General features: G+C 40.0%; 1 protein-coding gene and 2 long non-coding RNA genes across 3 annotated transcripts; 1 reads left to right on the top strand and 2 right to left on the bottom strand.

The window, feature by feature from the left end:
* Positions 1-39,049: 39,049 nt before the first annotated feature.
* LOC131234711 (NDR1/HIN1-like protein 10) lies at positions 39,050-39,984 on the bottom strand. Its single transcript, XM_058231647.1, has one exon. It carries the CDS (start codon positions 39,900-39,902, stop codon positions 39,222-39,224), a length of 681 nt encoding a protein of 226 aa, XP_058087630.1. The 5' UTR covers positions 39,903-39,984; the 3' UTR covers positions 39,050-39,221.
* A 12,678-nt stretch (positions 39,985-52,662) lies between these two features.
* Positions 52,663-53,640, top strand: LOC131235383 (uncharacterized). Its single transcript, XR_009166092.1, has 3 exons — positions 52,663-52,797; positions 52,898-52,970; positions 53,400-53,640. It is a non-coding gene; the product is annotated as an uncharacterized LOC131235383 (long non-coding RNA).
* A 1,043-nt stretch (positions 53,641-54,683) lies between these two features.
* On the bottom strand, positions 54,684-57,418 carry LOC131235384 (uncharacterized). Its single transcript, XR_009166093.1, has 2 exons — positions 57,164-57,418; positions 54,684-54,983 (listed from the first exon to the last, which is right to left on the bottom strand). It is a non-coding gene; the product is annotated as an uncharacterized LOC131235384 (long non-coding RNA).
* Between the last annotated feature and the right edge of the window lie 14,671 nt (positions 57,419-72,089).

The raw sequence follows: 72,089 nt of genomic DNA, 5'->3' as shown, positions 1-72,089 counted from the left end.
AACCCAACGATGAGGAGAAAATCCCCATTAGTTTTGTGGCCCACGTGAATTCTGGATCTGACTATTTTTTACGCTACAATCTAAGCATGGAGGAGTGAACCTGGTAGATGGAGTGGATTTCATTATTGGGCTCCCCATTTTACGGACCCAAATCGTTTAAAGAAATGTGAAAAACCCAAGCTATGGGATCCACATCTTATATGTAAATCCATTATTTTAACTGTACATACTAACGAACAACCCAGTAAAAGCTTTGATGGGTCACACTATTGCTGTTCAATTCACGTCTTACAAATGGTCCAATTGGGTTAAACATGTGTAATCATAAATATTGTTGGGGTAAAAGCTTTGATGGGTCACACTCTGCATGTTATAAATGGCTTCAATTGGGTTAAACACCTGAGATTAGGGATAATATTGGTAATAGAATCGTACCCCACTCAAATTGATTAAATTCTTGTGACTCTAGACACCGAACTATATAAGCTTACACCTGTACAGGTTGATATAATTGTTTAGCCACTAATTATTATGGGCGATCAAGAAGAGGGGGGATAATCCTTAATAATGGGACCTGATTACTTTAACTTAAGGACTTTTTTTTTCCAATGATAATAGTGTATCAAATTTCTCAGTGATTTAATAATGGATAGACAAAATTAAAAATAAGACTAACTTTAGATTTTATTGATTTGCATGTAAAAACAGTGCAGTCAATAAAAAGAAGAACAATAAGCTAGTATAGAAGAAGCTAGTATAGAAGAAGATAAGTACCTACAGGTGCTTGTGCTAATAAAATAGCTATGAAAAAAATACCATCCAATTGTAATACGATCATGGTGAGGGAGTAGAGCTCTTCTTTAAGTGCTACTTTTATAGACTTTTGAAAGGCATTGGTCGTGCTTTAATTTTCATGTCAATCTTTGATTGCATGTTGGTCGTGTCCTAATAGGATTTGGATTTCTTACTGCATGATGCCATCGTGAATTTATTTAGTTCTAATTTCTGATGGACTCTTTGTTAATTCCTCTAATCCTTTACTACCTTTTATAAAATAATGATAGTCTTAGAATTTTTTTTTCTATTCAATGATCTATTTCTAATTAGGGATGGTCATGTCGTGTGTGAGATGGATTGCAATGAATCTACTATCGGTGGGTCTTTAGAAACTTCTTGTGTACGATAAGGTTACAATGTCGAGCATGTGTTGGTCATGTGCCCTTTGAATGATATTCGTCATTTCTATTGCAAACATGTGCATGACTCTTTGCTAGCTTACTTTTAGTGCTTATGGCTTTTCTCTAGTGTGAGTTCAATTTCTTTTTCATTCGTATATGAGTTCTGACACATGGCAGCTTCTCATTGGGCAATATGGACTGTGATAGGCCATGCGTAAACAATGCCCCTCATGTTACTTTACATTCAAAGAATGTGAAGGGATGTTATTATATTTCAGTTTTGGCAGTCGTTCGACTAACAACATGTGGCAACACAGGGTCTCTCAGTCATCCTGCTCAACCTCTGGCATAAAAAATTGTCTATCATTAATGACATGGCGAGCGCTTCGATGGGCATGACTCTCTATAAATGGAGACCCCCCAATGTTGCAAGTTTTACACTCTATCTTCGCAACTCTCTTCTTTTATTCTCAACTTCATTTAGCCACCACTCTTGGCCTCAGTGCTTTTGTTGTCGCTTGGATGGTGGCAGAAGTTTGGAAAGATCATGCTCTCTACGAGTGGTGACCGAAGCTCAAGGCTCAGCCCTTATTTTTCAAAAATAAAAATAAAAATGAAGGACTCCTCTCCCAAAGGATGATTGGCTAGGGATTAAAATAATCTCTCTTTTCTTATTTTTCTCTTTTGTTATAAATATCTTTTAAATGCTCTCTATGTAAAAGAGAGTTTTGTCATGGTTTAATTTCATGTAAGACTAATTTAAGGGAATGAAAATACTCCTTTTTACACATTATCTTTTTCTTCCCTTTTTATTATTCTTCATCATCAACTTACTACATAGTCGATCCTTCCTATCTCTACATGGATTCCCAGAGTATAGGAAAGCATTTCTTTAAGTAATGATCGTTAATAATATTTTTTACTTTCTTAGCCATCAAAATCTTACAACAAATAAGCCCCTTCAACACCCTTTTACGATAAGTGGGCCCACCCAAGTTGGAGACCACTATATGAATTTATGACATTTTGGTGTCATGGGCAGTATGGTTTTCCTAACTAGCATTTTTTCAATGAAAGATTTACCCTTTATTTCTTACCGTAGGCCTTGACAATCTTTGACTTTTGTACTTTTAATGAATCAAGGGCATGCAATTGAACATTGTTGAGCTTCTCTAACTCCATTAACATTGCATTAATAGTGCATTAACAGTGCTCTAGAACTCCCAAGGAGTTAATTGATTTTAAAATGTTACCCTAAGTGAAGTTATGTTCACCTCCATGGCTAATACAACTTCATGTCCTTACGTTAAAGTAGACAACATGATTTATGTGCTTGTTCTTTGGGATGTTTGATATACTCAAAGTGCTTCAAATAATGTCATATGCAACAACCATTGATTGTCTTCTATCATACAATTGATCATATTTTTCAAGATCTTGCCGGTTGACTCGACCTACCTATTGGCCTGAGCATAGTATGACATATAATAAACCACCTTAATCTTGTAGACATTGGCAAGAGCATGGATTTAAGCACCTCTAATGCTGCTCCTCATTCAACCATGATAGTTTTAGGGATACCAAATTGGTAAATGATATGTTCTTTGATGAAATCAATAACTTCTACATGACTGGTTCCTCTCATCAGTGGTGCTTTAACCTATTTAGTAAAATAATCGGTCACAACAATGATAAAACTATGTTGCTCTAAGAATGGGGGATATATTTTTCTAATGAGATCAATGGCCCATCAAAAAAAAAATAACCATGGTTTAATGAATGGATGAAGTTTAGATGTCGACACATATTGTAATGGCCCATGCTTTTGACAAGCCTGACATCCTTTCACATATTTCGTAGTCTTTCAGTATGGTTGGCCAATAATAACTGTGCCTTTGAATAAGCCATCTCATCTTGTGCCCCACACTTGATGGGATCCACATGCCTTTATGTACTTCACCCATAACAATCATTACCTGATCTATTCCTAAACACTTTAATAGCATCCCATCGACCCCTTTTCAATAGAGATCTTCATCTAGAAGAAGATAATGAAGTGAGATTCTTTTAATGGATCGGTCGGTCCTCTTGCTTGGTTTCATTGGGTAACAAATAATCGGTGTCCTCCAGTTGTCTTTTGAAGTTTCTTGAGAGGCAATCTCAATTGTCATTACTCTCTGTTGTGCTCTGGGAGTGATCATCCTTAAACGGTCAAGAGTCACTTAGTCAAACCATTCAGTAATTTGAGCCCTGCCATAATTTATACAATTTCATTTGTGTTGGCGTTCTTCTCCTTAGGAATGTATTTCAAGACGACATCATTGAAGTTGATCATTAACTACACTATGTGTTATCCCATAATACGATATTAATGCCCAACTTGAACACTTGCATAAACTGACTAGCTTGTTGATTACCAGTTATGAATCTCTGATACTATACATTCCTTGCCCCTATTCATGCCCATTCTGGTTGAGCCATGTTTCGACCAATCAGGGTCATTTAGGTGTGATCTGTACAGATACTGATGCAGGGATGAACGTGATGAGGTCGATCACTGTCTTCCTTAAGGATAACTATTCCGAATCCACGAAGCTTCTCTGGACTTGTAACGCCCTAGAAATTGGGGGTCGTGCATGCGCTCGACTCCCAAGTTCCCGGGTATCACTTATATCCAATTTCACTGTTTTATGTTAAATCATGTTTAAATGCGCGACATGGAATTACTTGAATCATGAATCACCATTCACAACTAGTCTACTGGTATGGGAATGACAAAAATATACAAGTCCAAAAAAATATAATCATAGGTCGCACGAGGCGTTGCCCAATAAAATCACAAAAATATGTCTAAAAGAATGATGAGCTGGGCCCAACACTTAGCGATCCAAGATCCGTCTACTAGGTCGATGGAGAACCGCTCATCAGCTGGTAGTAGGACAACTCGTCCTCCTCATCAAGACTCACGCCGCTAGGCTTCTCGTACTCTACGACACCTGCAACTATAGGAGAGTCTGGTTGGTGTTTTAAAATACCATCCTAGAGTGGGAGTGAGTGATCAACTTAGTGGGTGCTATTAATCTTAAGTTACATCAGACATCAATCATATTATGAATTTAATGAAAGGCAGACATTCATAAATCCTTAAGTAATCTTGTTAATGCATATGCATGATAAATGATATGATGCATGACTTCGCTACAACACTCTCTCGAGCGACTCTGTCTAACGATCGCACATGACCAGCACTCCCTCATTGCGACCTCAACTACCGAGTCACCAAATCCTAGCTAATGCAATGCATGAATAATGTTAACCGAATATTTAGTTAATTCTATTCATTTAACAGATTGGGGAATCTGGTACACCCCATGATATCAATGCCCTTAACTAGTTTCGAGGCCAAGGCCCCTCAATGCGCTAGGCCAAGACCCCGCGATCCTTGATCTCATCGGGTTCCTCATCCTCAATTTCAAGCACATGGGGAGTGCTGGGAAAGGGATCACTCGCGGTCACTACGGGGAGGCTCGTCACCCCAGCGTAGGCCGACAGCTTGGACACAGTGTCCCATTCCACCATGCCTAGCTCTCAAGACAGTGGATCAGTTTTCAACGGTTATCAATGGGCTTTAGTGGGCGAAGGGTGTCCCGGGTTCCATTAAGGCGTGAGCAGACATGGTTAACAAACATGATTGGTCAGTAAGTAGACTAGACCGCATGAGTTTAGGTGAGTACGTGACAGATGACATCCGATACAAGCGACCTATGTAGCCTAATTACGTCGCCCATACGCACCCGCCTCAAATCCATGGGTTTAGCCTTAGGATAGTCATACCAACGGGACCACTGGCTCTCTCCTCGAATTCCTGACCAACTCAAGGGTTGATGGTATTCAATAACATTTCAACAATCAGGGTTATCAATTAACATAATTAGTAGCATGCATTCATATTTCCCAAACCAAAAATCCAGATTTCCTATAAAGCAAATGCTAACAATATTATGAAATAAAAGTGCATGTATTGTGTGGGTTAGTAAGGAAAGCAAGCATTTCATATATCTCCTAATACCAAAATATACACAAGGGTTAATGCATCAAACATGTTATAGGGAAACATCATACAAGAATCAAACAAAGCTTGTACAAACAATCATCAATTGCATACCCAATCATGTTGAGAAACATCAAACACTCCATCATCATTCCATATTGATTTGGGGGAGGATCTAAAGTGTAATGGCTTATCTAGGTTTTTCTAGATTACCCAAATACATCATCCAGCAAGTAAAATCATTAGATTCATATTAAAAATTGGTGCTAGGCCACCTAAGAACAATAGTCCGCACCTATGGATCGTTGAAGAGTTGGGGAAACGACCTAGAAGTGTCGAACTCAGGGTTGATTGGCCGGAATCTTGTGTCAATGCATTTGCATGTTAGGATTTCATATAAATCCTAGCTCAATACAAAGGATTACAAAAAGAATGGGTGTTTACCTCCCCAATCGGATGGAAATCGCTTGTATTTGTGGATATGGGGTTTCTTGAGGAAAGGGAAGAGGTGTTTCTAGATCTCACCTCCCTTGGGCCCACCTTTCTCTCCCTTCTTCCTTCTCTCCTTCTCTCTTTCTCCTCTTTTCTCCTCCTTCTCTCTTTCTTTTCTCTAGGGCAAATTCGTATGGGGAGAGGGGGTGGCCAAATGAGGCCCTTTTATAGTGCCAAATTTGGTATAAATGAACCCAATGACTAGGTTTTTACTATACTAGCCCTATGGGAGGGTCTTTCTAATGTCTAGGGCCCACTATGGGGTGTACATGTCGATATACACCAATTGATAGTTAGCTTTAATGATGATCTACGTATGGACATGATCGGCCCACCATTTGGATGCACCGATCGACGGATATGATTAGAAGTCTGTTCAACGGTCATCGATGGTCGATCGGGGCCGCGGCTATATGGATGTGAGTAGGAAAATATCCTTATTCTACATGTAAAGTTTGGTTGTAAACCGACAGTCCAAAATCCTCAATTTTGTGTAAGAGTGGACGACCCAATTCACTTAAGTTTCAACTTCTTCCTTTAGGGTATTTGCACTTCTTATGTACTCTTCCCTCGGCTCAAGTTGAGTAGTTCTGGATATTACCCAAGTCCGACTCCCGCGATGGACGTCAAGCCTAGTAAGATGGACATTATTCTATAGTTTTAGAACTAGTGGCCCACTAACGAGTGGTCTAGAGCTTGTTCAAAAAATCGGGGTATTTCTGAAATGAATCTGGTAGTGAGATTTTTCGTGGGCCATGATTAGTGTTTGGATTAACTATGTTCATAGTGTGGCATATTTATAACTAGTGAAAGTAGAGATTTGGTCATAATTACTCTAAACCGTTGGTTTTAGGCTAAAAGAGTAATAGGGTTGATTTAGTCTATTATTTAAGATCCGGGCCTTATCTGACTCAGTCTTGGTTAGATATTTAATTTAGTCATGATTGTCTTGATTAGTTAGTGATGAGTCGGTTAAATTTAGGTCCTAAGTGAGTAAATCATGGGGCTACACCTGATGTTCAAGTTATCGGGCGGATTCATTGGCTTCCTACGGTTGATTAATCGGACTTGTGCGGTTCTTTACTGGTTCCACCCATGTATAAACTATCATTAAGTGCCAATGGTCAGTAAGTGATAATATAAGTTAATTACATTAAAAAAATTTAAGGATTTTTGGAAATCCGAAACAATGAAAATCTTGGATGTTACAGGACTCCTCACATAGACTTCTTGAATCCATGAGGAAAAAGCAAGAAAAATAGAAATAAATTATTTAAAATTCATAATTTGATTGATGAATGAAATAAACGAGTTCACAGCCCTTTAAATAGGGATATTAAGTAATGTGAGAAATTTCAAAATCAAACTACAACTAAAACTCCTAGAATTTACAACTTACTATAAATAGTAAACTTACTATTTATAGACGGTCGTAATGTCTACTAGTGCACAATGTTTTCGGCCAAAAATAGTAAGTGTCCTATTTGGCTTCACCACGCTGTTCTCTTAATTATTCTAAACACTTTTCACATTAGGCGCAACTCCTAAAGCCCAACGTATGAAGAGTTATAATCAAACTAAAACTTATTATTTATAGTAAAAACAGAATTAAAATAGGGAAACGATCGTCGATCTAGTGGCATTTCACAAATCCGACTTGCGCAACTCAGCATAACAGGGTTGGGTGGCTAAAGTAGCTCGTGTTACCCCAAAATTATATATTTTACGCTTGATTACCCATTCTAGATTGCGAGATACGTCTGATTTATGGTCTTACAGCCTAGATCACTTTTGTCATCGACTGGGCCTTTTCTGATCTATCTTAGCCATGAAACTATCCATGACTCACTTTACATCAATCCCCTCTAGTTTAAAAGAACTAGACCTTGAGTTATCGTCCTGCTTTAGTTCAAGATACTCGATCAGGTCCACGACGTTGAAAGTCCGTGAGATTGCCATGTCATTTGGAAGATCAGCAACGTAAGCGTTGTCATTGATCTTTCGAATGATTGGTACCGGTGCAATCTTCTTATTCTTTAATTTGTTGTACATTTTGGTTGAAATTCTTTCTTTGTACAAATGGACCATAACGTGGTCGCTATTCATAACCCCAAGTGTAAGGTTGCGATGCAATAATGATCTCAGTGAGACCATGGTCAAATCCACGGGGACTAATCTCGTGAGTATTCTAAAAACAACTAGAAGTAGAACTAGAAGAAGATGAAAATCTAAATCTGAAAGTGTAGAGATAGTAATTGTGAATTATTTCACTAAAACTTAAGAAATTCAAAGTTGGGAAACTAGGGTTTTCAAGGATCCACTTATAGCAATCAGGGAGATCTATGCTTGATTTAAGGACTCAACTAGAATTAGAGTCCTATCCAGTTGGAAGATATATCAGTAAAATTAAATCTGAACTTCCTTTGACCTAATTCTCAATAGGTGAGAGTTGTGAGAACTGGAAGTGATTCCATCACAAAATTATGCCCAGGAGATAATGGCTCATAATAGGATTTACCAATTTCATAAATAAACATAGAGAATCATGAAGATTAGAAGGGATACCGTCATCCAACCATGCCCATGGGACGATGGTGAACAACAAGATTTCCTAATTTCACAATCTCAATATATGAAAAGAACATACTCAAAGTTATTGCAGATCTACTGTAATTTGAGTCACAACAAGCCATTAAAAACTGAAGTATTTCTTAAATATCAATTGGAATAAAAGAGAGTTCAACATAAACATGAGTCAAGTAATAATAATATCCCATCACAATACAAGCTTCACCTCTTAGCCCTATCTATGAGGTTTAGCCAACCATAGTCATGATTGGAACTAAAACCCTAAAAGAAATCATGAAAAACTAAGGAAAAAAGAAAGGAAACGCTTGGTGACGGCTCTCCACACTTGCGCTCTGTTTCTCCAAACCCTAGATTATTTTTTTTGCTCCCCAGGGATGCCTTAGGGACTTCTATTTATAGTTGTGTAACACCTGCTTTCATAACTCTTTGGAAAAATTCAGAAACCGCCTCAAATTTTTGCACTCCGTGTAACTCTGCATAACTTCTCGTGATCCGTTTGATGACATCGAACAGGCTTCGATGTGATCAAAGGTGTCTTTTCTACGTGCTTTTTTTTCACACTTTTATAACTTCATCTAGACTCTGTAACCTTTGATGTCATCAAAGAGGCCTTCGATATCATCGAGCATTGTTTGAGGAATCGATAATGTGTTCAAAATAGTTTAGAGAGTTAATCCAATTTTTTCAATAAGTTCGATGTCATTGAAGAGACTTTTGATGTCATCAAAGAGGCCTTCGATATCATCACGAAGATCTTCAACGTCATCGGGGAGTGCTTCGAGTAAGAAAAAATGGTGCCTAATGTGTCCAATGAGTTTGGTCGAAATTCTAGAGAAAATTCGATGTCATCGAGCAAAGCTTCGAGCCATTGAAAAATGTCTTCAATTTGTCCAGCGACTAATTTGATTTTCATTCATAAATTCGATGTCATTGACCTGTGCTCTATGTCATCGAATGTGTCATCGATGTCATCGAACGGTACTCAATGACACAGTCAATGTGTATTCCACACTTGTTCTTTCATCTTCGTTCCTTCTCCACTTAGTTTTCTTGAATCTTGGGATCTTGAAATCTTCAATCTTTGTCTCTTAAGATCTATTCTTTCCCTTGGTGATCTTTGAGCATCAAATCCATGCTTTTAGCACCTTTTCTAATCTAAGCTCTTAAATTCACCTTGCCACACAAACATGAGTAAAATAGGACATTAGGCAGTATCATGTTTATAAAACCAAGATATAAATGAGGTCCAATATGCAATATTTGACCCTCAACACAATTCCCAACTAGCATTTTGCTAATCATGAGCAAAGTATGCGTAAAATAAATCTCAATGTTTAATGTTAGAAATCCTTTTTAGAAAATATTCTTTTGTGCACTCAAGGATGAATGGGTAGAATTAAGATACGAAAGTGAGGTTTCAAAAACCTAGAACCCAATTACATAAGCAACTAATCAACTATGTTCTTTGTCCATTAAATCAAAGCATAATTTGTATATCAAGTTTTTCGATGTACTCAGTGAAAGTCAATTTACTTCCCATACGAATAATATCAATTCATTATATTAGCTATGCTCATTACTTCAAAATCAGTTTGAAACTCAAGTACTGATTCCGAACTTATCCCATATTCTTTCTTTTTCTAGTTTTTGATTTTATATCGACGATTAATTTTTATTCATTCTTTTTATTTTTGCATTTTTTCTAGATTTTTCATTCTTTTTATTCTTTTTCATAATATATGACCTTTTTGTCAATCTCCTATTTTTTAACTGGTTCTTTTCTTCTTTTAAGGTGGATAAAATTCTCCAGATTTGATTTTCACCATCTATTAATGATTTACATACTAACAATCAGAATTCTAGTACATCTTATAGAAGGCAATATTGAATGTAGCTTATGATTTAACTTGATATTCAAACAACCTCTTAATCAATTGAGCGTAAGAACTTTGGTGATAAGTTACTTAGATGATTAAACTCCAACAATTCAAGATTCAATCTCTATCTTATCATACTCAGGGCATTGTTAAGTACACAATTCATCGCTTCCCAAACAGATTTTAACTTGAAACATTGGAATTTTTTTAAAATTTTGCTTAAAACTAAGAAAACACTGATTAGGTTACCTCATCCCCCATCTCCAACTGAAAAATCTATATTGTCCTTAATGTAAAAGAATAAGTATGTAATACAAAAGAGGCAATGAAAAGAAAAGGGAAGTGATGGAAAGGTAATACTTAAAGAAGGAATTCTGAGGCGTTTCCAATAATCTTAGTGTGAAGATAGGTTATCATAAAATAAAACTCTAAAAGTATAAGCAAACTATCCTAAACAGCTAAAGCAAACTACCCTAGTCCTATGAAAGCAATAAACTAATCCTAAACTAGGAAAGAAAGGGAAACGCTACTTAGTCATGCCGCAAGATTCCTCCTCCGGCCAATATCTTGATAAATTTCTCAGTAGGTTTCTCAACAAGTTCATCTAAACGCCCTTTTTGCAATAGGCTCAAATGCCCTAGAGCATGAATTTCTATAAAAATTTATGGACCTTAGCATAAGGTTTCTTTTTAATCTCCTGAGGTGTCTAAGTATATATGATTCACTTATGATAGAAAAAGTTTCAATGTAGCATAACATGGTGAATCAGAGACTACATGTAAATAAGATTCAGAAAAATTCTCAGAAAGTGATGTAGTCTCGCCACATTCCGAAGTTTCAGATTCTAATTCAATTTCCAGCTCCTCCTTCTTTAATGATAAACATTTAGGATCTAAGGAAGGAGGGACTTCAAAATAAGGGTTTTCTTAATCCATGACAACTACCGAGGTATTGTCTTGCGAGGCATCCACTATTTCTTTTATTATCGGATTATTTGAATATGTAAAGTGTGCCAAGCAATCGTCCAAAGAGTTGAAAAATTCAGTTGAGAGTGACTCATTTTCTACATTGAAGTTTGTGATGATCTGCCCAAGGAGTTCATCATCTCTGGAAGTGGATGGAAGTATAATTTCTTGCTCTTCATCATGGTGAAAATAAATCATCACTAAATATATCTTGTCTTGTCTTTCATAGGTAGATTTAAGATCAATAGGCGAAGAATTGATGTGAAGGCTCTGTTCATCAGTACTACTTAGTAAACACATTGTATTGTTAAGGGTTTATAACTGGGATGGTGGCCTCAATTGGGTGGTTTCAAATTCCAGAGTCATATGGAGCAACTTGCCCATCTTCCGAATCATATCATCATTTAATTTAGGGGAGTGGTCTAAACATATCTCAGAAAGGTTGGAAGGGTTAGCTGGAAGTGTTCCTCTTCGACATTTAAATCGGTCATGTCAGATGGGTGGAGTCGATTACTATAGTCGGCAACTTCCTAAACCTCTTGATCATTGATATGGGCTAAACTTGAGATTGAGTCCAGGGGGATTTGAGCTGTAAATTCATGATTGTCACCTTAATACTCATTGTCACGCCCCAAACTCGGAAACTGGGCTCACAAAATTCCCGATCGCGGAATCCGGCGTCGACAGCCTATGTAGTACCCCATTCTCGGCTCTCAGCGCCCATTCGCCAGGTTCCCATCCTGGGATGCTACGAGGAGGATTTTCAATGTCAATTTGATTTATAATAAGCATAACCAAAGGCATAACTCACAAACAACAACCAAAAACTCCATCACATTTCCACTGTAATAAAAAAAACTTTACAAGTACAATGAGTATAAAGGGAAATACAATGATAATGGACAAAAGCTCCAAGATGATCTACTATACGTTCCTCCTTCAGCGCTACTACGGTCTAACGTCACCTGCACGCAACGGTCGTGCATAAGCTTATAAAAAGCTTAGAGGGTGGTGAAAGTGTGTGCGTAAGGTAGTAATATAATTATGTAGTATCAGAGTAATGCGGAATATGCTGATGAGTCCACAAATACCATAAGCCATACCAAGGCTATACGATGTAAGATGTGAATGATGTCAGCTATACCAAGGCCATACGATGCGAGATGCAACTCAAGCATACAAATCCTCATCTAAATCTATATATCAATACAGCTCAACTTTGGAATATAACCAGGGTCTAGTACACTCCAAGTCAGATTGCCGCCCCATCGCGCGCAATAAGGTGAGAGGAAAAGATCTCACTATCTGCCTGCCAATATCGGACCGGACTTGTCGATAGCGAACCCATTCCTTGAGCTGGTCAAACTCAGCCTAGCTTTGCCCCCTCCTCTCGGGAGAGTAAGGCTGCACCCCCTTCCAACCGACCACGACACAGTAAAAAACGCAGCCTTCTGGTAATCGGCACTCGGCGCTCTTGCATCCACTTGGTCTAGACATTGGAGCAACCTCTTGGTACCATAAGGGTTTAGGGACTTTCACTTAGGGATATCTATAGCACCCCATGTAGAATAAGATTTTCGGTATCCAATCCTGCCAACCACGATATGCCTGTGGCGGCTATGGCCTTGATGTCGCTAGGGCATACAATATACATATCATACAATGCGAAATGCATGAACCACACTATCTAGTCATATAGCAATCCTGCGTGTACCACGCTCTCATGTGGGCAACACTGCCTATCCGGGAGCCCATAAACAATCTACCCAAGGACATGTGCCATGATCAATCACTCATCTCATCACAAGCATGCAGATGATGCGTATGGGCATGTATCATGATCCTATATTGTTATATACTCATAATCGGAATAAAAAATTGGAATCGGTAATCGAAATTGATTAATCACATATGACGAAGGGGGCCTACTTATTTGGGTTAACCCACGAAGACAAATGGGCCTAACAAGGCCTAAGGGAAGGTCACAATGAGGACATCTAATCATCATTGTCCATCAATGTGGACATCTAACCAACATTGCCCCCAAGGAGTGGCCTATATAAGGAATCTATATACAATGTAACGGCCACACATACATCACATTGAGCCTCGCTCGTAGGCCTTACATACATCGTATCGGGCCGATTGAATGGACTGATCAAATGGGCCGATTCGAATGGGCCGATCCAAATGGGCCGATTCAAATGGGCTGAATCAATGGGCCGATCAAATCAAATGGGCCCATTTAGAGCACAAATGGGCCACATGTATATCAAATATGCTGCATCGATGGGCCTCTTCATCTACACCATTCATCTATATGCTAAGGATTATCTTAAAGCACACAAAATAATAAATCATATCAAAGATTATCTAGACCGTACTCCAAATATTGTAGTAATAATGATTTTTTTTCCACCATTGAAATTCTCAAGGCCCACCATAACATTTATTTCCCATACAATCTGTTCATAAGGTCACACAGACCTGAATCAAGATGAAAAACAAATTTCAAATTGACCCAGAACTGTTGTGACCCCATCTAAGAAGGGTTTCAATGGTGCGTTCACTCAACACTGTTTCTGCAGGGTGGTCCTCTTGATATTAGATCTGTCTCATTTGGTCTCAAGCCTTAGAGCTGGCTTACTAAATGGATGGACGGTTGGGTAGACCGTACACAGTAGGTGGGGTCCACGGTCACCAAATGGGTGAACGGTATTGATAACACATGCATTGTGGCTGGGACCCACAGAACTTGCTGACGTGAATGGACAGTGGGTCCCACCAGCTAGAGGGCTTAGATGACACGTGGGACCCACAGAATTTACTGACGTTGAACTGGCAGTGGGTCCCACCATCTGAACGGCTGGGATATCACTTGGGCCCTACAGAACTGGCTGACATCAGGGATGCGGCGTCCTGCTGCTAGCCGTCCAACACATGGACGGCCCAGCTGAATTGGATGGACGGTATGCGCAAGTGCGCTGGTGGGTGTGGCTGCTGATCAGCGCACGCCACCCTAAAATCCCAAGAAGAGGTGGGTCCGACATGGGGCCCCACATGTGCAGATCCATGCTAATATACGTATATATAATAGTATATTGTATCATATAACATATCATAATATAATATGTTAATATATATACATATCTATACATATATGAATATATATATTATATTAAACATGAGACCCAACCAGCGTCCAGTCAGATGGATGCTGGATTAAATGCATTCATTCATGTGGCCCACCGTCCAAGCCATGGACGGTGAGATCCACCTGTACAAATACTCATCTAGATGCGTGTGTGCGTGTGTGTGTGTCTCTATATATATATATTACAAATCCAACGTCCAGCCCTGCTGGATCTTGCACATACCTCATGGTGGTCCCACGTAGTGGGCCACCAGATTTGGATCAAGCTGATGTTTATTTATCCCTTTCATCCATGCCTATGTGACCGTCTGGTCATGTAAGCCCCAACCGGGATCAAAGTGGCCCACTTATTGGGATGTCATGTGTAAAATACACACATCATAGGTGGGCCATTCATCACAGAGAAAAAGGGAAAGAGAGAAAGAGAGGAGAGAGATCGGCGATGACGGAGGGGCCCTGCCACTATGGGCCCCTCTTGGATGCAAGCATACATCAAAGTGGGTCCCACATTTATGGACCCTTAAATCAAAAGAAATGAATAAAAGACAGAAATTCAAGATCACCCACCATCTTCTTCTTGTTCCCTTGGCTTCCTTTGCTCCTTAGTTTCAATTCCAACGGAGGAGATGGAGTTTGGATGGTTGAGATGAGAGATAAGAGGGTGGAAAGTGGGCCACACACAAAGCTCTCTTGGAGGTTTGGAAAAATGCTTGGACGTGGGATTTTTTTCTTTGGGTTGCTTGGAGTGTGGTTTGAGAATGAGAGAGAGAGTGTTGTAAAGAGAGAGAGATGTCATAAAGTGATGGATGGGAGAGAGAGGGATGGGTGTGTAAGAGCCTTTTTGACTTTGTGGTAGATTGTGTAAGAAGGGGTATGGGCTTGTAAGAAACTTTTGACTTTAGAAGTTGCTGAAGGGCTCGTCACCTAGCATAGGCTGGCAGCTCGGGCATAGTGTCTCATTTCACCATCTCCGGCTCATGAGACTCCATCATTAGGATTATTAATGGCATCCTCCTCAACCAGTGACCAATCACAATCTATCATGTGGGACTTGCCATCGTATGGTCACACAAAATAATCCATCAAGTCACCTAAGGCAAATATGCAATAATCAGGGCTGCAAGGGGCAAATATCAAGTAGGAAAAAGCTACATAGGCACAACAATCCATGGATGGTAAGCCCACATCTATGTTTCATTTAATCCATCGATCAAAGTAGCCACTAGGTGAGGGTCCATTATAATCACAATCAGTCAAGTTACATCTCAAGTCTGGGTGTACATATATAAGTGGGGTTTTTCATTGATAGATGTAACAGTTCAAGTTCTTCAAGCAATTTATAAACAATCCATAAACATGAAAGATAAACAAGCACAACATATTGATATTCATATGAGCTAAGTGTTTAGCATACGATTGATAATCATATTCAATATCTAACACAAGTTATCATGAATTAGATATATCGATTATCAGTTGAAATAGAATGAATTATTACTTAGACTAATAAGGAAGAGGAAAGCTCAAGGGGAAAGATTCATCACCTTATATTTTGATTCGCCTATAAATGTTGCAAGGAACTGTGTGCACCCTTGTAATCAAAGCCTATGAAGACTTAAACCTGACTCGGATCCGATTTGGATGTGATCAACTCAACCCACGTCCAAATGGACAACGAAACCAATAGAACTCAGTTGAACTCGCCAAGAGCTAGCGAGTCATTGACTTAACTTTGTTCTAGACCGAGTTGACTCAACAACTTGACTCTCTATTTGCCTTTTTTCCTTTTCCCCTGTTATGTCCAGCTCCAAACCTAACCTAACCCAGCTAACTTGACCTGAACTAGAACTAGACTCAACCTACTCTCTCTCTCTCTCTCTCTCTCTCTCTCTCTCTCTCTCTCTCTCTCTCTTTGTTTTACTTGTCTAGCTACTTAGCTAGCGACCCAAACCCAACTTAGACTCAACGTTTCGAGTCTACTTAACCTGACAACAGCCCATGACCCAAGCTCCCTCTCTCTTTCTCTCTATTTTCTCTCTTTTTCATCTTCCTTGCTTCTTTTTACTTCATTTCTTTTCTTTCTGTACTGAACCAACATTGAACTTGGCATGACTGAGTTCCAACTGATTCAACGACTCGACTAAGTTAGCAGGTCGACTCAACAGGAATCTTGTGAAGAGGACAACGTCCTTCTCCTTTTCTTCTTCCAATTTTCCTTCAGTACCTGGGATATTGGTTGTCCCAACCCATCCCGAGTCGAGTTTACTCAACCGCCTGGTGTGGTGCGGCACCATAGCCATGCCGTTATTCTCCCTCTCTCCCTTCCTCTCTCCCTTCCTCTCTCTCTCTCTCTCTCTCTCTCTCTCTCTCTCTCCCTCTTTTTCTCTCATTTCCCGAGCTTCAGGGCTACTGGTTGCGCCCTAACTCGACTCAAATCGGAACGCCTAGCGAGACTCGATGTGGGGTAGTCACACACTCGTGTCGAGTTTCACTCCCATCTATTCTCTCCCGTTTTCTCTCCTTCCTTCTCTTTATATTCCTTGAAACCTTGGCTATAATCCCGAGAAAATGTGGCTTATTTATAAGTTTAGGGTTGGCTCCTGATAGCCTTATCTGTTACCGCGAATGGAGAGGATGAGTGGCCACATTTTTCACTTTTCTTTTTGCTTTCTATTTTGCATGGGGACAATCCATCAGTTGGATGGATTCTCACCAATATGGCCCACCAAATGAGTGCTTTTGATCGAAAACGGAGCCCACTTCCTCGTGATGGGTCTGTTAGTTAGACAGAGAAGATAGAGTGGCCGTTAATGACAAGCTTGCATCTACAGTCCAAGATGGCCATCTAAGCCATCTGGATGGACTAGATGGGACCACTGATCCTTATGGGCCCCACCAATATTGACACATCTCGCCCGAGGGCAATGACTCACGAGGTAATCCACCGCGGCTCTTTTCACGCGGAGGGGAGGTCTTTTCGGGAGAAAAGCTAGGGCCGTTATTGCCCTAGCTCGAGCGGTCAAGATTGCCTGGTGAAGCTTGGATGTGTGGCTTGAATTGAGCCAATGTGGGTCCTCCCAAAAAGTAAATCTCCCGACCACCTTTTGCCATCAACAGGGTGTCTCCACTTCCTTGGCGGTGGACGAAGGGCAAGGATTTGTTCCTAGAACAATGGTTGGGATTATGAGATGCCATTGCACACAGATTGCCAAGCTGGCAATGAATGGAGTGTTACCATTTTTGGAAAGAGGACCGTACGCAACTCTCCTTTCGCCTAAGTTTGTGCACAAGCACATGGGTAGCTACGAGCAGAAGTCGCAGGGGATTGGCTGAAACTTCATGACCTACATAATGGATGGTCTGGATTGATCGAACCGATCACGAAGGTGGGCCACAGATCAATGCTAGAAATTGGCCATTCGTCCGAACGTCTAATGGGCGGGAAAAAGGGAGAATCCTCTCCTTTATTGGGTAAGCTTGAGTCAAATGTTGTTTGATCAAGCTTAAAGTACAGTACACTGAGGCTGTACATGGGCCATGCACACACACTCCGAGTGTGGGGCCCAAAAAGATTTTTTTAATGAATCTGCTCTATCCATTTGATTTGTGGGGGTGCATTACCACCCTAGATCAAAGATGGGTCCAATCTACAACTTAGTTGGGCTGTATAACTCGGTTTTAGTGAGTTTCAATGACGATTACCGACAATTAACATTCAGATCATTTCCCTGAGGCTTTTAAATGCCCCTAAGCTAATATGGGTAGATCCTAGTGACTGCTTTTGAAATCTGGTGGCTAAATCCTGTACTTAAGTGTTAAGTCATCCCACATTCAGTTGTGGACCCGATGAACGGTGGATTTGCTGAGTTGGGTCCCAAAATTGACGTTATATGATTTAATTATTCTGTTAGTGTATTAACTGAAATTTTGTCACAATCGGATTCCCATAATTAGGTCCTTTGAGGTTTGGCATCGATTCCACTTAGGTGTGATGGTCCATCTTTAAAATTAACAAATGGATCACTTGATTTAAGGATGGGGATTTTCTTAATGGTCATAAACTAGTCTAGGTGCACCCAAATGGTCAGCATTACCATCTAACAGTCAGATTCACACGATTTAGCATTAGATCGTTGAACAAGATGCCATAGATTTGATGAACGATGGATCCTTAGATTTAGGTCTCGCAATTGGTAATGAGTGGTTTAATTGGTTTATTAAAGCGATTGAGATACTAAAATAGATGTTTCAGAGTTTGTGATGGGTTACTTTGAAAATCAATCAATTAGATAGTTTGATATGTGGGTGGGGATTACTTTTGATGATCAGATTTCGACAATAATGAGGGTGATCGTTCAAGTAAGCTAGGTTAGTGTTCATACTAAGTTGGGCGACATGATAACACTTGAGTACTGAAAAGTATGGGGTGTTACAATCTACCCCCCTTAAAGAAAATCTCGTCCTCTAGATTTGATAATGCTAATCACAATCTTTAACCGTCCAAGTAGCATGATTATCCCAATGGTGTTCCCTATATCACATCTGTCTAAGCATGCTATCACACTTTGATTTCAATAGGCTATTTCTAAATTCTGCTGAACTCTCATATCTCTATTCTAACAAGTCGCTTCGTGCATGTATACAAGTTTCCCTAAAGATTGGAAATCTCTCTCTCTCTCTCTCTCTCTCTCTCTCTCTCTCTTTTGTATCTATCAAAACTAGAAATTTATTTCAATGCCTAACGATATCACAATTTCGTACAACATTTACTAGGATGGTTAGCTGTTTTAGGTGACAGCTAATAATAATATTTTATCTTTCATTTTATTTTCCTTTGTCTTTAATGATAGTTCCCTGTTGTCTAAAGTATATTACAAATTTCTATTTTTCAGTGTTCAGGCTAACACAAAATGGTTGTAGTAGGTTTGAGCTCGATTCATCAATCCTTTGCCTACGCAGAACAAAAGACTTACTGTATCATTTTCTAATCCTGGTAAATCTCTATCTTCTGCCTGATCAGGGCATTGAGATCATTAAAATTTGCTAGGATATGGAATTTAGATCAAACAACGCAACTTCGCTTAACTATGATTCCATTAACCCATGAACCCGATTATTCTAGACTCCTAGGGAAATCATGTAATCTTTTAATTTCACAATACGAGTGCTCGAAATCCATGTGAAGTAGCTCGAATGAGCATCATGCTTCCAATGCGCACTTATGTTACTTTAATGCACTATTTAAAATTTTAGGGCTAAGATTTTTATTTTTTATTTAAATGAAATCTAAGTTCAAATTTGCTAAATTTTATCCAGATTCTCAAATCTAGTCCTCATAGGCTCAACCTAGGGTTGAAAATTTACCTAAAATTCTATAACTTTACCTCTTATCAATTTTAAGTGTTAAAATTTGTGAGAGTATTGCCTCTAACTAAAGGGATGCATTAGGGTATTCAAATTATAATTCCTAGTATGATTTCTTAAACTTGGTAGTGCTAAATTTTGATCCAATGTACAATCCGGTGGGTAAAGGATTTCCTACGATGCTTGAGTTTGTCTTGTTTGCTAGATATTGTGACAATGTTGTTTTTAACTAAGAAAATTTTGGAAAAGTTCAAATTTTAGATTTTTAAGGATTGTTCATCGAGAGTCAAGTTCTCGGAATGCTCTTGATGATCTTAATTACATCATAGTGAGCATTTGTGCATCCATAGTATCTAAATTTAGTTTCTACATTCAAATTACTAAACTTGAAATTTTCAAAGGAACATAGGCACATTTCTAAGTCTTACAGTTATCCAAACAATTTTCTAGGGAGCCTAACATATACATTCATACTTCCTCCCAATTCTAAGGGATTTCTACATAAGTTTAAAGTTCAAAGGTCTAACCTAAAAATTTCAAGGGAACCTAAAGCTTGAAATCTCTATGTTTTCAATCTTCCCTTATTCTAAGGGATTTTCACACAAATTCGAATGGATTCTAATAATTTCTTAGGGGACCTAAGTTTGGGTTTCTACATTCTCAATTATTCTTCAAATTCTAAGGAAATTCACCTAAGTTCAAATCTCTAATTTTAAACATTCTAACTTGAGACATTTAAAGTTTGTGTAAGATCATTTCCCTAAGGCCTGGTTTGTCCAAACACTGCTCTAATACCAATTGTAACTCCCCGGGTTTTCAAAACCAGAGTATATGACTCATTCTCCAAAAACCCAAGTGTTAACATTTAAAGATAGTTAAATTCATGTATTCTTTTTTTCTTATTCTTTCAGAGTTAGTAGTTTAGCAGAAGGGAAATAAATTAAGCATAAAGGAAATTTTGCATTTATATTCAGAGTATACGAGTGGCTGCCCAAACGACTTATACAAACTAATGGCTCTATGTTAACAATTATAAGAAATACACAATTTAATAACAAAATACATATAAACTTGAGCTGCAAGATCACGCAACTTCTCTTTACAGATACAACCATGTATCCCTGATAATCTTTCCCTCCTCTTCATCAATTTGGACATGTATATTATTTAAACCCTTGCGCTACCTGTACGATTGTATATTCGATGAATGAGTGGCCAACTCAGTGTGAATTCCCTTCAAGCTTATACATCGTTGCATTAGTTAAGCATAGTTTTTAAACAATAAAACATACAAAATATTTCATGATGCGATCTTTTTTAAGTACATGGATGTGTGAATGCACATTAACTGAAAATGCATATCCAGTTGGCCAAGTGAATGGACCTTTCAAACAGTCAGTCCATTCATATAAGAGAATGAGCCTCTCAGACAACCAGATCACTTAAGTAAAGAATGGGCCTTTCAAACAGTTAGCCCCCTTTTTAATAAGAGAATGGACCTTTCAAACAGTATGTCCATTCAGCAAGAGAATAAGCCTTTCAACTTGCAAGGAAATGGACCCTTAAAACAGTTGGCTCACTTAGACATGAATGGACCTTTCAAACAGTCAGCTCATTCATGCCTGGGGATGGGCCTTTCAAATAGTTAGCCCCCTTTTTAATAAGAGAATGGACCTTTTAAATAGTCGGTCCATTAAGCAAGAGAATGGGCCTTTCAAATAGTTGACTCATTTAACTTGCAAGGAAATGGGTCTTTCAAACAATCAATTGACTCAAGTATGATACTAGTCCTTTCAAACAATCGGCTCACTTAAGTAAGAATGGGTCTTTCAACTAGTCAGCTCACTTAAGAGAGAATGAGCCTTTCAAATAGTCGGCTCATCCAAGCATGGGGATGGGCCTTTCAAACAGTCGGCTCATCTAAGCATGGGGATGGGCCTTTCATACAGTCGGCTCATCCAAGCATGGGGATGGACCTTTCAAATAGTCAGCTCATCCCTAGTAAGAGAATTGACCTTTCGAACAGTCAGTCCATTCAGAATGCAAGTACCATGAATGCATGATTAATTCCAACCTTTATTATTCAAATTTGTAAGCAGCTAATTTAGAAAAGCTCAAAGGTCACTATGGGAGACTCGTCACCCAATATAGGCCAACAACTCAGGCATAGTGTCCCATTCCACCATCTCCTGCTCATGAGACTCCATCATTAGGATGATTAATGGCATCCTCCTCAACTAGTGGCCAAACACAGCCTATTAAGTGGGATTTGCCATCACAAGGTCACACAAAATAATCTATCAAGCTGCCTAAGGCAAATATGCAATAATCAGGGCCACAAGGGGCAAATATCAAGCAGGAATAAGCCACATAAGCACAACAATCCATGGATGGTAAGCCCACATCAATGTTTCATTTAATCCATTACTCAAAAGTAGCCACTAGGTGAGGGTCCATTATAATCACAATCAGTCAAGTTACATCCCAAGTTTAGGTGTACATATATAAGTGGGGTTTTCTACTGATAGATATAATAGTTCAAATTCTTCAAACAATCTATAAACATTCCATAAACATGAAAGATATATAAGTACAACATACAGATATTCATATGAGCTAAGTGTTGAGCATACGATTTATAATCAGATTCAATATCTAATACAAGTTATCATGAATTATGTATCAATTATCGGTTAAAATAAAATGAACTATTACGTAGACTAACAAGGAAGAGGAAAGATCAAGGGAAAGATTCATCGCCTTATATTTTGATTTGCCTATAGATGTTACAAGGAACTATGTGCCCCCTTATAAACAAAGCCCATGAAGACTGGAACCCGGCTTGGATCCGATTTGGATGCGATCAACTGAACCCACATCCAGATGGACAATGAAACCCATAGAACTTAGTTGAACTCGCCAAGAGCTAGCGAGTCATTAACTGAACTCGGTTCTGGACCGAGTTGACTCAACAACTCGACTCTCTATTTTCCCTTTTTCCTTTTCCCCTGTAATGTCCAACTCCAGACCTAACCCGACCTGGCTAACTTAACCCGAACTCGAACTAGACTTAACCTAACCCCCCCCCCCCCCTCTCTCTCTCTCTCATTTTGCTTTACTTGTCTAACTACCTAACTAGTGACCCAAACCCAACTTAGACTCAACGTGTCGAGTCTACTTGACACGACAATGGCCTATGACCCAAGCTCCCTCTCTTTTTCTTCTATTTTCTCTCTTTTTCTTCTTCCTTGCTCCTTTTTACTTCCTTTCTTTTCTTTATGGACTGAACCAACATTGAACCTAGCCTGACCGAGTTCCAACCGATTCAACGACTTGACTGAGTTAGCGGGTCAACTCAACAGGAATCATGTGAAGAGGACAATGTCCCTCTCCTATCTTCTCCTTCTTTTCCTTTTCTTCTTCCTATTTTCCTTCAGGACCTGGGATACTGGTTGTCCCAACCCATTTCGAGTCAAGTTTACTTGGCTGCTTGGTGTGGTGCGGCACCACAGCCATGCCATTATTCTCCCTCTCTCCCTTCCTCTCTTTCTCTCTCTCTCTTTCTCCCTCTTTTTCTCTCATTTCCCGAGCTTCGGCACTACTAGTTATGCCCCAACTTGGCTCGAATCGAAACTTCTAGCGAGCCTCAGTGTGGGGCAGTCTCGCACTTGCGCCGAGTTTCACTCCCATCTATTCTCTCCCATTTTCTCTCCTTCCTTCTCTTTCTATTCCCTGAAACCTTAACTGTAATCTTGAGAAAAATGTGGCTTATTTATATGTCTAGGGTTGGCTCCCGATAACCTTATTTGTTACTACAAATGGCCAAGATTAGTGGCTACATTTCTCACTTTTCTTTTTGCTTTCTGCTTTGCATGGGGACAATCCATTAGTGGGATGGATTCTCACCAATATGACCCACTAGATGAGTGCTTTTGATTGAAAATGGGCCCCACTTCCTCATGGTGGGTCTGTCAGTTAGACGGAGAAGATAGAGTGGCCGTTAATGGCAAGCTTGCATCTATGGTCCAAGATGGCCATCCAGGCCATCTAGATGGACTAGATGGGACCATTGATTCTTGTGGGCCCCACCAATCTTTACGCATCTCTCTTGAGTGTAATGACTCATGAGATAATCCACTGCAGCTCTCTTTTCGCACAGAGGGTGGTCTTGTCGGGAGAAAGGCTAGGTCCGTTATTGCCTTAGCTAGAGTGGCCAAGATTGCTTGGAGAAGTTCGAATGTGTGGCTTAGATCAAGCTAGCGTGGATCATCCCAAAAAGGAAAGCTCCTGACCACCTTTTGTCGTCAACAGGGTGTCTCCACTTCCTTGGCACTGGACGAAGGGCGAGGATTTATTCTTGGAAGATGGCTGGGATTGCGAGATGCCATCGCATGTGGATTACCAAGCTGGTAGCGAATAGAGCGTTACCATTTTCAGAAAGAGGGCCGCACGCAACTCTCCTTTCACCCAAGTTAATGCAAAAGCACATGGGTAGTTGAGCAGAAGTTGTAAAGATTGGCCAAAACTTCATGACCTACACGATGGATGGTCTAGATTGGTCGAACCGATCACAGAGGTGGGCCATAGATCAACGCCAAAAATTGGCCATTCGTTCGAACGTCTAATGGGCGGGAAGAAGGGAGAATCCTCTCCTTTATCGGGTAAGCTTGGGTCAAACGTTGTTTGACGAGCTTAAAGTACAGTGCACTATGGCTGTGCATAGGCCATGCACAAGCACTTTGAGTGTGGGGCCCATGAAGATTTTTCAATGAATCCACTCCATCCATTTGATTTGTGGGGGTGCATTACCACCCTAAATCAAAGATGGATCCAATCTACAACTTAGTTGGGTTGTATAACTTGGTTTTAGTGAGTTTCGCTGATGATTACCAACAATTAACATTCAGATCATTTCCCCGAGGCTTTTAAATGCCCCTAAGCTAATATGGGTAGATCCTAGTGACTGCTTTTGAAATCTGGTGGCTAAATCCTGTACTTAAGTGTTAAGTCATCCCACATTGAGTCATGGACCCGATGAACGGTGGATTTGCTGAGTTGGGTCCCAAAACTAATGTTGTATGATTTAATTGTTCTGTTAGTGTATTATGTGAAATTTTTTCATGATCGGATTCTCGTAATTAGGTCCTTCGAGGTTTGACATTGATTCCATTAAGGTGCGATGGTCCATCTTCAAAATTAATGGATGGATCACTTGATTTAAGGATGGGAATTTCTCTTAATGGTCCTAAACTAGTGTAGGTGCACCCAAATGTGGTCAGATTACCATTTAATAGTCAGATTCACATGATTTAGCATTGGATCATTGAACAAGATGCTATAGACTTGATGAATGATGGATCCTTAAATTTAGGTCTTGTAATCGATGATGAACGGTTTAATTGGTTTATCAAAGCGATTGAGATCCTAAAATAGATGTCTCTGAGTTTGTGATGGGTTACTTTGAAAATTAATCAAATGGATAGTTTGATATGTGGGTGGGGATTACTTTTGAAAATCAGATTTCGACCATAAGGAGGGTGACCGTTCAAGTAAGCTAGGTTAGTGTTCATACTAAGTTGGGTGACACAATAACACCCGAGTACTGAAAAGTACGGGGTGTTATAGTGACCTTAAGAAAACCTTTTTCATAGTGAAAGCCAAGATTACGTAGAGAGTAATTTTGGGAGTGGAGTAGGTGTGGATGTTTTAGAACAGTTGTTGACACACCGAACCACTATAATTCTTTGAGTTATGTGGTGAATGTTTTTATCTTTTCTGCGGTGAATGGTTTTATTTATGTTTCAATTGAAGTGATGAATGATTGTAATATTTATTTTTATTTACTCTTGCAAAGTTTGAGATTTTTATTTTAAAGGAATTCGTGAAATACAATTGTCCTGCTTATACTTTTTGGTGAAGGTTGTCCTACGAATCATTTGGAATCAAAGTCTCACTACTTAAGCTTTCAAGATCTCTGATTTATTTATTATTGAGTACTTTATTTGATTATTTGGCATAGTCCTATTCACCCCCCCTCTAGGTCTTCTTAAGCTCTCCTTTTCAAGTGGTATTAGAGTGGGTTGCTCTATTTTTTTGGATTAACCTCCTTGAGTTAAGATCTAGAGCTCTGTTATGTTAAATTTTGACAGTTTATCTATTACCATGCTACCTCCTTTTGATGGTTCTAATTATTCATACTGGAAAGCCAAAATGAAGATTTTTCTCAAATACTTAGATGAAAATGTGTGGCAAGCCATTATGACTAAATAGAGACCTCCAATGACTGAAGTAGTAGCCGAGGATGGAACCAATTTTATGAGAGAAACTGTATTTTATTTATGGACCACTGGTCAGAAAAGTGAAAGCGGCGCTAATGTAAAAGCCTTAAACACCATAACTTGTGCTCTATTGCCTGATGAATTTAAAAGAATTATTTCATGCAATACAACTAAGTAAGCATGGGACATTCTCGAAATAACACATGAAGGAACTACTATTGTTAAGAAATAAAAAATTCAAACCCTCACAACTAAATTTGATGAAATTCATATGAAAAAAATGAGTCTTTTATGGACTTGTATACGAAACTGAATGATATAGTAAATTCAATGTGGAGTCTAGGAAATGGAATCCCTGAAAGCAAGGTTTGCGTAAAAATACTGCGATCTCTTCCTGATAGGTTTAATTATAAGGTTACTTTTATATGAGAATTAAGGGATACTGATATTATGAAGGTTGAGGAAGTAGGTTAGTTCTTTTGAAACTTATGAGTTGAATTTTAAGGCTTCTAAAGCTAAGTCCATTGCTCTTAAATCTTTACAATCTATTTTAAAAGAAACTAATTCTGATTTTGAAGAAAATGAAGATGATATGGCAATGTTAGCTAAGATATTTTATAGAATTTTCAAAAACAAGAAACAGATTTTAAAAAACTATCTGATAGAAGAAGAGGAAAATCTAATTCTTGGAAATATAAAATAAAGGACAGTTAATGTTTTAACTGTCATGAATATGATATTTGACTAATAAATGTCCTAAAAATGATAGGTCTAAAAGAAAGGGCATGATAGCTACTTAGGACGAATCATCTAATTCTGAAAATACTTTTGAGTCTGATGAGTCAGACCAAGAATATGCGAATGAGCTAAAAGCCTTTATGATAATTACCAGAGTCACTTCTTTAGATAGCTATAAAATGTCTGACTATGAAAATCTCAGAAGTGACCTTAAAAATGAAAATAAAGATGATCTTCAAGATGCCTACAATGCCCTATACAGAGAGAGTTGTAAAATTGCTATCAAGTTGAAAATTCAAAAAGAAAAATATGCTAAACTAAAAGAAGAAATTGAAAAAGTAGTTTTAGAAAGATCTCATTTTTTCAATTGCTTTGAAAAAAAAAATTAGATTTAAGTTTTAAATCTTCTGAATTGCGAAAACTCAAAATAGAAAATAAGAAACTAAAACTTAAAGTTTCCTCCCTTCTGAGTTCAAAAGACACTCGGAAATATGCCCCTGGTGACCAAAAGCTTGAAAAACTATTAACCTCATCAAGACAATGTGGTGACAAGTCTGGTCTGGATTATATTAAAAATAATTCTTTGAAAATCAAGGATTCTGTTCCTATCTTTGTAAGAGGAGAATCCTCGAACTCTAAAAGAAAGACTTTAAGATATTCAAATCATTATGATTTCAAAAACTCAAAAACTTCTCAAGTCTCTAAAATAAACAATAATGTCTTCAGCTATAAACATCAAAGGAATATTAAATCACCCTTAGCTAAAAAAATTATGGACTTGCTTAAAGAGCTTCTGAAATTCAACTCAGAAGAAATTTGAGTTAATAAAAAAAGGAGAAATCCTACTCCCAAATACATAAAAAATTAAGAGATATTCCTAAACCTAAAACTGTAATGAAATGGGTTTTAAAGGTTAAGTATCTTGTTGCCTACACATCTTTCAACGCCATTAGCCACTCAAGATGGTACCTGGATAGTTGATGTTTAAGATACATGACAGGTGATAAGGTGATATTCATGAATATCAAAGAAATAAATGGCGGCTCAGTCACTTTTAAAGATAGAAGCAATTGCAAAATAATTGGCCAAGGTAATGCACAACTTCCTAATATGCCTCTCTTTGAAAATGTACTTTATGTTGAAGGATTAAAACATAATCATTTGAGCATATCTCAGATCTGTGATAATAAATACAGTGTGAAATTTTCAGATCACGAATGTGAGATTATGAATGAGAAAGGTAGTTAATATTAAATGGTTGCTGGACATCTGAAAATTGTTATATAATTAATAATTCTTGCTCAATAAACCATTCATGTTACATGGTCCAAACAGACGAGACTGAACTATGGCATAAACGTCTTGGACATGTGAACTATAGAGATTTATATATACTGATGCAGATTGGGTACAAAATATTAATGATAGAAAATCTATCAATGGTGGATGTTTCTATATAGGAAATTGCTTAGTATCTTGGCTTAGCAACAAACAAAATTCAATATCTCTCTCTACAGTTGAAGCTGAATACATTATAGCAGGAAATGTTTGCACTCGACTAATTTGGATGAAAAGAATGTTAGCTGATTATGAAATTACGTAAGATACAATGAAATTATACTGCGATAATTAAAGCGTAATTAATATTTCAAAAAATCCAATCCAACATTCTCATATGAAACATATTGATATTTGATACCATTATATTTGAGAATTAATTGAAGGCAAGTCTATCATTCTTGAATACATTCAAACTGAGAAGCAGCTTGCAGACATACTGACCAGACTGCTTGATGGAAATCGATTTTCCAACTTAAAGCATGATATTGATTTGTGCATTGTTAAATAATTATCTTGTTTCTTTTTATGCATTGTTTATTTATTTTTTTCTATCAAATGCATAAAATGTTAATAATAAATTTTAAAATAAATAAGTCAAAATTTCAGAATTTTGTGATTTTCGACCAGTCAGAGTACATACTCGACTAGTCGAAGATTACGCGATTTCACCTAAAAAGGGGAAATATCACTTTTTTTTTTTTTATTTCATTTCTCTTCTTCCTCCTTTATAAGTCGGTGCCTCACTCGACCAACCTATCACCTAATCTTTCTTGTAAGTGTTTTTCTTCCAATTTCCTTCAAGTATTTGGTAAATCATTGCTAGTAAATATCTTTTGGGTGTTGTATTCTTGATTTGAAACCCTCCTTAAGGTGGGTTTTCTTAAAAAACTGATCTTACTTCATTTCTTTCACTTTCTTTGATTTTTACCTTGTGTAAACCAAAATGGAGTATCGAACAAAGAAAATGGCATACAAAAATCGTGCTAGCTCATCATCTAGGTCGACTCCACTTGGTGTGAGAACCCTACAAGCCCCCTAAGAAGATTTGGAGCACGTTAGAGATTTCCACACAAGGGATATTATCATCGAGAGATCAGTTAATCTTAATCATATTTTGTCCTTTGGTCTTGTTCCCATTCTCACTAAAGTTGGTTGGGAACGCATTTTTGATTGGGGTGGAACGGCTTACCACTCTATTGCACAGGGAATGTATGCATCGATATGTGTTATATCCCTTGATGATCTAACATTCATGCTTAAATTCATTGAAGGGACATTCACAGTTAGTCAGTACATTATTTCGGTGTTGACAGAAATTGTAGTTGCGAACGATGGCATTCTTATTACCACTTTAATTGGCAAAATGTCCAATACTGAGAAGCAAGCGATAACACATAAATTATGTCACTTTAATGTCGAATGGAAGTCGGGTAATGCCCTATCTACAAACCAAATGCTCCCTACGTATAGAGTTTTACACAGAATTGTTACTTCTAATATCTATCCTTGATCAGGGAATAAGTCTAAACTTACTCCCTTTATGGTTCGAGTTGTTCATTCTGTTGTGTCTTGCATGCATGTTTGTCTTCATTCTTTAATCTGTTACATCATTATTCAGTTTCTCTTACATCTCGAGCATGGTTCGATTCCTTTTGCATATCTTATGTCATGCCTCAGTTTGCACTGTAATATTCATATCCCATTGTCTGAGGCTGAATCAGAACTCCCATTTAATAATGCTAATCTGAATAAGATAAACTTGAAATCTGTTCCTGGTCAAATTGAAGAAGAGGAGGAAGCACATCAACTTAAAGACACATCCATGGATGATATTTTTGATGAATTAGAAGAATTGAATGATCTAGAAGATCTCGATTATCAGCCCTCCCAGGTTGATGACCATCTCAAATCTCTAGAGGAGAAGGTTGAAGCGCTATATGTATCATAGGAAAATTTGATTCAGACCCACAAGTCTTCAATGAAGTACATGAAGAAGTACTTCCATCACATCAGCTGGACTTTGAATCAACTTAACCCATCAATGCCTGCTCCTTCCTCGTTTGGGTTGGATTGAGATTAGTTATCTTTTGGTGGACCTTATTTTTATGGTTATTTAAACTTTAAACTTTACTTTTGTGATGGTGCTTGGATGATTTTCCTTTAGACTCCCTGAACACTTTAATGTCATTTGATTTCCTGGTATTTGCTGTTTCATATGCCTATTTCATATGCTTAAACTCCTTCTTCACTTATTTCATAGTTATATCTTATGCTTCTTCCTAATATTCATTGTCTATCAAGCTTTCTTGTTGTTGTTATTATTATTTCTTTGTCAACTTGTGACAAAAAGGGGGAGAGTTGATTGGAGAATGCATGATTGGAAAATTGAAAATGCATACATGTCATGTAATATGTTATGAAGAAAATTGTTATGGAATGCTATATACTATGGAATGCAATGATATGTTTGACAGTATGGGGGAAGTGCTATTTGAGGGGAAGTAGTACCATTTGAGTTTCATGAATTTCAAAAAGCTCCTATAACAAGATTACAAGACTTCATTATTCTCTTATTTGTAATGATATGTATTTTGTCACGACATTGACAAAGGGGGAGATTGTAAGTGCTAAAATGATGAAAGTACATCATAGTTGTCAAATTTCATATAGTCGAAACAACTTGATAAGAGATCAAGATTGGTCCAAGATCAAGAAAAGGTCAAGCTCAAGGTCAAGATAAGATCAAGCTCAAGTCTGGTACATTCTCAAGAGAAGATCAAGCTAATGATCAACTGATATTCAAGTGTACGATCAAAGCTCAAAAGTCAAGATGAAGTCACTGATCAAGTTCAAGACAAATAAGCTCAAATATTTCATATATCTCAGGTAGTATAAAACCCTAGAAAGACCTTAGGATTAGGTGCTTTTAAAAATTTGACTAGCCTAAGGTTTGGTTCGACTAGTCTAAGTTTTCTTGGTAAAATCGAATTTTGGTTGCAAATTCGACTGGTCGAATTTTTGGTTCGACTAGTCGAAGATTGACCTTTAACTAGCTCGAGAAAATTTGGTTCGAAGTCCAGCAACAATATCTTTTTAGATTTTCAGATCTTCAACCAGTCGAAGACCAAATTCGACTATTTGAACAGAGCTCTTCGACTAGTCGAACTGCTCCTTAGACTAGTCAAAGTTTGGATAAATCTTATCCTATGTAAATCTGAAATCTGTTGAACTAAATCCGATCTTCTTCGACTAGTCAAAGACTGCCTCGGGCTAGTTGAAGATTCAACTTTTTGCCTATAAATTGAGGTTCTCTCTTAATCCGAAATAACAAGATTATTATTAAAATCCTTTTGAGAGAGAGAGAGAGAGAGAGAGAGAGAGAGAGAAGCTTTAGTTATTAACAAGCTATTTATATGGTATTTATAAATTTTATTTATAGCTTTTGTTTAATTCTCTTAATCTCAGATCTTTCCATTCTGATTCTAAAGAGAGTAAACTATACTCTTCTTTTGAGATTTATGATAATTAACTCAAGTAGCCATTGGTTTGAACTTAATTAAAATCAATAGAATCCTAGACCTTTTCTATCTGACTGAACATTAAACAATCGACATTCAAGAAAAGCGGTTCTTTAGTTACAACTTTTGATACGTCTTATACGGTGAAGATAAGTACACCTTTAATTCTTTATTTGATTTTTTTAATATAGCCAGAAAATCTCAGTGTAGGTTTTGTCTGAGATAGCCTAAAAATCTTAGTGAGGGGTTTGATTGTGATAGCCCGGTAAAATCACAAGAACTGTATCTGGTTTTAAGGTGACCCTAAGAAAACCTTTTTCATAGTGAAAGCCAAGATAATGTAGAGAGTAATTTTGGGAGTGGAGTAGGTTTGGCTATTTTAGAACAGTTGTTGACACACCAAACCACTATAATTCTATGAGTTATATAGTAAATATTTTTATCTTTTATGTGGTGAATAGTTGTATTTACATTTTAGTTGAAGTGGTGAATGGTTGTAATATTTATTTTTATTTATTCTTACAAAGTTTGAGATATTGATTTTAAAGGAATTAGTGAAATAAAGTTGTTCTGCCTAAACTTTTAGGTGAAGGTTGTCCTACGAATCATTTAGAATCAAAGTCTTAATACTTAGGAAATTGAGATCTCTGATGTATTTATTATTCAACACTTTATTCGATTATTTGGCATAGTCCTATTCGCCCCCCATATAGGATTTCTTAAGCTCTTCTTTTCACTATCTTTCATGACATGATCGGTTGCTTTATGGAAGTCTACATAGACGATGTGATAGTAAAGTCTACTGATGCAAATGAGCATCTGGCCTACTTGCATAGATCCTTTGAGCGGATGAGGCTTCATAAATTGAAGATGAACCTTTTGAAGTGCACTTTTGAGTTCTCGGCTAGTAATTTCTTAGGATTCTTGGTACATCAAAGAGGGATCGAAATCGACCAGAACAAGGCGTAGGCTATGATTAATGCATGACCACCAGGAAATAAGGCTAAACTGCAAAAGTTCTTGGGCCATGTCAATTTTTTGAGGCGTTTATCTCCAACTATGCAGATAAAACTAACATTTTTTCTCCATTATTGAAATTGAAACAGAGGACCAGATTCGTGTGAGAAGTAGAGAACCAACTGGCTTTCAATATAATCAAGGAGTATCTAATGAAGTCACCTGTGTTGATGCCCTCTATAAAAAATTGATCATTCAAACTATATGTCGTAGCCTTACTAGAGTCGATTGGAGCTCTTCTAGCACAAGATGACGACATGCGCAAGGAAAGTGCGGTCTATTACTCGAGTCAGAAGTTACTCGATGTGGAGAGGTGATATTTGGCCATGGAGGAATTGTTCTTATCATTGTACTTCACATCGCTAAGTTGAGGCACTATTTATTGGCTAAGAGGGTAAATGTAATAGTTATGACTGATTTAGTGAAATATATGCTAAACTGGTCGATTTTAGGTGGCCAAATTCGTAAATGGGTGTTAGCTTTATCTGAGTTTGATTTATATTATGTTCTATAGAAAGCAGTAAAAGGTCGGGCAATAACAGACTTTTTGGTTGACCACTTGTAAGACCCGTGTCCTAGTTCGTACCGTTCTGTTGGCTTCCGTGGTCTTTCTGGTCGAATTCCGGCAACCTTCGCACCGTATCCGATGATTGCGCGCAATCCTAAGCCGAGTCCTGCATATCGAAGATGGCTCGACCCGAAACTTGTATCTTAACGATCGTGCCGTCGTGTGGTTCCAACGCCGCGACTCACGCACTGAACCGATACCCAGGGTAGAAGATGTAGGCCCACATTCAATTCGAAGAAAACGCCACGCGTATGAATTTCGATAGAATCTCTACGACCTATCCCATCAATCAATCAATCAATCCCATCAATCAAGTACACATCACACATCAAGTCAAGTACAAGCAACCCATACCTTATCCTTACCTCTCTCTTACACAAGCTACCCAAAGTTAACTCGTACATCACTTCATCCATCACTCCACCCATCCCTTTCTTACAACTCATCACTCAACCCATCACCCATCCTTATCATCCCATCATCCCTCATTTCTCAAAAATCTCCAAAGCAACATCCCACGTCCAAGCTCCCTCCCTCCCAAACAACAAGTGTGGCCCACTTTCCCTACCCTCTCATCTCACATCTCAACCGTTCATTCATCATCTACCACTATCAAACTTGAAGGCAAGGAGCTGAGGAAGCTAGAGGAGCAAGGAGAAGGCCTAGAGGTGGGTGATCCATCATTTATTTCAACCTTAAGGGCCCACTTGTTGTGGGACCCACTTGATATATGTGTTGTATCAATGAAGGGCCTATAGTGGCGGGGTCCCTCCTCTCTATCACCGTATCTCTCTCTCTCATTCTTCTCCCTGGAATGAAGTGGGCCCCACCAAATCATATTAAATCCACTCCATTCATTAATGGTGTGGCCCACCACATTGTAGGCGATATCCATCGTCCATTTTTTTGGGATGGTGGAAAGTCCCACATGCTATATATAATATATTATATTTATTTTATATATTATTTTATAATTCATAGTGGATTTTGTGATGGTGTTCTTGTGGTTATTGTTCATGGGTTATGCTTATGGTTATGCTCATTAAGAATTAAATTGAGATTAGAAATCCTCCTTATAGCATCCCAGGATCGGAACCTAGTAAATGGGTGCCGGGATCCGAGAATGGGGTTCTACGGAGGCTGTCGGCGCCGGATTCGGCAATCGGGAATTTTGTGAGCCCAATTTCCGAGTTCGGGGCATGACATCACCCTTCATATCTCGAGGAGAAAATTCCTTCGGCTATCCTAGTTCTATATTATGTGCATCTCACATTGTAAAAATTAATTTTCAACAAGTCGAGGACACATGCGATGTCTGGAGATGGAGTCATATTGATCGCCCATAATGGGAATCAACGGGAATTCGCTTTCCAATTAAAATTCAAATGTACTAACAATCAGACTGAATATGAAGCTATGATAATCAGCCTATAGTTATTATTGGAATTGCGAGTGAAAAATGTGATGGTAATCGGAGATTCATAGTTGGTGATAAATCAGATGGTAGGATTGTTTAAGTGTACAAGCCCGTCGTTGTTACCATAAGATGTCGTAGTGATCCAGTTACTCGACCAGTTTGAGGAGGTCAAATTGATGCACATTACCAGGGAATATAATGCAAATGCCAACGATATGGCATGATTAGCTGCAGGTCTGGAAGTTTGGAAAGCATTAGCCAATCAGTTGTTACGGTCCAGAGAAGATCTCTACCTTCTGATTTTTAGAGGGAAAATGTAATGAAAATATGCCAAATAGAAATGGAAGAGGATGATTGGAGAGCTCCTCTCATGGGATATTTGCAAAGTCCATGTACTAAGGATGACAGGAACATACAAAGTTGGCCAAAAATTATGTGATGATTGATAATGAACTTTATCAAAAAGGGGCCAAAGGAGTTTTGCTTCGGTGTTTATCGAAGAAAGAAACCATGTTGTGGAAGGAGTTCATGAAGGAAAAATGATTTTGGACTTGCTACAATGTGGTTTAAAAAAGTGGAATATCTAAGCTAAGAAGTTAAACTAAGGAGAAGTAGCGTTGCATTGTAGAGATTGATTATGTGTGGCAATGGCCTGAAGCTCTTCTTTGAGTGCTGCTTTTATAAGCTTCTGAAAGGCAGTGGTCATGTTGTAATTTTCATGTGAATTTTTTATTATACATCCGCTGTGTCCTTGCAGAATTTGGATTCCTTAATGCATGATGCCATCATAATTTGATTTACTTCTAATTTTAGATGGACTCTCCGTTAATTGCTCTAATACTCCGCTGCCTTATATAAAATGTCAATCGTCTTGGGGAAATTTTCCCTTTTTATAGATTTATTTCTAATTTTGTACTGCCATGCAATGTGTAAGCTGGATTGCGAAGAATCTGCCATTATGATTAAGTCTTTGGAAACTTCTTACACATGATAAAGCTACATATGTCAAGTGTGTGTCAATCATATGTCCTTCGAATGATATTTGCCTTTTTTGTTGCAAATGTGTGTACGACTCTGAGCCATCTTGCTTTTGGTAGGCCACATATTACTGATCACTAAATGCATGTAGCTCTTCTCTAGTTTGAGTATGATTTCCTCTGTCATTCATATATGAGTGCTAGAATGTGATAGTTTCTTATTGGGTAACATGGACTCAATCAGGCTAAGTTTAAACACACATGAAGAGGAGCCAAGTGAAATGATTCCTAAAACCTCTAAAGTTATATGGTGTGGGCCATTTGATATTTTGATCAAGTTTTTTTTTTTCCCTTCATTTTGGTGAGTTACATCTGATAAACAATCTTGATAGAAGATACATACCATGGTACACACGGTGGTAGGCCACAAAGAAACCTATGATTAGGATGTCATCCCCATTGCTCTAGGTGGTGTAACCAATATGAGTTGTTGATCTAGTAGACACTTGTTTTTGGGGCCTAACATCCAACATGATGGCATAGTGGATTTTTCATTTAAAATGTGCATCTCCACATACTACGATGCTTTATGGACTAAACGTAACATAGGTGTTACACAAGATTCTAGTCCAAAGATGGGGAGTTGGAGAGAGCAAAAGAGAGAATGTCTGGGACCCGCCTAACAGAAGCTCTCTAGGGCCCATTATGATGGCCATAAGAAATTCATATCGTCCATCACTTTCTAAAGCTTACATTAAGACCTTAGCCTAGAAAGTAAGGCAGATCCAAAACTCAAGTGGGCCACATAATAGGAAACAATATCTGCTCCTTGCTTGACCTTGAGATTGTTCTTCCTCTACATGAATAGATAGATTTAAATTGAATTTCTCTAATCAGCATCATTATCTCAAGCAAAATCAGAATATCCTAAGGTCATGGGTTCGAGTACCCATTGTAGGAGTACCCACACTTATAACAGGTACTCCACTATGTTATATATGTGTGGGTGTGAGTACACTCTTATGTGTTCCCACTTGACCGCATTTAGAGTGTAAGAAACGTCATCTTCATCTAGAAGATATCTCATAATCTGGATCAGTCTTCATAGTTATTATTAGAAATTTTTGACATTGAGTTGTTTAGTGTTTAATGCTTTAGTGGCGATCTTTACATTGCAAAAGTACACTACTTAGCTATAATCGAAGGGTAGTCACACTAATATCAAATTTTATGTGTTATGCAAATTTTCAAATTAAAATGAGATCTGAAAGTCCACATGCCTAAATGGGTGTTGAAGATTAATTAAAATTTTAAAGTAGATAAACACAACAATTTTATGAAAATTTGTTTTGTATAATGAATGCAACCTTTCATTATGGGTGCATGTATCATTCTGTAGTTTAGAAGAGCTCCCACATAAGTTATGCACAACCTAAATTACAAGAATAAACTTAGCACTAAGGTTTCAGAGTTATATTGATAAAGATGGGCATTAATTTGAGCGCATAAAGCCAATCATAATATCATAAGAATAAATGGAAATAATGCAAATCTAACCTATCAAACCAAACATTATTATTGATCATTAACATCAATAATGGGTATGATTATCATTGTTAATGATGGATCCGATCGTCAGCATTGTCATCACCATTGATGATAGTCCAGCTTGAGGATCCACGATTAATAGCAATTAAATGGTCATCAATAGGGATATTCACATACATTCATACACACATGCAATTTTATTATGAAAGGATATATAAGATCACACATTTTGGTCATCTACTCTCAAAATGTATATCTCACCACGTGTAATGACATTATAAGACATGATCACAATATCATCAAGTCCTAAAAATATATTGATTGTGTCCAATTTATATTATTATTTTATGACTTTTATTTTTAATCAATATATTGATCATTATCATCTAAGGAGATTTAGAATGTTAAACACAAAAATAGATCAAATTATCGGTAAGATCTCGCCAAAAAACCCTAAGTCACTTCTTAGCACTTGACTTACATTAACCTACAAATGGCCGATTAAAGGTCCTTACAAAGATACATTTAATCTTAAAAATAAATAAATAAAAAATAAAAAAATTAGTCTTTTATGGCCAATTAAATGTCCTTATCAAGATACGTTTAATCCTTCAAAAAAGAACTTGTGCTTTTATTTGAGCCCACCTCTCTTTGCGCACAAATGTGGGGCTCATTTTTGCTATCCATATGTTTGTGGACAACATAGAATAGTACCAAATTGTGACACCAAGAATGTGATAAAGGGTGATCATCAAAACGATCAAAATGTCATGTTGAATGTTGATGAGCCCAAGCTTTATATTTGGGCCCAAACAATTTTACAGACCATAGACAATAATAAATAACAATTTATTGTCTCCATGTGTTTCTCATCATACGCGCATGAAGTCTATTAGTTTGGGCCAAAGAATAGGCCCTTAACCCAATTCTCCATGCCCAAAATTATTACAAGCTCAACAGGCCCAATCAATTTGACAGACCACAGACAATAATAAATAACAATTTATTGTTCTCCATATGTTTCTCATCATACGCGCATGAAGTGTATTAGTTTGGGCCAAAGAATAGGCCCTTAACCCAATTCTCCATGCCCAAAATTATTTCAGGCTCACCAGGCCCATCATCCAAGCCCATAACCTACTATCCCTCTTCCTTCTTTCTCTTCCTGTTTGAGCCATGATGTCTTCGGTTTGGGCTAAACAATGGGCTAAAGCCCACTTCTCCTGCCTAAAAGAAGTCATACTCACCAAGCCCATTGGAGGCCCATCTACATCTCTCTCTCTCTCTCTCTCTCTCTCTCTCTCTCTCTCTCTGGTTTCAACAGAAAACTCATCTTTCAATTTTTTTGGGGCAGTCATCGCTGTTGTCTCCTCTTAAACCGTCTCCCTCTGGTTTTAACAGAAATCTCATCTTTCAAATTTTTGGGGCAGTCATCGCTGCCGTCTCCTCTTTAAACCACTCTCTCTGGTTTCAACAGAAAACTCATCTTTCATTTTTTTTGGGCAGTCACCACTGTCATCTCCTCTTAAACCACATGGGAACTGGCCGAAGTCGTTCTCCGCTCCGCCCCGCCCCCGCCCCTCTGTTTCGTTATTTAGATGTTGCTATCACGGCAGCCTTAGCAGCAATGGCCATGGCTACCATTGCCCAGGCTATTGTCATTGGCAATAGCATAAAGAAGAGGGAGAGAGTCCCAAAAGAGATCAACAGAGAGTGGCGAGATGGGTGACATAGCCACTGTTGCCGGTTGTGGGGGAAATGGATGTAATGAGGGATCCCTCTCCCTTTTATTAGGGAGGAATCGATAGTTTGGATGAGTCCAAGAAATAAAGCCGAGAGATTAATCAAAAGAAAACTTGTGTGGGAAACACCCACTAGTGGTTATGAGTTTGTGTTTTCATTTAAATAGAATTATATGATGCCTTTGTTGTAGAGAATAGATGATGACCACAAACATGAACTCATCCACAATCGAAATTGAATGTACAAACCAAACCATCAGGATGGTGGGCCCCAATGCAAATGGGGTCTAGTATTATTAAGGGAAACAATAAAGGAATAAACAGTCAAACCATAAGATAAAATAGAAAGGAAAAATGCATAATCAATGAATAAACAGAACCATTAAAAAAGAAACATGCGGTGGTGATCAGAAATCAACGTCGCACTTTGTCCCAATAAATCCAATGGCCGAGGATCTGCCATTTGTTGTCAAAGGGACCTTCAACTCGCACTCGATATCTGGCTTGAAGCGCCTGGTCTTGACTGATCCAATCTTAAATCTAAGCCTTGCATAGATCTTAACATCAATGGAGAAAAACCCTTGTCCTTTCTCCCTATTGAAATCCACAACATCAGAGTTCCCCAGTGAAATGGGAATTTGCCCAGAGAAAACTGGGTGGAGATTGGTAGTGTCCTTATGCCCTTGATAAAAAGCCGGCAAAGGATTGTAACCAAACCGCTCTCCTTCGTAGTAAGCTCTAGCTTCAAGCCTATCGTAGTAAATGCCAATCCGCTTGTTGGGGTTCCTTATAGCAACATCTACTGCAAGATTGTAATGGAGAATATTGTTGTCGGTGAGATTGAATTCGGTAAGCGTAGCACTCTCGACATACACTTTCATCTTGGAAGGGCGGAAAATGAGCCAGAAAACGAGGGTGGCGATGCCCAGAACCACGATGATGGTGACGATGAGCTTGAACAAGGTGCTCAGTAGGCAGCATGGGCCACAACATCCGCTCCCTCGCTCGCGCCGGTGATGGGTTTGTTGGGGAGGGATAGGTGGACCATAGTAAGCTCCATTCAAAGGGACTTGCTTTGCCTCTGCCATGGGGTGAGAGAGAGAGAGGTTGGGTGTGGAGAAAAGAAGAAACAAGGAGGCTGAGAGAGAGAGAGAGAGAGAGAGAGAGAGAGAGAGAGAGTTGGGTGTGGAGAAAAGAAGAAATGGGGTGGCTCATTTAATAGGCGTTTGAGACGTTAGCTTTCAAAGAAATTTCGGTCGCCGCGTTTTCGTATTTCGGTCTGCCATCGTATTCTAATATACACGTCGGGCAAAATGATGAACACGCCTAAAGAGGACCGAAGTCATCTATATCACGCGTTTTACGGTGTGCGGATTCAGCCAGGTCGGTCAGCTCGTGACTGCGGGGCTCACCTTGTTGATGTGTGTGTCTTATATCCACGCCGTCCATCCGTTTGTCCAAATCATTTTAGGACGTGAGCCGAAAACTAAACCAGATCTAATATTCAGATGGACTATACCAAATGAACCAGTGGTGATTGACCGTTAAAAACATTTTGTGGGCCACAAAATTTTTGGATCAAGCTGATATTTGTATTTTCCATTCATGTAGTTCTGTTTGAACTTATAAACAGATGCGATGTCAAATACACAATACGGTGTGCCCTAAGAAGTTTTTAATGGTTGACGTTCAATAACCACTGTGTTTCCAGTGGTATGTTCCACTTGAGATTTGGATCTGCTTAGGTTTTGTGATTATGTCATTAAAATGAAATGTAAAAATGGATGAACGGCATAGATACACAACATATACATCAAAGTAAGCCCCACGGTTACGATCGAACTCTCGTCAGGTCTGGATGGGACTGAATCCGCACCCTGTTTCATGTACCCGTGCTCTTTCGAGATCACTATATTATATCCACTCCGTCCATAAGGTGAGAATCATTATTTACACTGTACATACAAAATATCAACCCAATAAAAATCCCAATGGGGAAATTCAAAATTGGGTATAAAACTTTCACATGGCGAGGTCCCAGCGTCATGGATCAGGATTATTTTGCATCTTCCTCTCATCGAACCACACCTGATGATCAGGTTTGATGGAAGATCGACATCATGGTGGCCCCACATACAACTCTATTGTTGGGTCCCATGCACATTGGTACCTGTTGTGTAGACCACCCGAGTTCTTCAGCGATTTTTTCCTTACTGCGGGATGATCGAACCTGATGGATGGAGTGGATTCCACATTTAGAACATAGTTTTATCTTAAAAAGAGCTTGAGTGGTTTGTGAACTGCGTAAAACCGGTCTTCTAGCGGTTCCGGTCCGAGGATTAAGCCCAAAGAGAACAGATTATTCAACAAAGTACGATAGCGACTTCCCAGGACGCGGATTGCGCCGTGTCCCAACACTGCGTGTGACGACTTTATAAGCCTACCGTGTACCGTGGTGTATGTTTTTTTTTTTCCTCCCTTTTTATCCACCTTATCCATACGGTGTTCCATATCAATTGAAGGCATGAAAACCAGAACGCGGATTGCGTCCTACCCCCGCCCGGATGCTCGAAAAGACGGACTAGTCGGGTTACTTTTTGATTGGATGACACTATATGGCCCACAAGTGAAGAAGTTCACGGTGCATTACACGCCGTTAGGCCTCATAGATCTCGACCCGATTAATTAACAAAAAAAAAAAAAAAAAAGGCCCAGAAATCCCTCTCTCTCTCTCTCTCTCTCTCTCTCTATGCTTCTCGATTTCCTTACCTCCTTATCAGATTTCTCTCCTTTCTCTCTCGAATCTCTCTTTCCTTCCCTCCCTGCATCTCTCTTTCCTTCCCTCTTAGATTTCTCGCCCCTTCTCTCCCTACTTCTCTCCGAGAAACACCGCACCGAATCATCCTAGAGAAATGCCCCACCGAATCGTTTCTATCACTCTGCAGCAACTTTCAAGAAGTAATATTGATTGTTTTTTAAATCAGAAGATTTAGAATTTGTATATTTTGAAATTTTAGGGATTTTAAAATTTAGGGGTTTAGGATTAGCTACTTGTATTGTTTTGGAAAATTCTCTCTATTACTATATTCTATTTGAAGTGCGTTTGGATGCTCACTTCAACTGAATTGTAATAAATTCTATTCGATACCTAAGAAAATTACTAAAATAGAGGTGGGATGAAATAAGTTTATCCTCACTTGTTCATTTCCACTTTATCGATTTGCAACACACCGTAATTCAATCCAATTCAACATCCAAACACATAATCAGTGAAGTCCCACCAATTTTGCATGCCAACTGTTCGATGAAATGCATAAGTGTGTCTTAGAAGTTCTATGCAGTTCCGTCCTCACCCTACATGTGTAAACATGTAATGCAATTGAGATTGTTGGTTTGGTGGGCCACAACATAGATGATTTGTGGCCAAAAAGTCATGGTGATTAGACAACTGCAACCATCCATTTTGTTGTGAGTTTCACCTTTTATATGTGCACCATTGCTCCATCCGAACTATCCCTTTTTAATGCATCGGTCGCCTTGGGATATGGCTCATCCCTATGGTGTACCTCGAGTTCGCTAGTCTTGCTCATAGCATGCTAATTCACATGTATAAATTAACATGTTTGCAAACGCCTTCCCAAGCATCACGGCATGCATGTATTACTGTAGAATCCCTCATTGTGGATTATCGATCTTTTGTTCATTGGTAATGCTTGGCCTGCTTATTAGTTTGATGAGATGCTCGATCTATTTGTTTAAGAACCGAAATGTGATGCCTACTCATGGGATTAGAATTTTGTGCCATGCGTGTGAGATTTTGGTGGTTCATTAAGTGGCCCACTGCATGTGTATGTACTATAGCCTAGAAATCAGGTTGGTCCATTCATATACAAGAATTGTTGGAAATTAACGAGGGATGGGTTGTCCATTTCTACTTTTGTAGGTTCTAGATTATCTATTTATGAAGAACAAACTCGCTTGACGGCATAAAATCAGATAGGTGGCACCAATATCTAAGGGAAATGGATGACTAAAAGGAATTGACCATGTTTAGCATTTGATGTACAAGTGTGGTCCATCTAACAACCGGACAAGCTTGATTTTCAAGTCACGGCATATACACTGTTTGGTTGATATCATGAATGACCTGAATCTCATTCATACATGCCATATCGCAGCATGTTAGGAGTGCGTAGTTGGGCTCCTTCAAGAGATTCACAGGTTCCCTTGCTAATCAATATTATTTTAACTACATAAGGTAGTTGGCTTTTTTCTTCTTTACTTGTCATTTCCATTTTATCTTGTACTTTATTCTAATATATTTTTCTACACTCATGCGCTCCAGCATTCTTACACTTCGCAACTAGAACCTTTACATTGCAGATTTCTCTCCTTTTCTCTCTCGGATCTCTCTTTCTTTCCCTCTTAGATTTCTTGCTCCTTCTTTCCCTGCTTCTCTCCGAGAAACACCGCACCGAATCATTTCTCTCACTCTGCAACAACTTTCAAGAGGTAATATACAATGTTTTTGAAATCAGAAGATTTAGGATTTGTAAATTTTGAAATTTTAGGGATTTTAAAATTTGGGGGTTTAGGGATTTAGCTACTTACATGGTTTTGGAAAATTTTCTTTTGTAGAAATCTTTGTTTTAAAAAAATGGTTAGAATATATATCTTCTAGTTGTATTGTATTTTTTTTCTTTCTAAATTTTTATGAAATCATATCTCTTTACTATATGCATTTACAAAAGAAAAAGTTTCTTGTTTATAGGGAGTTATTCGATACTCTTGTTGCATATGATGCTTAAATGTTTACAAACATAGTATTGTTTAAAGACCTGATTTAATCGTGTTTGTAATGCAGGGTGTGTTTAAGAGCCTGGACTGAAAAAGGGTGGTAAATGCATGGATTTGACGCTCCAGAAGCACCAAGGCAAGGAACGGACTCTAGGAGACCAAGAGCGACGGAATTATACACCAGGGGTCCGTGAAAATCGAGAAACTGAAGCTCAAGTGGCCTGAAAAGTGTCCAGAATGCAAGATCATAGGGTTCCCACCATCTGATCAGTTCAAGACTTCATACGTGGCCTGAGGACCATAAAGTAACCGTACACGTCAAATTTCAACCATTGGATCCCTCTGGAAGTGGCCCAACGCTTAGATCAGCCCATAAACCATTGATTTTGGGCCCACCTGAGATCTGGATGTGCTTCAATCTTGGGCTCAACTGTTTAAATGAGCTGACAAAACGGATAGACGGAGCGGATCTCTCAAAAACATCATAATGGACCCCATTGGGGTGTGTGTGTGCATAGTGCATAAGTGCACTGGCCGTGCACAGGAACGAGAAGTCGGTCAAACCGACTTCTGACCGTCTTCTTCTTCCAATTTCAACAAAACGCACAGCGTTTTACGCCGTGCATTGCGTTTCTCAACAGTGGGCCCCACTCGCTCTCCAGATGGAAAATCTGGACCATTCATCCTATTCCCAGGGTCCATGTTACCATGGCCTAGGTGGAAAAGATTCGAGATACATCGGAAATCAATTTTCGAGCGTTAAAACGGACGATAGACGGTGGAAGAGAAACATCGGTGGACCACACCAACACTCGACAAAAACCAGTCCTTCCTGACTGGAATTTCGTCACGCATCTAATGGACGGCATGGATTTTTCCGTAGATGTCAAAAATGGGCCCCACCAAGAGTCCAGCGGCAATAATGCGGGCTCTGTTTACTCAGCCCGCGCGCGACCGTGAAAACCGGAGCTTGTGGGGCATCCCGTGATCTCTATCACTGCCGGATTGCCGATCCAAACCGTCCAAAATCCTTATAAGTGGGTCTTTACCCCAACCAAGAAGCCAAAATCGGAGCTTAGGACGTTCATCCATCTCAAACTTCATTCAAACGCAAACTGTTTTGCGTTCTTACGCAGGCTGGCTGCGAAGCTTTCCGCAGCCTAATCCCTTCAGGACTCCACAGCACCAGGGGGGCTTTTCCATCTTTAAAAAGGATAAAAGGAGAGAAGGGAGGATGGCCATAGGATCATCTTTGGTTGGAAGAAAGGAGGACGTGAAGAAGAGAGTGCAGTAGGGGGGCTGCTGCTGCTGTGCACGGCTGAGGATAAAAGAAAAAAAAAGAAAACAGGGAGTTGGGGCTGCTGTTGGGAACGTGGGAAGCGTGAGGAGGAAAGGAAGAAAAAAAATAAAAGAAGAAAGGAAGAGGGAGCGCTGGAGCAGAGGCCGGTTTTACTGGGTTTTTTCTCTCTCTCCTTCTTGTTCTTTTCTTTTCCTTTTTATTTTTATTTTGTTGTTTAATCAGCCCATCCATGTGTGGCTAATCCTTTTAGCTAGGGCTAAGAGGTGAAGCCTGTAGCGAGATGGGAGACACTATTTCCTGCTTTTCATTTAAATTTATGAACTGAAATTGGTTTTGAGTTGATTATTAAAAGAATATTTTCTCAGTCTTTAATGGTCTGTTGTGACTGAAATTACAATGGCTTTGAATATCTCTTTTTTCTCTTTTGATGTTTATGACGTCAGGAGGCCCTGTTGTTCACCATCGTCTCCTGGGCATGGTTGAATGATAGTGCTCTTCCTAACTTTCATGTACTTTCGATTGGTTGGCAATTAGTTTAATCCCGTTATTTACTTTGTCTCCTAGGCATGGTAGGATGATGGAATCCATTCTAATTCATATACCTTTCATCTCTTGAAAACCAGATCAAGTAAGTTCAGTTTGAATCCTTGATGCAGGCATAAGATCTCCCTGATCTCTACAAGTGGATCCTCTGAATCCCTAGTTTCCTTCCTCTGAATTCCTTAAAGTTTTAGATAATTATTCCACAATTATTTCTTAAATTCTATTTTGTTTAGATCGCATCTTAGTCTAGTTCTAGTTCTACTTGGTTTCAGATAACGTACAGGTATCAGTCCCTGTGGATTCGACCTCGGCCTCACGGCATATACATGTTGCCTTGTTTATAGGGAGTTATTCGATACTCTTGTTGCATATGATGCTTAAATGTTTACTTTGTTAAAAAAAAATGTTTAATAGGTTTTGTTTCTGCAGTACATGTTGGTTTTCTTCAAAGTCTCGTGTTATTTGGTTTTACCTTTTTCTTTTAAAGGCTAATTGGTGAAATGGATGATAATATTCGGGAGAGTCAACTATTTTCTCAACCATGTCGATGGCTACAGTTTGATATTGAAATAGATGATCAACAAGCAAATCAGCAAGTAGACAACCATGAGGCAAGACAAGTTGTACGGGTCCAAACAAATGAGGAGCTAGATGAAGAACCAGAAGTGGGAATGGATTTTAGTTTTGACGAGGAGTTAGATGAAAAACTAAAACTAGGAATGGAGTTCAGTTCTGATGAGAGTGCATATAAAATTTACAATAGATATGTTAGAAAAACGGGATTCAGTATTAGAAAAAATTGGACAAAAAAAATCAGACAATAATGTCATGATTAAGAGGCAGTTTTGTTGTTCTAAAGAAGGTCGAAAGTGTGAAAAGAAAGATATTGTCTGATTAAGAGAAAAAGCACCCGTCTGAATACTAGAACTCAATGTCAAGCAAACATGATTATTAAGCTTCAAGTAAATGGAAGGTACAAAGTGATTAAATTTATTGAATAGCATAACCATGAAGTTGTTACACTGTCAAAAGTGCACATGTTAAGGTCATAGAGAGACTTCACTGATGATAAAAAAAAGTTGAGCAGAGATGATGGAAGCTTCAGGTATACCACCTAAAGTGGCTTTAGAATATTTTAGTAAACAATCTGGAGGGCGAGAGAATATAGGTTTCATGCACATTGATTACAAAAATTACTTACAAAGGAAGCGAATGAAAGCAACGGAAAAAGGTGATGCAGGAGTAGTTCTACGATAGATTCAAAAAATGCAAGTAAATGATCCATTGTTCTTTTATGCAATACAAGTGGATGGGGATGATTTGATTATGAATATGTTCTAGGCAGATGGGAAGTCAATAATGGATTATAGTGTTTTTGGGGACATGATTTGCTTTGATACAACATACAGAATAAATAGTTATAGACGGCCATGTGCTCCATTTATTGGGATAAATCATCATAAGCAAACTGTAATATTTGGTGTGGCATTACTATATGATGAAATGATTGAATCTTTTAAGTGGTTGTTTGAAACATTTCTAAGCGCGATGTCTGGAAGGTAACCAATGACAATTCTCACAGACCAAGATGTTGCAATGGCCAATGCAATAGCTACAATGATGCCGGAAACATATCACCGTCTATGTATCTGGCATATCTACCAAGATGCTGCAAAGCACCTTAATAATGTATTTAAAGGTTGAAAAAGTTTTGAACATGATTTTAGTAGGTGTGTATATGACTATGAGGATGAGGAAGAGTTTCTAATAACATGGAATAAAATGCTCGAAAAGTATGATTTAATGCAAAACAAGTGGCTATAGAATTTGTTTAAAGAAAAAGAAAAATGGGCTTTGCTTTATGGAAGAAAAACATTCTACGCTAACATGAAGAGTACGCAGCGAAGCGAGAGCATGAATAATATTTTGAAAGATATCTGAACTCTAAATACAACCTCTTGCATTTCTTCAATCATTATGAGCGGGTGCTAGCTCATAGACGATACGAAGAAGCCGTAGCTGATTTCAAAATGAGGCAAAGTACCTCGATATTGGTTTTTGATATAAAAATGCTAAAGGAAGCAGCAAATACATACACTCCGAAAGCGTTTGAAAATTTTCAAAATGAGTTTAAGAAAATTCTTAATCATTCTCTTTTTAAATGTGGTGAGGTTGACACAGTTGTCTTATTTCGAGTTACTGATAACGATAAAGTTGAAGGACGCACTGTTAAATTTGACTCACTAGACAATACAGTGACGTGTAGCTGCCGCAAGTTTGAGTTTATGGGCATCTTGTATAGTCATGCATTAAAAGTTTTAGATTATTATAGTATAAAGGTGCTTCCTCCTTGTTATATTATGAAAAGATGGCATAGAGATGCAAAGGTAGGTTTTGCTAAAGAAGTGGCTACATTAACAATACAAGATAACTGCAATATTGTATTGGGTAAGCAGTACAAATATGTCTCGCAAACTTCTTAAAATTGAGGCAATAGTTGGAGAACATGAGGAGGTCTTCAAATTTGCTGATAGATATTCTAATAAATTTCATGATGAAGGGATGGAATGCATGAAAAGGATTAAGGAACTTCTACTAAACTCTTATCAAGTTGTTGACAATAGTGTAGGGGAAGAACATGCATGCTCAGACCCAACTGAAAGTGTAGATACTAAAATTGAAGGTGCACAATCTGAGCCAACTGAAAATATAGATATTAAAAGTGCACATCCTAAGCTAATTGTAAGTGTAGATACCGAAAACGGGTGCCGTGAACCGATTGAAAAAGCATTTACTTTTGTGGATAGTTTGAGTTCACAAACTGTACATGAGATTAAAGTAAAGCCTAAAGTTAGGGGCAATCATCGTATATATAAAAATCCGTTAGATAAAGCACGGAAGAAAAGATTTTGAAATCTTATTGCTCAAACAGAAGAAAATCAAGAGAGACAGGAAATGGCCCATGCATTTCAACCTTCAAATTATCAATTTACGTTCACCCCAATGTGTCATTTCAATAAGGTATCAATTGAAACTTGTTTTGTAAAGCTTGTCATGACATATGTTTATGTTGTTATAGTTTTTAATTTCCCTTTTGGTTTTGTTAGAGTTCGAATAGTATGGTGGCGAGTTCTCTTCGATTACCTGGTAGATCCATCGATGCATCATTATTACCTTAGTGTGAATACCAACCAGCTAATCTTAACATGCTTCAACAAAACCTTTTTAATCTTTGTAACACCCCAGATTTTTGCCAACTTGGAGTTAGGCATCCTTAGGCAATGGGTTGATTCTAACACCTTATTAACTTCTCAAAACTAAATTCCAAAGTCCAAAATTCTCTTTTTACCCATTTCCTTCAAAATCTCACCTTTCACCACCTTATTCTTCAAAAGTTTCCTAATACTTTCATATTAGACATGAATCCTAAAGTTTAGGTGAGGAAGAATAATACTTAAATTAAAAATTTCTATAAATAGTAAATAAATAAATAAAATTGGCTTTTGACCATTAAACTTATGGAATATCGCAAAATAAATAGGTTATTTGGATAGATCAACTTCTCCTACCCCAAAATCATATATTGCAAATCGCGTAACTCATTCCAGTTTGAAAGATACTCCCATTTCAAATATCGGGTGACGAAACCACCACCAGATAGGATAGCGAACGGCGATGGCATCGCCGTGACTGCGAGGCCTCGCCGCCCAGCGGGCCGGGCGGCCCGTTTCCTGCCGTTTTCTGCAGTTTTTTCATCCAACTTTGAAAAGTCATATTTCCCTTGTTATAATTCCAATTTAGGTGATTCAAAAGTCAGATTGAAGCTTAATAAGTATAGTTTCATATAAAAATAAGTAAAAAATATAATAAAAATGTTAATATAGTTAAATATAGGTCGTTGTGACAACTATTCAAAAATTATTAGTTTGGACAGCTGCTGCTTCTAGAATTTTTAGAATTTTTCTACAATACGAAATCTAATGAAATTTGGTAAAGATAAACTAGACATGATGATGAACTACTAAAAAAATAATTAAAATAATATACTTATTAAAAGTACCAGAAAGGGGCGTAGAACTGCCCTACGACCATATTCTATCATAATTAGGGATAATTTAGTTAAGTATTAAACTGAATACTCAGTAGAATTAGCTTGAACCACTTTAAATACAAACTATAAGACCCAAAACGAGTAGAACCACTAATTCTACATTACCTAAAAACCTAAGATCAATCTCTAAACCCAGTTGCTCTCGGGAGCACTTTGAAACTCCGTATCGGATCTGGACCACGCGTTGAAAGTCTGATGATGGCGAAACTATACGGTTATGACCACCTCATTGGACTTAACTACCATCTTGAAAATCAAGTCCTAATGTAACCAAAAACGCACAACTTGAGCCTGGAGCAAAGTGTGTGAGAAACGCGAAGTGAATTGAGTCGTTCACTTGCAGGCCAAATCTAAGGATTCTAACTGTCAGAATCTAACCCAATTACACCCTCAGATTAGAAAAAAATTTCAACACATGTTAGTACACTTGTGGCTCTGATCGAGTATTGGTGACCGTTGAACTGAAAATGGTCCGCCACAGTCGATCTGTAAACCCGATTGGACTGAAAAATTAAATTGACCTAGATCCAATGTCAGGGAGCTTAAGTCCGACTGCACGCAGAAAAGGGGCCTCCAGAAGTGTTCCATTGAGCCAAAACATATGGGTTTTGGCTATAACCTAAGTATACCATGGCCCTGGGGCCATTGAGCTCACGTTTGAGCCTATATAAGGTCTTAAACTCTCTCTCTCATTCCATACGAATTTGGAAAACCCTAAGAGAGAGAAGAGAGAAAAGAGAAGGAAAGAGAGAGAAAGTGAGAGAGAGAGTCAGCGTTTCTTCCTGGGATTCAATCCCATTACTCCACGTGCTTATCCACCACTTCCTGTATCGCTATTCGGGCGATTCTGATCCCATTTTTAGGTCAGAAAACCTAACCCCGATCTGTTTTAGGGTTTCAAATAGAGTGAAGGATGAATTAACTAACATATGTCATACGTTAGGTTGTCGTTGTGCCATAAACGACAGATTAAAGAACGAACTGAATTCGTTACGAGTTTAGCGGCGAAAGGTGCGGACTATAAATGTTTAGGTTATGGTTTTCAAGGCTTTCAATGTCAGTTAATGATTTATGACTAACTTGAATGCTGTCACATGCTTAACTGCGATGTTTCCTGCACTTTACACATATATATGAACTATGTTGAATATAGTGTATTCTACATGTTTGTTGATATGTTTGAATGAATATGGAATTTGAATTTATGTTTGCCATGATTATTAGCTATGGATATATGCTTGTTGTGTATGTGGCAACTCTTTTGAAAAAGGGGCTTGCCGGGATGTACGTTGTAACTAGTCTATTACATGTATGTAATATGTGTAGGCTAAGTGTTTGATAAAATGCCTGAATAAGAAAATGTTTGTTTAAATGCATGTAATGAGGGTGTTGAGATAGGGTTCTCAATTCCCTTAACTATGGCTATAGTTTCTTTTATGTAACCTACATCGCTACTATGTGCTTTATGTTTGAAATGCCTATGTATGCTAACATGTAACCTGTGTGTTTGTTGAAATGCTCATATGATATTTGTATTTGAACATGCTGTTTGGCTTAATATGAATGCTACTGTATGAAATATGATTGGGGCTACGAAGTAGTCCAGGCAATCGGTAATGGTTTACGATAGGTGGCCATACTACCTAGCCACGATGGACACGCCAGATGAATCTAAGTCATACGCTGCTAGTCGACAGTGGTTAGGCCATGCGGAGTGCTTACGCACTCCATGTCGATCGGCTCGATGTATGCTCATACTAGTCGAGCTTGTCAAGCAACTCGATTGACCCGATGTATGTTCACCATGTATGGACGCTATTGCTTGAATCTAAGGTACTAAACTTACCAATAGAAAACCTGTTTAACTTTGGTACCTCGATCCGCTAAGACTCATGAGCTGGACATGGTGATATGGGACACCGTGGTCGAGCTATCGACCTACACTTGGGTGATGAGCCTCCCCGTAATGTGCAGTGACTAACCCAAACTCGTGAGCCGAATACGATGGTATGGGACACTGTATTTTAGCTGTCGGCCTACACTGGCGCAGCCTGACTATGGTTCCCAGTCGGGTTGGTGGCGAGCCTTTAAAAGTAGACTACTAGTTGGTAGGGCATTGGTGCAGTGACCTCGAGCATACTCTGAGATTGTGTTGAGGCAATAAGCCTTTTCGTAGCAACTAGAGTATAAACTAGGCCTACATTGATCAGGTGACGAGCTCTTTGTAGTGACCTAGAACCGCAACATCATATGAGATTTACTAGGACTGACAACCCTAGAATAGATTATTGTTCGGGAAATGATATAAGGGAGGTACCTTAGCTTCCCAATCCTGCTGTATGAATAAACCTAAGTAAGAACCTAACTAATCACGTGCATGCACCGCATTACGTGTGCCTTTGGCGTAGCAGGTCAAGCACTGAGGAAGGGTTGCATGCCGCGATCATGAGATGAAGTCGCTGAGGGAGCGCAGGCGAGGGCATGCATCATTATTTCATATCATTCTTGCATTAATAAGAGTACTTGGACTTGATTGTTGTATTGCGTTATCATTACTGCTTGACTGAATAGATAACATGTTAACCTTTGCTTTATTATTCCACTGAGTTGATCACTCACTCCCACGTTACGGGTTGGTGTTTTAAACACCAACCAGACCCTATTTTAGTTTCAGATGATGGCAATGTTTGCGAAGTAGAGCCAGACTTTTATGATGACGAGGAGTTCTCCTATATGCAACTCTCTGGCAGGTCTCTGTAGACCTAGAGTTACGTTAACGGGGCTACGGGGTTCTGGACTAGATGACATTACACAGTACCATCTTGTATATTTTGAGAATTTATATGTAATTATTGACCTGGTAAAATGATCATACTTTGGAGACCTACGACTACTTATACGTTTTATATACCTATTACAGTCTTCCGCTTGCCTAAATTAATCATCTCTAGAGTATGATATGTTGTTTTGGCTTAATCTCATTCATGTTTAATGTACTAATATAGAGCATTTAATCATCATTATCTATGTTGCATAAGTGATGCATTGGAACTCGGGAGTTGAGTTCCTGCTCGACCCCCGATTTTTAGGGCGTTACAATCTTGGGAGTGGTCCTAGTGGATCCACGAGTAGCTCTTTTGTTGCTTGTGGTTATCCAACCATCAACTCGAATTAGCAATTTCTCTTGAGCAACCCACAATTATCTTCTCAAGAAAGCGTTGTGTGTAACCAGGTAAAATTAATCATTTTAAAGGCAAAATATATTGAACATACCTTTTTAAATTTCATATTTTAAGATATCTTCTTTATTTATATGTGAAATTTCTATGCAGTTGTCATCACAACAATCTGACAATAATTAATCGATGGGAAGAGCATCATATACGTTCTAATATTTTGTCAAAAGTGAGCACCAATCTTCTCCTTAATGCAGTTTTTGAGTTTTGCTCCATCCACAAACGGGTCAGGGAAAAAGTAGGTTTGGATAAGCATATAAATATGCCAGTTGAAGGTTCACCATTTTCAAAATGGTTATGAGTATCATGATCATTTGAACCCTCCAAAGTTAACACAATGTAAACATTTGAATTGTCAAATCTGCAATATGGCTCCTAAAGTCCACTTTTTCATTTTCCACATTAGGAGGTTCTCCACTACCAAATTTGATCATTGTGTTTCTTCAATCATTGCGAGTGGGCGCTAGTCATGTTTACATGTGTTTCCCATCCATAGTTTCAAATTCTTAATATGAATGCTTATTTTCATTTACATATCATGAAGATTGTAGGTTTGAAGAATAACCTTTAATTTTATATTTTTTTCATTCTTGTGCAGGATTTATGTTCCAAGAAGCAGACTATAAGGACGTTCGGTGTGAATGTGTTGGCAGTCTAATAATTTGTGGCTCTCTGTAGATTTTGTATAGTCAATTTATTTTTATCTTATGGGCCCACTGTATTAATTATCAGGTGGCTGAGATTTTTAATAAGGTGTCCATATAATGCTTGAGGCAGACCAAAGTAGGATTTATTTGGTAGCTGTTTCAAAATGATGATTGGAAGGGTATTTTTTTTTTCCTGCTCAATCTTGGCTCTCCATTTTCCATTGCATTGATGATTGTCATGATTTTTTTCACATGTCTTACTCATTGTCTGAATAAATGAATGGTTGAAATTGATGATGGGTCACCCCATGTGCCATTGAAAATCTCCCAAGAGGCCCAAGAAAAAAGGCTTTGTCACTGTGACCACAATATGGTCTCCAAGCATAACTCGGTCTAATGAAGAAAATCTTCAAACCATATCCACAAACAGTGCACATTTATAAGAGAATGATCATCATCTACCACATTCTGTTTATAATTACAAGGTGAAATATACAGATTGCTGGCTATAGAAGCCACAAAAGAGTGTCAAAAAAAAAGAAAAGTGGGGCGTGTTTTCCCTATGCCATCTCAAAGGTAGCAAATTGATAAGATCCCATCAATCCAAGCTGAAATTAGATTCTAGTATCTACCCAGAATGATCTAGCTGTGCTATCAACTTACAAAGAGATGAATAGCTTATGTCATGGTATCACTACCATGAATAAAGCTCAAGAGATTCTGCAATTCATCTTGATATGATCCAACATTGATATGATGAGCCACACTGGCAGTCCCATGCACTAAAAATCTTCCAGATTGTAAATTCCTAACCATAAAAATAAAAAAAATAAAAACAGTAGCCCTTCTTGTGGTGGAATGTGTAAAGTTGTTGTCTTTCTTTCTTAATGAAGAAAAAAATGCTCCCCACCAATTGACAGGTTCAGATTTTCCATATACACTACCAGAAAAAGGGGCAAGCGCTACAGATAAAACCGTAGCTAAATACATATGGCTACGGTTATAGTTCGTAGTATAACCGTAGCAGTAGGTGCCATAGCCATAAGTTCTATGGCGAAATGTACATACAACTATGATATCCGTCGCTATAGACTGAAGTTAGCAATTGCTACTGTCTCCAGATATAGGGCTACGGCTAACATCCATAGCTAATTCCTCTATATATAAAAATAAATATACATATATAAGTGGTGCTCTTGCTAGTACATTCCCTGATAGATCAACCCATCTAAAGCTAATACAGATAATCATGAAACTACTTTGATCCAAGACACATGGTTTTGCAAATACAAATACAATTTCCAAATGGAGAAAGGAAAGGGCAAAGCTTTCATTGTACTGACAAGATTCAGTCCAGATATAAATACGATTTCCAAAATACATCTAATGTTAAAGTTCATGAGTTCTAATGGGGCTATTGATCTAATATAAGTGTCACTGATTGTTGGGATCTTCTCTTGATCCATTTTCCACTCCTTATCCTTGTGAGATTCCTTCACTGGATGATAACTCTTTGCATTGTGTTGTGAAGGTACCTGTTTGGATATAACCAAAAGGGTTACAATTTGTTAAATTGAGACAATATACCATAGTTATAGCTTGTATGCTAATAATTTAAGTGTTGGACATGGTTTCTTGGATGTGCCCTTACCACTAGCTTCAACAGATAAATCCTTCATATGACTAATGACATCTTCATATGCATTTTCAGAAATGAAGTTTCTACCTGCAGATAGATCCATCCGCATCCAAGTTCAAATTGTTTAAATGCTCAAATATAATAGTTGTACACCAAAAGATTCCAATGCCATCATGCCAACTTGCATGACGAACAGGTCTTAACTGAAGGTTCAACAAATCTAGGCAATCCATCTGCGAGCACTACCAAGGATCACCCATGGTACAGAAACCATGATGAACAAGCAATCTTGTCTAATGTGCAGACCACAAATGGACAGTGAAATAAAAATGAGTTGAAGTCCACATTCATAGAGAAAACATGTTTAATCAGATAGCTAGGATTCTTTGATTGGGGTGATTTTTGTACCATGGGCCATCCACATGCATGTTGGAGTTGCAATAAATCAAGATTGCTTCATTGTAAAACATAACCATTCCACTACACTGGCATTGCAAAACTTAGGTTAGGAATACCCATCACTCAGATGGAGAGTTTCTCCCTGAAAGTGAAGCCGTTTCACACCTCGGGTGGTCCTATTTTCAAAACAAATGGATGTCCAGAAATATGTATTACCCTATTGTGCACCTTTTGTTCCCCATTAAGGAGCGAAACAACCTATTTTTAGCACATGGTGTCTACAGTGGGCCCTATAATATCAATGATTGGATCGTTGAACTGAAAACCCAAAGATTGCATTTATGATACCTCATAAGCTTATGAAAAAACATCATAGAAGATGTTCCAACTTCCAACAATAGAAAATGGTGCAATCTCTTGAAGGAGCCCAACTATGCACTCCTAAAATGCTGCAATATGGCATGCATGAATGAGATTCAGGTCATTCATGATATCAACCAAACAGTGTATATGCTGTGACCTAAAAATCAGGCTGGTTTGGTTGTTAGATGGACCACACTTGTACATCAAATGCTAAACATGGTCAATTCCTTTTAGTCATCCATTTCCCTTAGATGTTGGTACCACCTATCTAATTTTATGCTGTCAAGCAAGTTTGTTCTTCATAAATAGATAATCCAGAACCTACAAAAGTAGAAAAGGATAACCCATGCCTCGTTAATTTCCACCAATTCTTGCATATGAATGGGCTAGCCTGATTTCTAGGCCATAGTACATACACATGTGGTGGGCCACCTAATGAACCGCTAAAATCTCACACACATGGCACAAAATTCTAATCCCATGAGTAGGCATCACATTACAGTTCTTAAACAATTAGATCAAGCATCTCATCAAACTAATAAGCAGGCCACGCATTACCAATGAATAAAAGATTGATAATCCACAATGAGGGATTCTACAGTGATACATGCATGTCATTATGCTCGAGAAGGCATTTGCAGACATGTTAATTTATACATGTGAATTAGCATGCTGTGAGCAAGATTGTCAAACTCGAGGTACACCATAGGGATGAGCCATATCCAAAAATCAAGGCGACCGGTGTCTTAAAAAGGGACTATTCGAATGGAGAAATGGTGCACATATAAAAGGTGAAATTCATAATAAGATGGACGGTTGCAATTGTCCAATCAGCATGACTTTTTGGCCACAAATCATCTACATTGTGGACCACCAGACCAACAATCTCAATTGCATTACATGTTTGCACATGTAGGGTGAGGATGGAACTGCATAGAACTTCTAAGACATGCTTACACATTTCATCAAATAGTTGGCATGCAAAAATGGTGGGACTTCACTGATTATGTGTTTGGATGTTGAATTGGATTAAATTACGGTTTGTTGCAAATCGATAAAGTGGAAATGAACAAGTGGGGATAGACCCATTTCATCCCACCTCTATTTTAGTAATTTTCTTAAGTATCGAATAAAGTTTATTACAATTCAGTTGAAGTGAGTATCCAAACGCACCTCAAATAGAATATAGTAATGGAGAGAATTTTCCAAAACCATACAAGTAGCTAAATCCTTAAACCCCCAAATTTTAAAATCCCTAAAATTTTAAAATTTACAAATCCTAAATCTTCTAATTTAAAAAACAATCAATATTACTTCTTAAAAGTTGCTGCAAAGTGATAAAAACGATTCGGTGCAACGTTTCTATGGGATGATTCAGTGCGGCATTTCTCGGAGAGAAGCAGGGAGAGAAGGGGTGAGAAATATAAGAGGGAAGGAAAGAGAGATTCAGGAAGGGAAGGAAAGAGAGATCTGAGAGAGAAAGGAGAGAAATCTGAGAAGGAGGTAAGGAAATCGAGAACCAGAGAGAGAGAGAGAGAGAGAGAGAGAGAGAGAGAGAGCCCGAGGGATTTTTGGACGGGATTTGTGGGCTTTTTTTTAATTGGGGTCGAATACTACTAGACCTAATGGCATGTAATGCACCATGAACTACCTCACTTGTGGGCCCTACAGTGTCAGCCAATCAGAAAGTAACATGACTAGTCCGTCTTTTTGAGCGTCCAGGCGGGGTTAGGACGCAATCCGCGTCCATGACAACTAGCGTTGAAGCATATCTACAGCCAAGGGGACCACACCAAAGGAGAGATTAAAGATTAAACGCAAATCTTAATGTTGAAAACTTAGTGGTGCTACGAAAGGTTTGTATTAAGTTGCTATTTGTGTTCTCTCTTCATCCAAGATTTTTGACATCATGAAAGGGTTGGATGACAAACAAACATTACTGTAGGCCCCTTGAAGGTTACACCGATGTGGCTGGTGTGTTGGTGTCACCAAGTTTTAGGTCCCATCATGATGTATGAGCTCCTCGCAGTGCTTGAACCGAAAAACTGAGAAATCCATAAATTAAGTGGACCACACTGTAAAAAGCAGGGGGGATTGAACGCCTACCATTGAAACCCTTCTGGGGTCACATAAATTTTGGATCAATATGATATTTGTTTTTTCTCTTCATCCATGTCTATGTGAGCTTATGAACAGATTAGATGGAAAGTAAATGTCATGGTGGGCCTTATGAATGTTTTAACTATGAGAGTCATTATCCCCATTGTTATGTATGGTGTGGTCCGTTAATGCAATTTTTGGCTCACCATCTTTTGCTACTTTCGAACACTTGCACAGGAAGAGGACAAAGGAGACCCTAGCTACTGCAGGGGACCCTCCGATGCCAAAGTCAGGCTTAGAATCTAGGTCTAATAATTTTATAAAGGGTTACAAGATGAGAATGTGTGCATACCTTTCACCTTTAGGCGTCTCTTATTTATAAAGGAGATATGATCCCATGGTTTCGGGATCCTTCTTGGGGGGATCCCGAGATTTTAGATCTCCTATTTTTCTGGGGTCAGAGATTATCTTCTGAGGATCTCGAAAGACGGATCTTTAAGATTGAGCTAAGTCCTCAGCTCGGTAATGGGTCAAACATGGTGGCAAATGTCTAGATAGGGACAACTGATGGTGCTCGGTTCGACATTCAGGATTCACCTTTCGATTGTTGACTGATTTTGTATCGTCGGTATATCCTGATGGATCATGCTGGCCAATTCATGCACCGACCATACTATGGTTGACCGATGGTGGCCGACCCTTAATCGGCTATCGGCTAAGGTACGGTCAATCCGTAGTCGACCTATCGTCGACTGATGGCCGACCTAGTGGCTAGGTTGGGCCCAAGTCGAGCCAATGTCTGGTCGATCTGTACCCAATCTATAGCCGACCTATGGTTAAGTCGGTATTATGTGGCCTTTGAGGGGCCTTTTGAGTGTCCTTAAAGGTGCATCAGCCTTCTTATAGGTCTCACCTTTTGGCTTAGGCTTGGCGCCTAAAGGATCCAAGCCATGTCAGTAGAGTTTGTCCATTCAACAATCTGACTTATCGACTTGTCAGGTTTCCCCCCCAACAGTGAGCCCCCCTACTCCTTGTGTCGACCCATGGAGGTCAAGGAGTATATCAGAATTGGGTCAGATTGTGGCTAGATCGAGCTTATGATGAAGCATTTATTGCTGGTACGATGGCCAACACGTATATCGGAGCATGCTATCACACACTTGTACGTGTTAGTTCAACGCCCGAGGTCACGTGGGCTATGGAGCCGCCATTTCAGAGGTGGGGTAAGGGGAGGAGGATGCATGGCAGGGTCCTTAATGGCAGGCTCGAAACGGTGCGTGGTGTGGTGCCACGTGTCGAGCTGGGGTGACCGAAGAGGCACTAGTTCGGCTCCCTCTTAAATGCAGGGGCCACGTGGTGAGGTTATATAAGGGATGCCCCAGCCTAGCTACCCTTTCCATTTATGTGTTCTCCTTCTTCTCTGTCCTTTGCTCTTTGCTCTCCACCTTTTACGTTTTCTACCTTTTTCGACACCTGTGCTAGCTCCAGTGAGCCCTCTCTCTCACCATTTCCTCTTATTTTAACAATGTTTGGCTTTGTAAGCTCTCAGGAGGGAGTTTCTGGTGGTGAAGATGGGTTGAACAGCCCTTGGGCCACTTCGAACTCACCTTCGCTGCTGGTAGCGATGGTGGCCAATTTTGCATTTCAGCATTCGCAGAGAGTGCTGGAGTCTCCGGCACAAACGCTGGTGGCGCCCCTCAGGGCGTTGAATTTATCTCCCAAGCTGGAGGCAGTGTTGGAAGCTGTTTCGGGCAAGCCCGACCCTCCTGCTGAGGATGAAGCTGAGGAGGTCGAGGTTGAGGAAGGGTCCAAGGGGACAGTACCCTCAACCTTATCCAGGGAAGACCCGATCCGGATCTGATTCGAGTATCACATCCCCGACTCCATTCTTGTCACACCCTAAACTTGGAAAAGGGATTCACAGAATTCCTGATCGCTAAATTCGGTGTTGACAGCCTCCATAGTACCCCATTCTCAGCTCCCAGCACCCATACACTAGGTTTCGATCTTGGGATCTTACAAGGAGGATTTTCAGTGTGATTTTTTATTTTTTATTTGTAAATAAAGGAGCATAACCACAATTATACCCAAATCACAAAGTCAACATCATCATCACATATCCACTAATATCAAAATCTTGAGTATAATACATGAAGGGAAAATACAAGATAAATGCTAAAAGCTCCAAAAGCTTTGTCGCACGCTCTTGCCTCAGCTCGACTGCGTCGTATCGTCACCTGCATGCATCTATTATGCATAAGCTTATAGAAAGCTTAGAGGGTAGTGTACGTGTGTGCGTAAGATAAGTGCTAAGCTTACAATTATTAGCATAAGCGGAATACTGGCATGGCTATAAGTCATTTAATATCAGAGTATGCAATGCAGATCAACTATGCAATATGGAGTCATAATGAGCCAAATATCATATACCAAGGATGCAATACAATATGTAATTCTGAAGAGCTATGAATACCATTAGCCTCATCTAGGCCATATAAATGCTGAAACATAGCAACCCAAATGCCAAATACTGTGGATGTAATGCAATATGCAGATCATGGCGAGCCCATAATACCACCAACCTTATTCAGGCTATGCAATACAGAAGCATAGTAAACCAAATGTTATGTGCTGAGGATACAATGCAATATGCGATGTAAAATAAATAACCAAACTGGAGTGTGAAGTCAGGATGATAGTACATAGTATTACAAGCTATGGGGTCCATACAAGGGACTTCTATCTGGGGGCTTCTATCCAAACTAGTCCTATACCTAAATTTGGATAACCAGACTTAATGTGGTAAACTCCTGATCTCAAGTTGGTCACGCACCCTAACCAAAATCCTGGCCACTGTTAGGTACATATAAAAAATTAGTTGCACACCACCAGCCCGAGTGAATAGTGAATGAATGAATGAAAAAAATGCCGAGTATGCAACTCCTGCTCAATAAGTCCATATATTAGTACCGTACATCTTTGGGATCATCACCGGGGTCTAGTACACTCTACGCCAGCTTGCTGCCCCATTAAGCGCAGAACTGGGTAAGTGGAAGAGACCTCACTATCCGCCTACCAATATCGGCCCAGCTCATTGATCGTGGACCCATTTATGAGCTGGTCAGACTCAGCCTAACGTTGCTTACTCCCTCAGGTGGGTAAGGCTACACTCCCTCCCAACTGACCACGACATAGTGGGAGACGTGGCCTACTAGTATACGGCCCTCATACACTTATATATATCTACTTGGTCTAGATATTGAGGCGTCTCATGCCTCGAAGGTTTAGGGATTTTCACCCAGGGACATCTATCACGCCTGTATGTTAGAACCAAACATTTTTGGTGTCCCATCTGGCTATCCACGACATGCTTGTAGAGCTCACGACCCTGATGTCGCTAGGGCGTACGGTGGTCATATCACAAAATGTGAGATGCATAAGTCATACCATCTAGTCATGCATCAAACCTACGCATACCGTGCGCTCATGTGGGGCAACTCCATCTCTCAGGGAGTCCCATAACAATCAACCCAATAGCACATGCTATGCTCAATCCCTCCTCATAACAAGCATGTGTATGATGTGTATGGGCATGTATCATGAAGTATACCAAGCATGATTATAATCACATATATCATGGTGGGCTGGTATAAAACGGTCCATGGCCTATATAAATAAATAAGTGGTGTGCACATAATCACCTACACATGATGGGCCTCACACCATCACAATTGGGCCTCACTCATACAATGGGCCTCATGTATATAATGGTCCTCACATTTATGATGGGCCTCCTACATCACAATTGTGTCTTATATAATCATAATGAGCCTCATGCAATAACACAATGGGCCTCATACAATCACGATGGGCCTCATATAATCACAATGGGCCTCTCATGGTCACAATGGGCCTCATACAATCACAATAAGCCTCACATGGTCACAATGGGCCTCATACAATCACAATAGGCCTCACATGGTCACAATGGGCCTCATATAATGGGCCTCATGCAATCATACAATGAGCCTCATACAATATCACGATGGGCCTCACATAATCACAATAAACCTCATAGTGACCTTATACAATCATAATGGTACACTAATATATACTCAATGCGTATACTAACATAGTCGTAATCAATAATCGGCCTATATATGGCGAGGTCCATAAAAGGACGGCAGATCTGATCCATAACATGAGGATCGGTCCTCAATAGTGGATATACCAAATCTAATACCATAGATTCTTCTACCTATGGCCAGAGGTGATGATGCATCCTCTTCATAACAAGGATGGGTCTAGGTGGCTTACTCATGGTCCTAAGAGTGGGCTTCCAGGTTTGGGTGCTTCTACTAGCATCAATGGGGACCTAAAGGATTGGGATAGCCCAATAAGGTGAGATGGATCATACTAATAATAATAGGAGCCCATTAATTTGTGTTAGCCCACTAAGGGAAATGAGAATGAGCCTAATGCAATCACAATGGGCCTCAAACCATCTCAATGGCTTATATATTGATGTTATACTAGCACGTATTCATAGTCAGCATTGATAATCGGCCTATACACAAGGTGGGGTCCATAGATGGACAACAGATCCATAACATGAGGGTCAATCCTCGACTATGGATATAGCAAATCTGATAGCACAGATCCCCCCATCTACGGTGATGATGAACTCTCCTCATAACAAGGTTGAGCCTAGGTGGCCTACCTATACTCCTAAGGATTCGGAACGGGCTTCCTTCACCATACTATCATATGGCCCGCTAGATGCCCTAGGGGGGCTCAAATAAGTCCTAGATGGACACTAAGATTAAGAAAACCCTATTAGCAACCAATGGGGGCCGAACATTTTGGATTAGCCTAATAAAAATAGATGGATTATGCAATTATCGGTGGGGCCCAATGATTAGGGTCAACCCACTTAGAGAAGGATGAGAATGGGCCTATCAAGGCCTAAGGAAAGGTCACAATGTGGACATTTAAGCAACATTGCTCCTAAGGAGTGGCCCACATAGAGCCTAACTTAAAGTGGGCCCATAGCCTCACACAAGGGCCAGATACACAACATAATGGGCCTCACACAAAGGGCCTAATATACATCACAATTGGGCCTCATCATATGGGCCACTCATACATTACAACAGGCCGCACATATGGGCCATACAAATATCATATTGGGTCGCACGCCACACAAATATCATATTGGGCCGCACATATGGGCCACACAAATATCATCTTGGGCCACACATATGGGCCATAAAAGCATCATATTGGGTTGCACATATGGGCCATATAAACATCATATTGGGCCTCACCACATGGGCCAATATATACACCACAATGGGCCTCACCCATGAGCCATAAATACTTCACAATAGGGGTGGGCCCTGCACATATGCGGCAGGTGGGCCCTGCACATGCCAGATGGGCCCTGCACATGCCAGATGGGCCCTATCAGATGAACAACGTGGATATACAATGCTTGCATTGCGATGGTCCCCACCATTCGGACCATTGGACAGTGTGCATATAAGACACACACATCACGTGTGGGTCCCATCTAATGGACAACACTGATACAACACATGCACCACGGTGCAACAACACTGTCTCAATGTCTGAATGGTGTGGATGCATACAATACATGGGGTCCATGTCCAGGGATGGACAATGTGGACAAAACACAAACATCATGTGGGTTCCACCGTCCTCTCTTGGACGGTGGACAACACATACATCATCCAAGGCCCACCGTCCATCTAGACAGTATACATACAACAATACATCAAGGTGGGCCCCACCCCCACATGGATGGCTTGGAGAAAATACGTACATCACATGGGGCCCATGGACGGATGGTCTAGATAGACCACAGACATTTAGGTGGCCCCAAGTGAGTGGTGTAGATACAACACATACCTTATGATCAGAATCTCTTGCTGATGATAATACAGCATCTATGAAGCTTGTGGTCCCCATCGTCCAGGCCAGTAGACAGTGTGCATATAAGGCACATATATCATGTGTGGGTCCCACCGTCCCATCTGCTAGACAGTGTGGATCTCACACATTTATCATTGCAGGCCCCATAGAACTTGGTGACGTCACTTCAGACAACCTGTGAGCAGCTAATCCTCGTCTGTGCGAGCTCACAGTCGTTCATCTAGTGGGTCTCACATGTTGCAATGTGGACCAAAATTTAAGGGAGTGGATAGACGGTGTGAGTATCACACATGCAGTAAGGTGGGTCCACGTGGTGGCCCACCAAACTTTAAATCAAGCTGATATTTGAATTTTCCCTCCAGCAGTACCTGCGCTACTAGACGGTAAGTATACAACACATATATCATGTGGGCTCCACCGTCCCTAGCTGGACGGTGGATAGGATAGATGAGACACGAACATCAGGTGGGGTCCATGTGGTATGGCCCACCTATTTTAGATCAAACTGATATTTGTTATTCCCTTCACCCAGGCTTGTCCAAATGGATAGTAGGGAGGTCAGCAAGGTGGGCCGATTGTGGATAGTGGTTGGGCCCACTAAATGGATAGCGTGGATAAAAAAAATCATGCATCGGGGTGGGCCATCAATCAGGGAAAGAGAGAGAGGGAAAGAGAGAGAGAGAGAGAGAGAGAGAGAGAGAGAGAGAGATAGAAAGAGAGAAAGAGAATCGAGAGGTGGAGAGGAGCTCCGTCACTCTGAGCCCCTCTCTATCATACACACATACATCAATTGGGTCTCACCAAATGTGGGCCCTTAAATCATAAAATCCATGGTGGAAATCCCTTTCCCGCCAACACATGTAAGGTCTAGATGACCTTCTTTCAATGGAAATCAAATAAACATCATGATGGAGTACATGGAGAATGGCCCCATCATGGAATTCAAATATGTATCATAGTGGGCCATTGGCCACACCTAGGGCCCAAAATGGGGTCCCTGCCATCAACCGATAGGCCTCACTTGCCCCATCATCAAAATCATAACCTAGTCCTAAAAAAAACACCCACCTATGGTTGTCTTCTTTAGCTCCTTAGAATCCTAAACTCCTTGGCTTCAACTTTGATGGAGGATGATAAAGATTGAAGGGTTGGATGGTGAGATGTGTGGGTAGGAAGTGAGCCTTGATCTTTTCTCTCCTTAGAATTTTCTCTCTTGGTTGCTTAGAATGGTAGAGAGAATAAGAGGGAGAGAGAAGGTGATGGGATGAAAGGGATGGAATAGATGCGAGAGAGGGATGGTGTGGTGTAAGAAAGGGATGGGTGGAGAGAGGGAGAGAGAGAGTTGACTTTGGGGATGGCTTGTATAAGAGGGGAATGGGCTAGGTATGGATCAGTACTTGTACTTGATTGATTGATGTGATAGATTGGGTAGAGATTCTCTCGGGATTAGCAACGCATGGCATTTCCTTGAAATATACGCGGGCCCACAACTTCTAGCCTGGGTATTGCATCGGTGCGCGAGATGCGGCGTTGGAACTACGGCGACGGCGCGGTCACAAGGGTACAAGTCTCGGGTCGAGTTGACTTGGGTTGACAAGGTGTAACTCAGGGTTGCACGCAAATGCCGACTATAGGTCGTAGGTTGTTGGAATTTAACGGGGAGGATCGTGGGAGTCTAAGTAATGGTATGAACTAAGATACAAGCCTTACTGTTATCCTGCATCTTCCTCTACCGAATGAACTACTTGACCAGTCCCCTCCTTGGGCGGTCATGATTTTTTAGGTCAAAATGCAGTACGCCCTGCGTTTGCCACTCCGGGGGGTCGCTCGACGTCTCTTGGGTTGCCTCGGCATGGCTATAGGGCAAGTTACCCCGAATGGGTGGAGAGACCTATTCGGCTGCACAGTTCTGTGGGCCGAGATGGAGCAACCTGAGCTGACCATAGATGAGTTCCCCCATCTATATAAGTACGACTAGATCCTCAGTAGCCCGACTAGTACTACTTCTACTCCTAGCGGAACACTGGCAGGACTCTAATAACTGACCCTCCTTCCTCCAACAAAAACTGGAGGGACAGGTGGTTCTGGGCTGATGGTTGCTGGGAGACGGCTGAGCCAGGGCCAATCACGCCTCTTGTTCCCTGAGCCTTCTCTGAGCTAGGTGACCTTAACATTAATTCCTTTATTATTTTAGTCGCTTGAGTCCTCTTTTTATGTCTTCTGACTGTCTACATATTTTCCTTCTCAGTCGTCCCCAAGCAGCAGCCGAAACTCGGCTCTGCCTCCGCAGCTCGGATTAAGGATCTGCGAGCTCTGAGCCCGGAGAGGAGATCTTGCAGAAGACTTCTCCAACTAGAGCGTCTTCATCAGTCAAGTCTGGACATAGCTTTGACAGGTACGACTCATGGTAATATTTTCAACCGATGTTCCCAAACTTAGGATTTTCCATAAAATCTTTTTTGACATATGGTCTTGCTTTGTCTTGATGCAAAGATGTCTGAGGCTTGGCCTGTCCTTTGTTCCCCCTCCAAAGTTAGATCCCCTCTTCGGGACAGCCCTTGGGCTTCGAAGAAGCAGGAGACGTCTTCTAAGAGCAAGGGGAAGGCTGTCCCTCCTTGCCCGACCGTCATAGAGGTCATGGATGAGGGTACGAAAGTGGTGGAGGAGATTCCTCCCGAGCCTCGAGAGGTCCACGAACCACCTCCAGCCAAGGAACAGCCCCCGAGGAGGGAGGAAGAGCCTTTTGGGAGAGAGACAACTGAAGAAGAGGGGGGAGTTTTCGTCGACATGTCAAAGGGATTCTCCCCTGGGTGAGTCGCCAGGGGGTCGAGGAGGAATTCGTCGGCCTCTTCGAATCTCCCATGGAGCAGACGCTCGCCAAGATGACGATGACACTCCCTGAAGTAAGATCGTGACCGTATCTATCTTTTATTCTTTAGAATTTTATCTTTTTAATGCCGATCTTCTCTTTTTCTTATGCAGTTCATGCCATGCGCGCTGAGGGCCCATGCTGAGCTTGTCAAAGCTAATAGGCGGGCTGAACAGGCTGAGGCTCAGTTGTCATCCGCTAAGGCTAGGGTTGCCTCTGCGGAGGCCAAGTTAGACGCGACCAGGGTCACTCTCAAGGAGTCTACAACTGAGAGAACCAGGATGGCCTTGCATTTGCAAGTGGCCAAAGTGGCATATGAAAGATGTCGTGTGGAGCTCGTCGATGCATGCTCCACGGCAAATCGGATTAAGGCGAAGACGCTGCTCTTGCCGTCGCATGAAGGGACGTTGTGACGGAGTATCAGTCATCCCAAGCATTTGAAGAGGAGTGGAATACTCTCTTTCGTTAAGGTTACGCCAAGTGCGTGAAGGCGATGAAGGAGAACTTTCCTGGGCTTGACCTTTTTAGCTTCGACGAGGGTGAGTTGAGATCCGATGGTTCAGGGGACAAGGAGGCTATCGAGGTGACTCCCGAGGAGGCTCTTGAGGCGGCTTCTTCAGCTGCTCTTGATGCGGTGGACAAGTCTTGAAGTTGATTTTACAAAGTAAAATTCCCTTCTACTCACTTTTTTAGCTTCTGGCATTCCAAGCACATCTAGCACCCGAGCCCAAGAGCCTCTGATGTGGTGAGCGTCGTTTATCTTCAGTGTTGTGGATATGTTTTTTGCTAATGTCACAAATATTTATGCTAACGTAATATCGATGTAACATTTCAATTTGATCAATGAAGACTTTCCCATAGAAATTCTCGCACTCAATTGTCTGATTTTCATAGTCGTGAATTTTCACATGTCTATTGATGAAAGTCAGGCAATGATCGTCCATCGAATGACTTAGGGATAGTAGATTTTGAAATGCTTGGCATTCCATGGATGAGGCTACAGTTGGCTGGTCAGATCTTCCAATCGATATGTGCCGGGTCAGACAGTGGTCGCAACCACTAGGGTCCTTCCCAATTAGGCCCCAATGTACTCGCGCTAACCTCTTTAGTATTTGGGAATGTCTTTCAGAGGACTAGGTCTCCTACTTGGAACCGTCTGACTTTAACTTAAGCATTATAGAACCGAGACATTTGCTGCTGACGGACGATTGTCTGAAGCTGAGCTTATTCCAGAAGGACGAGGCCGAGTGCCAGAAGTTCCTCATTGTCCTGTTCATTGAACAAGCTTACTCGGGTGGTCGGCAGTCCAATCTCCACGGGGGTGACTGCTTCCAACCCATAAGTTAGGGAAAATGGGGTTTCTCCTGTGGTAGTCCAAATTGTGGTTCGGTAGGCCCATAAGACTTTAGGAAGTTCCTCGGCCTAAGCTCCCATGGCTCTATCAAGTTTGGTTCAAAGATGTTGCTTGATAATCTTGTTGATAGCCTTGACTTGTCTGTTTGCTTGTGGATGCCACGAAGACAAGTATACGTTTCTGATTCTGAGATTTTTGCACATCTCCTGGTATTGCCTATTGTCAAACTGCTTCCCATTGTCGGAGATGATAGTCCGAGGCACTCCAAAACGGTAAATAATATTCTTCCAAACAAAATCTGTGATCTTTTGTTTGGTTATCTTGACCAACGGCTCGACTTCTGCCACTTGGTGAAGTAATCCACGGCGACGACAACGAACTTGGTTTGACCCAATGATGTCGATCCCCTATTGAGCAAATGGCCAAGGGCTGACCATAGGGGTGAGTTCCTCTGGTGGTTGCCAAGGAACGGCTATGAATCTCTGGTATCTATCACAACTCTGGACGAGCTTCCGTACTTCATGCTGGATGGTCTGCCAGTAGTAACCTTGCTGTACAACCTTATGGGCTAAGGATCGTCCTCCAAAGTGATTTCCACAGATGCCTTTATGAATCTCTCTTAAGACATAATCAGCCTCGTTGGGTTGCAGGCATCTCAGGAGAGGCACAAAAAAAATCCTTTCTTGTACAGTATCCCATTATACATAGTGTAATGGGTGGCTCAGATCTTTAGTCGTCGTGCGTCGGCTCGATCTTCGGGCAACTCGCTAGTCTTGAGATAACGGATGATTGGGTCAGCCCAAGTGGGTCCCAAGTCAATTGGGAGCATTATTGGGGCATCGGTCTCATCGACGCTCAGCTTAGCCACGAACTTGACTGGAATGGATCTAAGGATTTCATCTTCATCAGCTGTGGCGAGCTTCGCTAGTAGATTGGCTTTGGAGTTCTCAGCTCGTGGGATTTGGACAACGATGCAATGTTGAAAACTGCCGACCAACTCTTTAGCTTTGCGCAGGTAGGATTTCAGTCACTCTTTTCTAGTCTAATAGATATCGGTTATCTGGTTGACGACTAGTTGTGAATCACTGTATACGTTGAGATGGGTAGCCCCCAAACTAGCTACATGTGATCAGGAGTTTTCAAGATGACCGCTGCCCCACTTGCCTTAGAGTTGGATGAGCCATCAACGTAAAGTCACCAATGGGGAGGGTCGGGAAGTGAAGCGGGGCCGGATTGTTCCTGATTTTGTTGAATAGCTAACCCCTTAGGTGAGTCGATTTGGTTAAGGTTGGTTATGGCTAGCTCGGATTGCTGTGTGACTTCAACAATGAAGTCAGCCACGACTTGGCCTTTGATCGTGACCCTAGGCTTATATTGGATGTCAAACTCACTCAATTCAATCACCCACTTAGTGAGATGTCTTGAGGCTTCCAGCTTTTGGAGTATTTACCGCAATGGTTGATCAGTCAAAACAATGATCATATGAGCTTGGAAGTATGACCACCAAAGCTAGGAAGAGATGGCCAATGCTAGGGCCACTTTTTCCAAGGTTTGATACCTTATTTATGTCGGGACAAGTGCGTTGCTGACATAGTAGACCGGGAACTGCTTTCTTTCATGTTCGCAAATCAGGGTCGAGCTTACAGTTGCATTGGATACTGCCAAGTAGATCAGCAGCGTTTCGCTTGGCTCGGGTTTGGAGAGCATGGGCGGCAATCCTAAGTACACCTTGAGTTGCTGGAAAGCTGCCTCGCATTCCTCTATCCATTTTACCATCTGTCAACCCTTTAATTGATTGAAAAAGGGGAGGTATTTGTCCATGGCTCGGGACACAAAGCGATTGAGTGCAGCGACTCTTCCAGTCAGCCTCTAAATTTCTTTGATCATCTTTGGCGAGTCCATGTCGAGCAAAGCCTAGATCTTCTTGGGGTTTGCCTCGATCTCTCACTGACTGACCAAAAACTCGAGAAACTTGCCCGAGCTCACGCTGAATGCGCTCTTACTCGGGTTCAGTTTCATCTAATATTTCCGGAGGATGAGGAACATTTCCTCAAGGTCGGTCATGTGATCGGTAGCTTTGACACTCTTAATGAGCATATCGTTGATGTACACTTCCATCGTTCGCCCTATTTGGTGGGCGAACATTTTGTTGACCAACCTCTGATAGGTCGCCCCTACGTTCTTTAAACCAAATGGCATCACTCGGTAATAATAAAGATCTTTGTTGGTGACAAAGGTAGTTTTTTATTTATCAGACGGGTGTATTACAATCTAGTTATACCTTGAGTAAGCATCCATAAAACTAAGTAATTCATGCCTGGCGGTGCTATTGACCAACTAGTCAATCATAGGGAGAGGAAAACTATCCTTGGGGCAAGCTTTATTAAGGTCGGTATAGTTTACGCAGACTTGCCACTTCCCATTGGCTTTCTTGACCAACACGATGTTGGCCACCCAGTCAGGATAGTACACTTCTTCGATGAACTTTGTCTTGAGGAGTTTGCTGACCTCTTCCTCAATTATAGCATACCTTTCTGAGCCGAGGGCCCATCGCTTCTGTCAGATCGGCTTGTAGGTCGGGTCGATGTTGAGATGGTGGGTCATGACTGAAGGGTCGACCCCTAGCATGTCTTCATGAGACCATGCAAAAACATCGACGTATCATCACAACAGAGCTACTAGCTTGTCTTTCAACAGTTGCATTAAGGACGAGCTAATCTGAATAGTCTTAGAAATGTCGGATTCGTACAGTAGTATTTGGACAAGGTCTTCTTCAGGCTGGCCTCGTTCGGGAGATTCGTCGTGAGGATCTAGGGACTCGATCATCGCTACTTCAGATGGAACTTTCAGCTTTGTAGCATAGCATTGTCGAGCGTTGTGCTGATCTCCTTTAATGATTCCGACCCCGAGTCAGTCAAAAATTTCATGGATAGATGATTTGTTGAAACTATAGCTTAGAGAAGGCACAACGAAGGTCGACAAAGAATAGCATTGTAGACTAAAGATTGGTCAACTACCAAAAAGTCGACCATCACTGTCGCTTGGTTCGGCGGGTCCCCGACACTAAGGGGGAGTTAATGATTCCTTCAGGGATGATCTGTCCACCTGAAAATTCGATCAGAGGAGTTTGTACGGGCCACAATGTGGACCGTTCGATGCTCATTTTGTCAAATTCCTGAGTGAATAGTACATCTGCGGACAATCCTGTGTCAACAAGGACTCTGAAAACCTTACAGTTTGCTATAGTGACAGAGATGACCAAGGCATCATCATGTTGATGATGGATGCCTCGTGCGTCTTCTTCTGTGAACGTCACACTGTACTTTTCCAATTTCTTTTCCTTTGAAGGTCGGGCCAAGACCATGATCTCGGATTTAGGGCAACTAATGCTCCTTGCATGAGTTTTCCTAGCACTGTTTGAGTTGCCTTCACCCTTGTGACCAGCGACGATGGTTCGAATTTCTTCCGTTGGTTGGTTATTAATCAGGCGCTCTTCCTTAGTCATGGTTCTATCAATTCCTTGGTCCACGTGCTCGTCGAGGTGACCCTTGCAAATGAGTCTTTCAATTTCCTACTTCAGATTATAGCAATCACTTGTATTATGCCCTTAATCTCGATGGAAGTGAGAATACTTATTTTTGTTCTATCGGTCAGGACTGGCTCGCATTTGATTGGGCCACTGGACGAAACATTCACCTTTGATCTCCATTAGGACCTGTTCCCAAGGTTTATTGAGTGGGGTATAAGTGGTTAACTTACTGTCTGGTGGCTTACTCGACCTGTGTTCGTCCCTCGGTCGGTCGTCCTTCCGCTTCCTACTGGTGTTGGCCGAGTCGGCTTCCTTCTTCATCGGTTCCTTTGTTGAGGCATTCCTGTTTTGGGCATCTTCTCGCAAGATCCTAAATTCCTTAGCATTGGCGTACTTCTACAATCGGTTCATGAACTCATCCAATGTGGATGGA

Source organism: Magnolia sinica, chromosome 19 (assembly GCF_029962835.1).
Source record: "Magnolia sinica isolate HGM2019 chromosome 19, MsV1, whole genome shotgun sequence".
NCBI lineage: Eukaryota > Viridiplantae > Streptophyta > Magnoliopsida > Magnoliales > Magnoliaceae > Magnolia > Magnolia sinica.
Note: the sequence above shows the minus strand (reverse complement) of the source record. Positions and strands in the feature narration are given on the sequence as shown.

Coding starts and splice junctions, on each gene's coding strand:
- LOC131234711 (XM_058231647.1), bottom strand. CDS start 39,902: ATGGCAGAGGCAAAGCAAGTCCCTTTGAATGGAGCTTACTATGGTCCA.